General features: G+C 39.5%; 5 non-coding genes across 5 annotated transcripts; 1 reads left to right on the forward strand and 4 right to left on the reverse strand.

Moving 5' to 3' along the window:
- Nucleotides 1-28,892: 28,892 nt before the first annotated feature.
- trnat-cgu (transfer RNA threonine (anticodon CGU)) lies at nucleotides 28,893-28,964 on the reverse strand. The gene has a single exon. It is a non-coding gene; the product is annotated as a tRNA-Thr (tRNA).
- Nucleotides 28,965-31,636: 2,672 nt separating this feature from the next.
- On the reverse strand, nucleotides 31,637-31,709 carry trnak-uuu (transfer RNA lysine (anticodon UUU)). The gene has a single exon. It is a non-coding gene; the product is annotated as a tRNA-Lys (tRNA).
- Nucleotides 31,710-33,027: 1,318 nt separating this feature from the next.
- Nucleotides 33,028-33,099, reverse strand: trnaa-cgc (transfer RNA alanine (anticodon CGC)). Its single transcript has one exon. It is a non-coding gene; the product is annotated as a tRNA-Ala (tRNA).
- A 5,793-nt stretch (nucleotides 33,100-38,892) lies between these two features.
- trnai-uau (transfer RNA isoleucine (anticodon UAU)) lies at nucleotides 38,893-38,986 on the forward strand. Its single transcript has 2 exons — nucleotides 38,893-38,930; nucleotides 38,951-38,986. It is a non-coding gene; the product is annotated as a tRNA-Ile (tRNA).
- Nucleotides 38,987-57,200: 18,214 nt separating this feature from the next.
- On the reverse strand, nucleotides 57,201-57,273 carry trnar-ucg (transfer RNA arginine (anticodon UCG)). Its single transcript has one exon. It is a non-coding gene; the product is annotated as a tRNA-Arg (tRNA).
- Nucleotides 57,274-61,337: the final 4,064 nt, after the last annotated feature.

The following is a 61,337-nucleotide window of genomic DNA, read 5'->3' on the forward strand; positions in this document are numbered from 1 at the left end:
ATAGAGAAACATGATCAGATTTTCCCTGGTTCAGAAAAAAGATCTAAAGTGCTACACATAACTTTCTTAATTCGATGTATTTAAAGCAGTGAACTACTGTAGGTGTCACATAACATTCAGAAATACAATCACGTATTTGACAAATAAAAACGATTATAATCTAATCCTTCCACGTTTGATCCCAAAATCCCAAGAAATATAAATCTTGACGGGTAGAAAGCTATGCTGAAAGTTTATTAAGATGCTTAGAAGACAAAGATACTGTATCAATTTATGTTGCATTAGCCTGATTATGATTAAAAAACACATATAATTAAACACGCGTTTGCGATTTAAATCAGAACACGATTTAAATCAATATCGATTCCATATTATATTAGCAGAAAAGCTTAAAACTACCACTTTTTCACACGCTATTTCACATGCTAGTTAAATACTTCGATGCTTAAAATCGTTAGGGAGAAATGGAATACCGGTGTGTATTTTTCCTTTAAAGTGCCGAATCCTGGAATCTGACTGGCTGACACCCCTCTGAAGTGGTTCCATAAAATCTGGTATACGGAAAAGAAAGCGTTGATAAATACAAGTGTCTTTTAATACACTCTTTGCTGTGCTCTTGAGGCATGACTTTTTGCATGACTCCAAGGCATGACTTTTTTATGTATAAACATCAGTATTTACTGCTATTAATTACTGTACGATTTATAGTTGAAATCTGAGCCTAGATATAAAGTTAGATATAAAGTTAAAATCTTGACAAAGCAATGTAGGAAATACAGAGAAAATAAATTCTTTCTGACATCTAAAATCAGTTTCGATCAAGGTCTCTAAAACGAACAAGAAAAAGAAGATTTTCGGAGGGCAATTACGCTGTGTTTATATAGAATAAGTGATTTATGAGCAATCTAATTTCTTGTTCGTTTAAAACAGTGAAATGTCAGCTGTAAAAGATCGCACCAGAAACAGCACTCACTCTGCCTGTCATAGACGTTCAGGAAAGGCTGAATGAAGTCATGTCAAGTACAATAATTCGGAGAACAATAATACCAGTTGTAGGACAGTATATAAGGAGGATAAGGATTTTGAAGTTGACTCGAAATCTGATAGGTAACCAGTGCAAGGACTTGAAAACAGGTGTAATGCATCCCTGATAGGATTCTTGCTGTCATATTCTGAACATATTGAAGATTGCTCAGTGTGGATTTAATTTCCCCAGTGAACAGGATGTGCATTTATTAATTCTAGAAAAAAAGCCTTTCTTGATTTCTCTAGTTCTTAGTTTCTCTAGTTCCCTTTAAAATAAACTATTATTCCACAATGCAGAGTATTACATGGCCAGTATTTACACATGATATTTGTGATTTAAAGAAATTAACACAAGCAGCTTTTGGAGATTTAAGTGTTGGCTGAGTTATTGCAGGATAAAAGACTAGAGATGTTGGCAAGAAGAAGATAGTTTGGGGAAAGCTGAGGAATACACTTATAACAAGAACACTTCCTAATGGGGTTAGGCATACTTTTGATGAAGATGATGAAGTTAACAGACTATATGTTTACATAGATACTGAAATAAGGATTGTATTTTAGATTATGTGTAGTTGCTGGCATTGAACTGTGTGTTGGATGCACATGAATTGAAGGAATGGGCAAACATAGCTGATGCGGATCCACAGAGCCAGCATATTAAGATGTTTATAATTAGAGGCAATTTGTTTAAATAACTAGGTATGGATACTGATGTGCAAGAGAGGTGGAAAGGCTGTTTCCTTAAGCCAGCAGTAAAAAATATTTTATTCTCAGTGAGATGCTGCCATTTCATAGTGGGTTTCTAACACTGTGTATAGTTCCATCCACACAGTGCCTTTACTTCCATTTCTAATCTCTTTATCCAGTACAGAGGATTTGGAGCCTATCCCAGTAAGCAACGGACACAAGGCAGAATACACCCTGGACATAGCGCCAGTCCATCACAGGACAGACAGACACAAACACACACAGACCAGGGCCAGGTTTCCCATAAACTAATTAACTTACCAGTATGTTTTGGAGTGCGAGAGGGAGTCATATCACACATATGGAGAAAAACCATGTAACCCAGAGAGAACATGTAAACCCCACACACACAGGATGGCAGGAATTGAACCTAGGACCCCAGTGCTGCAAGATAGCAATGCTAACCACTTTGCCACCATTATAAATGGATGGATATCTTAGTTATCTTTCTAGTCCACAGGTTTGCATGCATAATTTAATTTTGAAAGCCACTGAGACATCAGGTACTACTGTTGTATTTATGAAAAAGAAACAAAACAAAAAACATACTAACAACTGTGCCATCCTACGCCTTAGCTAATACATTTTATTATTCATAAACAGTTAACATTGTTAGCAAAATATTTTGAATTATATTTAACCCTATTTTTTCTTTAGTTTTGTATTTAACTTATTATATGATAGTCAGACTTAATGTATATTTGAACAATGAAAATATATTTTTACAAGATTTTACATTAAGCACTTAAAATTAATATGGTTAATAATAGTAAACTGTAACATGCTGTAACAAGATCGGTTAAACAGCGAAGAAAATGCTTTCAGAGAAAATGTTTCAGGTGTGAAGAACATAGATCTCCAATGCAATTTCAACCAAACCTGTTCCCACACACCCCGCCCCCACTACCATTAGAATATACACAAAGCACTCAAATCTTTCGAGCTAATGATCAGGTGACCCGAGAGAGAGCGAGAGAAACACCAAGGGGTATCACCAAGGGTATTAATAATACGATCTATAGTTGAAATCTGAGCCTAAATAAAAAGAAAAAGCAAGTGATTAGGTTTATGAGCAATCTAATTACTTATTCGTTTAAAACGCTATATAAAATAAAGTTTATTATTAATTTGCTGCACAGAGCGGTGAATATTGTTATGCATAAGACAAAGATAACGATCCTGATCAGTTTAGAAATCTGTGTACGCTGTAAGGTTTTTACTTCTTAAACTTTTAAAGTACACGTTTTGAATAGAAAGAAATCCTCTTCCTGTTACAGTATGTATAGCAAACTAGCACGTCTTTTTTCTCCAATCAGAGGGGTGTCAGATGGTGTCAGCCAATCACCATTCTGCGTTGGGTAGCAACGGGTGACTGTTCTCAGGCGGAAGATGTAAACAGCTTAATGTTCGTGTTAAATAATTTTTTAAAATTCAATTAAACGGGCACAATTAAGACATTAAATATACATATACATACTGTATACAGTACAGTTTGCATACGGTAATATGTTACGCGATTAAAAAATAAATAAATAAAACTGGAAGGTTCAGCACCAGCTGGATTCGAGCACACACCCTGCCCGTTGGCAGGCACGCACCTAGACCAGTCGGCTACAGTCAGCTCGCATGAGCAGGCAGGCGAAACAGCCCTACACAGCCCTGCCGCAGTACATGGATATAATCATACCGTTATTAAATTCTTGAGATACGCGATTCCATATTATATTCCCTTTTAATCAAATTCTAAAAGTATGCTTGTTGACTCCGGTATCACGTTAGTTAAAGACTTCGAAGCTTACAATGTTTAGGGAGAAATGGAATACCGGTGTGTATTTTTCCTTGTGATATTTTAAGCTCTAGTTGAATGATAGGTGTCGCATTTTAAATCATTTTCGTAGTTAGAAATTATGAAACGCCCTGTTAAAAGCAAGGAAGTTTTTATGCCCGTTGAAGTAAAACAAAATGCCTGACAAAGTATGGCTTGGACAGATTCCAAGTGCTTGTACAAATGTGCTAAAGAAATTATACTTTGAGTATACAGCTTGTCCAAAGTCATCCATTATTAATACTATTAGTAATATCTCCGGTAAAGGCTTTGATGCATAAATATTTCTGATAAAGGTAGGTTGTGTACTTTTGTCCAACTGAGCAATCTTGCTTTCATAAAATATACCAACATTTTAATGACTGAAGATTAACATGCTGTAATACACTGTTCAAAATTAAAGGCTCAAATGCTGTACATGAGAGGTTAAGCTCCCCCTGGCGGTTTTACAAGGTGACGCCGGATAGTTTCCGGCAGAGCGTCAAATGACGCGCGATTAACACGTCACACTGCGTGACACTGCGAGATGCCGCGCCACGCCCACCGGGGTATGCCGCAAAATAACGCACGCATTTTGAATGGCTGCATCTGTATACAGTCCGGTAGTCCCCAGGTGCTGTTCTCAGCCCGCCCTGCGTGGCGCTACATTGTAATACATGTTACATGTTTCACGTTCTTTATGGAATTTAAATACAATTTAAACCCCACCCCAAAAGTACTAAAAGAGGGAGTATTATTAAAACATTTGATTTATGAATATGAAATTTACCCAAGATGACTAATAAATTCATAACTGTATAAATAAATGTTCTTTTTTCGAATTTCCTCTTACATAGTACAACAAAATATCAAAATCCTTAATATAAAATCTTAGTATTCTATATTTCCAGAGAATTCCCATGATGTGAATTGAATGTGCTCTGTCTGGCGATCTCTGTCGCTAAGGTTGGCGCAAGAGGTAGCCAGTTTAAGAAGCACTTAGTGATTAACGAGTGGGTCGGGGAGCACGTAGATTACGAAGGATTATAACGTTCTACTTTAGTTACGATAGGTTTTAGGAAACACTCGTAAATCAACGATCGATCTTAAGAGCGAGTTTACGATGTTCTTAGCGCTACGATGCTTTCGGGAAACTCACCCCCTGGTCTCTGAATAGAAGCGTGGGTTCAAATCTCACTCTTGACAGCCGCTCCCTTTTCCCTCTCTTGCATTTGTCCCGTCTTCTTGTGCTCGCTAACAACGACAGGAAGAGGAAAACGGAGAAACCGATTTGTGGGCACCCGATGTGCAGGGAAATGCTTCGTGAACACTTACACGTTATTAGCAGAAAATCAAATGGGGTTCGATTTCTGCCTTAAAAACTGTTTGGGGTGCCTGTAATCGAGTAAAGATTTACGGCAAGGTATGCATTTAAAGGAGAAAGACCGAAATATAAATCCAGAAGAAGATTTCTTAAAACATATTGCTGTCCGTGCGGTTTCTCCTGTATTTAATTAATTGTGGCATTGTGAAATCAACCTGTAGCCCTACGGAATGCAGAGTGACAACGACAGGAGCAGAGAGGATTATATCAGAGCTCGAACAGAGAGTTCGAAAATATAGGCAGATCGAGTTATAGAACATTTGATTTAAACTTTCCTATCTGCTCGGCCTTACTGAAGTATTTGTAGCTGTATTTCATCTTCTGTCTATTTCTATACTTTACAGTAGATAGTGTTTAGCCAGAGAAGAGAGATACAAGCGCTATACCCCCACAGCAGCCGCCGATTCCGATAACCTTAACTAAAGCAGGAAGATCAGTTTCTGCTCGAGACAGTCGTTTTCTGAACTGTAAATCTCCAACACGGGCTGGAAACGCTGTGTGTCCGGACTCAGTGGTTATATAAGAAAAGACTCAGCGAGCTGCAGGCGCGGCTCATTGCTCTGCGCTCCCCGTGCTGAATGCGCGTGTCCTCCCTCATTCATTACCTTCATACACTCCTCTCAAACCACAGCAAACTCCCGGAATATTTCGGTGAACACATACTTTATTTCCGAGATCACAGGCAGAAACAATAAACACGATGAAAACAGGAAGGTATTATGATCGTAGGGGGAAATGCACACAAATAAATTTCCTAATATCCAATAAAATCTAGTCACGTTCTGATGCTATTCTGATTTATCTGAATAGTTTTGGCAGAGTTGTTACAGCAAAGAGACACATAAACTTTTTTTTATTTCATTCGAGCTGTAGTTTTGATTCAATTTGGAAAAACTGCACTCACCAGAAGCTGAAATGGGTCGTGTTTACATAATGCATAATGTAATAGCAACGTTTGGAGTTTAATCTTGCTACGAGTCCTTTCCTGTTATAGGAGGCGTTTTAGGACTTTTTTAGCTCAGATAAAGCTATCAATTCATCTTACATTTCTACTACATCAGTATTAGCAACGTTATCTTTACCTAGCACTAAATGTAGCTTTAAATAAGAGTACATTTTAAAACATATGTAAAAATAAATGCTATTCCATATATTGTAACTTTGTGGTATTTAGAATGTTTATCTGAGGATGCAAGGGAAAGTATTATACCTTGCGAAACATCCAAGACAAAGGTAAAAGAGGCTCATATTTTAATAAAATTTTCGATCAAAAGAAAACCACAATCTGTATTATATCATCGTCAATATCCCAAGACGTTCAGTTGAAAGATTTGAAGAAACTCTCCAAGAAGCAACTGCAGTAGCAGAGTTTTGTTTTGAACCGATGTTTGCAGCTCAAAAGTCCTCGTAAGAAGCAAAGACAGGGATGTTTTGAGTGTCACCATGATCCTCTTCTCAATCCAAAAGAAAGGTTTTATATGGTACTGATCCCACTAGAAAAAGAGTCAATTTCCACCTGCACTGATGTCCCTCCAAACGTTTTGTAAGACCTCTGGAAGATTATACAGTAGAATCCTGGTCCATTTCTTCTACTAAACGAGACTGTTAGTGAGTATTTTGATGTCGAACTGCGATTTATATAAACAGGAACTCTACACTACATTGGGCTACGCGTATGACAAAACGTGTGCGGTTGGAGTCGACCTTTCGATAGCTCAGTTGCTAGAGCGTAAAACTGTTTAAAAAAGCAGCGGACGATTGTTATGTAGCTGTTTTGAATCCGGCTCGAAGGATGGTGTTTTCTTGTTCCTTAATTAAAAAGTGAAAATAGCAAATTTGTCTTTCACTTTGACGTTCACCGAAAGCTCAGTAAACAGAGAAGCAGAATTCTCTTCACATCTAATTGTCTTGCTTTGGCCTTTAAAATGCGCTCTGTTGACTGTTCACATTTCCTAACACAATTAACCTGCGGAAAAAGTTCACTATCAGGAGTTTAGTTCAGTGGTAGTGCGCTCGTACTATATGAAGCTTCGTTTTCATTCGCCGGCGTCTCCACTCTGGATTCTCTTTAAACGCGATATCTTTCCTTCCTCGTGTGACTTCCTTCGTGTGTGAATTTCAGGGAGACACATAAACCCTTTGTCTGTTTTCAAGAGACATTTTTATAAAACCAGACAAAATGAAAGACGTAGTAATTAGACACACGTAAAAAACACGTGAATCTAATTGAGAAAATGCGGATCTGGACAATGTATTACTAGTAGCGGCTCTGAGCTCACTGTAGTGCAGTTGAGTAAGATGATAGTGGCGCAATGGATAACGCGTCTGACTTCGGATCAGAAGATTGCAGGTTCGATTCCTGTCTGGCTCGTGAAGGTTTTACACCCGCTACTCAACACTCTTCCTAGTGTGTGCGGTCCTACACAACCTTACTATAGACTGGGTGAGTCTCCTGTTCCATCTCCAGTTCTTTCCGCACATAACGTCTGTTTCATCACCGTTATTGTAGGACCACAGCCACAGATATGAGAAGACATACTGTTCCGAACAACTGTCTTAAATAATCACGTTGAAAAAGTTGAAAATAAGTTTTTTTTTTCTTAAACATAACCTTACATTTGCCTGTAAAGTTCAAACTATTTTCTGTAGCCACAAATCCCCAATATTTCTGCCGTCTCCTGAGAAACACAAGTATAGAGTTAAAACACAATAAATAATGCCACAAATCTATTCAGTTAACACCCAGATGTGACAGAGGTGACTTGCACCCCCTTTAAATATGTATTTCCTAAATTTCAGTTCTCTTCCCTCCCCAAGATACCTGCAAATTCACTATCGCATATTAAAGGCTGTACATGCATTACCTGTAATACAGCTACTAATAAAAATATACATTAAAGTTAATTATTAATAAATAATACTATTATTCATAAAGACGTATTCATAAGATTCATCGTGAATAGTTGCGGTGTCTGGAAAGCAACTGTAGTTAAATATAGAAAAAAGAGTTGTAGTTATTGAGGCAATTTCAGGTAGAATGTAAGAACTAAAGTTAACTAGTCCCACAGTAATGCGGGGGGTCCTATCAATAGAAAAAAAAAATTGTAACACGAAAACACAACAACCACAAAACGAGAAGTCTTCAGGGAACCTAGGTAAATCCCTGTAGAGGACTAACAACTATAAAAACAAACAAACAAATGAAACAACTTCAAAAAATAAAGAAAAAGAACATTAAAAACATATCTGGGAAACAACAAAAACACAGAATCTAACTGCGAGAGCTTTTTCAAGTTTTCGGTACTCCATCGTGCTCCTCTCATCTAAGTAGATATCACTCAGGTCAGTTGGAGGTCCACAGCTGATGGTAACTTAAGTAAGTAGCTGTGTCAGCATGCATGGGCTGCAAAGGAATGAGGAAAGGTTTATTCCATGCTGAAATGAGAAGAAAACATAATGTTTTGGCTGTGGAGCCTTCTTTGGAATAAACCTTTACTTGTTTATTTAGACCAAATCTCCAGCAAATACCTAAAAGCACCTAAGCTCGTCAGTTGCTTTCGGTAGCTTAAGACACAGGCTACACTGCTTCAGGTGAGGTTCGAACTCAAACCCTCGGCATGACTCTGCTGTAGAAGTACCGCACGCTGACCGATTGCACAACTGGAGCTGTGTAACTCCTTCTCCTCATACAGACTTGAGCTGCAGAAACACAGGGCGAAAACTGGGTTTCGGTTGCAGATCCATCTCCACTTGGGGGAAAGGGACAGTAAAATAGCAAGGAAAATACAAGAGAAGAAACTGAAAGAATTGTGCTCACTGCAAACTAGGAAGGAAAGAGGTGGCTGGATACATAAAACAGCTCGGCGGATAATTTGTAACAACATTCTTTGGTGAATGGATTTCTCTTCAAGTTCCGCCGTGCAGTTTGAACGTTTGTTCTCCCAGATCAGTTGGTTATATGAGATCAGCTGATATAAATTAGGACTAATCAGAATCAATACAATTGATGTCTGGCAAAGGCAAATAACCTTTGTACATGATCTGGAATGTGACTGGTTAAATTTCAGCATAGTTACAACTTCCTTTATAAAGGGTGTGCACACTTATACAACCAAGGCATGGAAAGATTTTTTTTTAATTATTGTTCAAAGAAATGTTCCATTTTTTTTTCTTAAATGTTGTTGTTTAAAAGATCTTATTAAATGTGAAAAAATCGGACTGTGAAAAGGTCAAAATGTTAGTGAAAAAATCAGTCATGTGAGGAAAGATGGATTGTGGGAGACCCTTGACTCTCCATGTCATGCTGTATTTCTCTCTCATTCTACTGGGAATGATGGTGCTGTCGCTTCTGGATAAAGTCTGTCAGTGGTCATTCCAGATGGGTCAGGTATGACTGCGCTTTGGCACAAGAAGAGACATGTGACTTGCGAGGACCCTGAGAGTGTCTTTTTTTCTAGAGCTTGGATAGCTCAGTTGGTAGAGCATCAGACTTTTAATCTGAGGGTCCAGGATTCAAGTCGTGCTTTTCTTAAATCTATTGTGAATGTCATTATAAATCGTCTTTTATCTTTCACTTTTCTAGCTGTACTGTGGTTATTTTAAATGTTCATCACTTGTATTTTCTCTAGTGTTTCCTTTCACAAACCGAAATTGTTCAAGGTGATCTTGTCACTCTACTCCACGTAGATAATCTAAATGAAATCACAGTAGAGTACAGGACACGCAGTGAGGAGGTCACGCAGTGAGTACTCTTGAATGCAACAAGAGGAAAGGCACACTGCACATCTGCGGAGCATCACGTCCGAGTTTACAGTGACATCAGAGATTGGAAACGATGTAGCTTTTTTATTAAAGGTTCAAGGAAACCTGAATATGTTTGCTAAGGTATTTCAGAATCACAGTCAAATCGAGTAAGATTGCTGCACAGTTCTGCAGTCTGCAATTAGAATACTATTTGTGCGTTGTATAAAATACGCCGTTGTAGAATACTATTCGTGCGTTGTATAAAAAACTTTTTTAAAACAGGAGAGATACATTTCGGAATGCGTCTTCCTGTAAAAATAAAATCACTTCAAGGGCACTATAAGCACCGTCTGAAGCCTGCTTCACAAAGGAACTATTTTCAAAGGACCAAAGAAGAAAATAGTTCACCAAGTAAGAGGAAGCATCTCAGAAAAAGGAGGTGGGGTTGCTTCTACATACTGTAACACCGTAAGGTCAGACTACAAATGCCACTGTACAGAGTAACTTGCCAAGTGGTCTAAGGAGCTGGATTAAAGCTCCAGCCCCTTCGAGCGCATGAGTTGGAATCCCACTGCTGCCAAATATCTCCTTGTTAAGAATCACAGTTTTGTTGTTGTTGCCCCCATGTAATTGAATCAGTTTCAATAGAATTAATTTGAAAAGTAATAATCATATTTGTTCTGTTCCTCTTCTCATTGCAATTTGTACCGAAATATTTATTTCATTTTATTTTAAAAACGTGTTAGCCTTGATTGGAAGGAGGTGGCATTGCAGGCAAGGTAGCCAAATGTTAAGGCTTTTGTCTTGTAAACAGAAAGTCGGAGTTTCAAACCCTGTCCGTGCTTGTTTCACTTATCATGACGTTCCTTTATCTAAGTCTTTAAATGTCTTGCACTGTACGAATCTCTATAATAATAAGAAAATAACTTCATAATCCTTCTGTTGTCCTACCATAATCTGCACTGCTTTTGAATCGACAATGTTTGTCTCTCTTCACACCCAATTTATAAATGATCGTCTCAGTGTAAAAAGGAAAGTGTGTTTGGTACAGCCCCCACTCCATGGTGTGATCACAAACAGATCAGGTGAGCTGTTAGTATAGGTTAGAAGTATCATTCGATGCCCTGAAAAACTGACTTAGGGACGCACAGACTGTGTTTTTTGAACAAGTACACAATAAAATATTTATTGGAACAAATCATTGCCTGCCTTCAAGACTGTCATGCTATGGCAGTTGTCCTAAAGCTTCAGAAAGTTGGACACAATGGGTGCATTCAGCACAGTGCTTTCTAGTACTCATCAGGATGGCTGAGTCTTGTCTTTCCATGTTGCTTATGTGCCCTGGTCTCTAAGTGGAGGTGGGGGTTCAAATATCACTCCCAATAGCTAGGGTTTTTTTCCCTGTCTTGCACTGTTCCAGTCTACTTGTACTCACTGACAATCACAATAGGAGGAAAATGTAGAAACTGCTTAGCAAGAACATAAAGGACAGGAAAATGCTTCCCAAACACATAAATGTCTTTAGCAGAAAGGAAAATTAGATAGGCTTCGATTTCTGCATTTATATAATCCAATATATAAGCAAACAGCACAAGGGGACTCTTCAGTCTACTCCTGTCCTACAGTAACACAGATTGAAACCAAGGTTGTTGCAGCTTCAAAGCAAAGCTCTTACCATTCTTACCAGCAAGATTTGTTTTTTCAAGGAAGGAAACACTAATGTAAAATATACTGTAAATAGACAGGAAGTATTATTAAGTTAAAATTATAATAATAATTGTTAAAATAATCAGTTTGTTCTCTCTTGCAGTAACTGATTATAATATTTGTTTGTGGTTTGGTGATTATTGAAAGCAGAACAATTGTCAGTAACGTTTGAAACATACAGGCATGTGTCTCCTGCAGTTACTGAAGATTTTTCAATGTATTTCTCTGTGTCCGCGTGCCTGGTGCATCTTTATTGGACAAAGTCTTTCTCCACTAAAAGAAGGAAAGAAAAATTTGATTATTGTTAGTTCATCAGTTGTTTTGATCAAATTATTATAATGCAGTGCCAGGTACAATTAAGGTATATTATGTACATGAACATCATGTCTGAGACAGTGATGCCAGCTGACTATCGCTGGAGGACAGTTCATCATGAGTGTGTAAGTAAGCATAATGAAGGAGAAGAGATCGGCCTCTGTGATGGAGTGTCCAGTGACACTAACTATCTGTCCTACTGTTCTCTCCTAATGTAGTGGGTGAATGTAAGGTTTCTTTCTTGTAAAATATAATCGAGTGCATTTTTGCTGCTGAAAATGAATCTTGTGCATTTCAATTCTGTGTTCATCTTCCGATATTGTCACCTAATTCTGTATGTCATTTCATCAGACTGCTACATTTGTAGGAGCTCAATTGCATTAGATTGCATAGTGATAGTATTTCTTGCTTTTTAAATACTTCAGTCAAAAATGTTGAGAAAGTGCTCCTGTTTTCACCATTCTAAGAACTGTGATGCAACAGAAATATTTACTCTCATAAAAGAAGTTGAGTTCTGTTACAGTCTTGAGTGACACAAACCTTCTCTTTTACTGCACTACACTTCTCCAGAGGCCAGTTCAGCACACAAGGATCCTCAGGCAAACAAATGCTATGATCGCTTGATAAAAGCCATTTCTCATCCTTTCTTTTAGTGTCAGTGCTACTATTGTATGCAAAGGAGGCAACTTGAAACTGAAAGATGTAATCGCCTTACAGAGAGTCTTCATGAAGTCGTGCGTCGGGTAGCGTTCCACTGTCAATTGACTGGGCTTGTGAAGAAACCAATCTCATTCAACGACCATACAAATTGCACACCTTAAGACACATGAAGATAAATGTGTGTGCTGATTGACACAAAAAATGTCACTTCACATTATCCGCAAAGCTGTTTTACTTGTCCAACCTCCTCTTCCTACTTTGCAGTAAGCACAATTCTTTCAGTTTCTTCTCTTGTATTTTCCTTGCTATTTTACTGTCCCTTTCCCCCATGTGGAGATGGATTCACATCCGAAACCTAGTTTCACTCTGCGTTTGTGCCACTTTTACAATCTGTGTAGGAGCTTTTCTAGGGAAGTCCAGTGGTGCAATCAGTCAGTGTGTGGTACTTGCACAGCTGTGCACAGTGGAGTCATGGTGAGGTGGTGAGTTCAAGCCTTCTCTGGAGCCATTAAACCTTTTGAATGTTTTCCATCCATAAAAAGTTCATTTGCCCTAGCAGTTTCACTGTGACTTTGCAGGTAAAATATTAATAAGGAGAATAATGTTTCGTATGTGATAAAAATAACCACACCAGAAAATATTGAAGAGAAATTGCTTGTTGCACTATTCGCAGCAGGCACTCAGACACAAAAACTTTCCTGTCACTAAAGTAAATTCATGAAGAAGAGGAGTGACATCATTGCAAAGGCGATATTTTCTGATGGCTGTTTCGGTTAACAATTATTCGTGTTAGAATTACTACTGTCATTACTACTAATAGTGATAAAAACAGAGGACTCACAGCTCTCTGGGTGTTGGTCTGGACTCTAGAAAGTGTTTCTATTTGTAAGTGGCTCTGGACCTCAACACCTGTTGATGGGCCACTTTTGTCAGACACACCAGTGGAGCCCAAGCCCACCTACACACACATTCACACACACTGACAGATATACACCCACACACTCACACACATGTATTCTCACAGACACTACACACATTCACAGACACAACACAAATTTATACATTCAATCAGACACTCACGCACTCACAGATATACACTCACACACATTCACAGACACACACATAGACACCGTATACATACATAGACACGGCATACACTCTTAGGTACAGATACACTATAACTAACACTAGTGCAGATACTGCTAATATTGCAACAGTAACACTATCACCAAAACATACACTATTCTATCATTGTTACTAACACTGACACAAACTACTTATAATAACACTAATGCTATCATTAAAACTAACACTACTACTACTATAACACTATAATTATAATTAATATTAACATGAATATGAACACTAAAACTAAAACTATCGGTAGCGCTATCATCATTAATACTCACATGAACACTAGCATTAAAACTAACAGTTGTACTCTCATTAATATTAACATGAATACACTAGTATTAGTATTAGTTGCTACCCATGACGTCACATCGCTCTTTGTGACGAAGGCGAGACACCTAGACGCGCACAGTGACGTGACGCCTGTCGCCGTGTTTACCATACTTATGATTTATAAACACTGGAAAAAATGCATTTAAACTGTTACTTACATACATGTGTCAACTTGGAATATAATTTTCTAGCTCTAGGATAGAGTTACCTAAATAATAATATGAATAATCATTGTTTAATTTTGGATTGAACATTATTAACACTAAACGCAGTATGGTAATTGATCGATACAGTCTTTATTGACTGTTTACTAGATATTTAAAACAGGGTCAAGAATGGGAAATGAATCAGTACTCACCAATCGGTGAAGTTAATCGTTTATCCTACGGTTCTTCAGAGATCAATAACTCTCCTCCGTGCACTCAGCGCGCCTCCCGCGGTCTCCCTCTCTGATCCCGGCGCTTTTGCTGGTGTCTGTGACATCACAGCGCTCTTTCTAACAGAGCAGAGCGCGTCTCCGCGGGAGGAGACTCCTGTCCGGAGCCCGGGGGGCTTTTCTTCCAGATAAAACATCTCCCAAAAAAAAATACATACTGGGCTGTGAAGAGAAGCGAATCATAACAGTTGGAGAAGGAGAGCGGCAAACCAAGAAATGCAATTAATTAAACAGGGAAAAAAAATTTGTTTACTTCGCAGATTAATGTGTTACAAAGCGTACCCGTGTGGAGCAGTAGAGAACGAGCACGAGTCCCTGAAATAAGAGCTTTTAACAGTTTTACACGAATCTTCAGAGTATAGAAGCCAGGAGGATCAGACTCCTGATCCTAGAGGATAAAATGTGTATCCTGGTTTTATTTCCACCCAGTTCTCAGTTCCATAGGTAGTCTGATGATTTAAATGAACTGTATAACTGTTACAAGACTTCATCTAATTGTAAATTCATAAGACTGTCTGTGAGACACTTGTGAGAGCAGCTGAATCCCAGGGCTGGTGTGGATCACACACAGACAGGTCTTCTGTGTGATCTGAGTCCCACTGCTCAGAGCTACAGACTGGTCAACTGGTCACTATAGTAGTCACAACCATCGGACCATCAGCTACTAATAATCAATATGATGATCAGAGTGTCAATACTGGTGTTTATAAAATAAATACTAAAATCATTCCACACTCACTTGCATTATAAAACACTTAGAAACATGTTTGGGGGCTGACATACAGTAAAGAAAGTAATACAGAAGGGCTGGAGGTCCTGGAAAGGGTTAATAGAAGCTTCTTGCTTCTGACCTGGAACAGAGCCAACAGCTGCCAGATCAGTGACCCCTGAGCCCAGTTCAAAGAGTGGAGAATTGGGAGCTCTTCTGTGTTTCTGAGAGGCTGGGAGGAAGGAGAAAAGGGGGAGATGTGACCTGAGTTCAGGCTGTTCTGTCTGATATTATTCATGTAGCAGCACTGATTGTCTGAATGTCTTCTGGATCTGGACTGTCAGGACAAAGAACAGTATGGAGTTGAGCTTAGATAGATAGATAATACTTTATTAAACCCCGTAGGGAAATTGATGTGTTACAGCAGTCCAGCCCAAGACAAGCAAAACAGACATCAGAATAGTTATAAAACAAAAGACAACAAAATAAATAAAAATAAATAAATAAGTACATACAGTAGGTGTGTGCAAAATGTGCTGATCATAGTCACTGTAAAAACAATAAAATATGTGCAAAATGTGCATAGGTTTATACAGACTGATTGTCCAAAAAGTACAATGGAGTAAACATGCTGTCCATAGAGGAGCAAATGAAGGGCTAACAGTCCTAGCCTAGGGCAGCGTTATACACCCTGACCGCCGCCGGGAGGAAAGACCTGCGGAAACGTTCCCTTGAACACCGTAGCTGGAGCAGCCTGTTGCTAAAAGTGCTCCACTGCCCAGTAACAGTCCCATGAAGCGGATGAGAGGTGTTGTTCATGATGGCTGTGAGCTTGGTCAGCATTCTCCTCTCAGCCACCACCTCCAGGGGGTCAAGGCTCATTCCCAACACAGTGCCAGCCTTCTTTATAAGTTTATTGAGCCTATTTGCATCTTTTGTCATGATGCTGCTGCCCCAGCACACAACAGCGTAGAAGATGGCCGCCGCCACCACTGATTCATAAAAAATGTGTAGCAGTGTTCCACACACACCAAAGGACCTGAGTCTCCTAAGAAAATAGAGTTGGCTCTGACCTTTCTTGTACAGGGCGTCAGTGTTACCAGACCACTCCAGCTTATCATCCAGGTGTACCCCTAAGTACTTGTAGGAATGTACGCCCTCTATGTCCTCACCTTGGATGGAAACAGGGTTCAGCGGAGACTTATTCCTTTGAAAGTTGAAGATCATTTCTTTGGTCTTGCTGGTGTTAAGCTGGAGATGGTTAAGATGACACCACTCCAGAAAATTGGTAATCAAATTTTGCTTCTGTCTGAGTGTGAGTCTGAGCTGTGAATCTGACTGAGAAGAGAATAATGATTTGTTATTCTGCCTCTGAGGATTTTTCTTCTTTGCCAAGTGGTGTTACATCCCCTTCAGATACTCTGCACAGACTGCCAGAGAGAGATGGACAGATACGAGCACACGCAGCGAGAGAGATATACTTCTTCATTAACTTTGAAGCAAGTGTTCATTTCTTTTCTGGAACAAGTTGTTTCTGAATTTCAAGAACGTCATACAACTTCTGAAAGATAAAATACAAATCTTGCTTATCCGGACAGAAGAAATATTGCAAAAAAAAAACAACAAATGCCAGTGATTTTTTCTCCTTTTAAAGAAAAGTGGAGAAAAACAACAGCAGTTCATCTCCGTCGGCTTGATTTAGCTTAATACAAGTATTCACTTCTTTTTTTCTGAAAATTACAGCCTGCGAAAGATTAAATACAGTTCTTGGTTATTCTTCGTCAGTGCAGAAGAAATACTGCGGGCTGGCAGGAAAATGCCAGTATTTTATTTCCTTTAACTACAAACGTGAATGGTGAAAAGCAACGGGGGTGTCTCTCTGTGCAGCTGTTAAACAAAGAGCTGGCGATTCAAGCCCACTCAGGGATGCGCTTCAGATTGTTCTGATGTAAACATAATCTCCGTTAACAATTAATGGGATTTCTTCGCAACACGTTAACCCTCTTGAACTTTGCAGGAAATATGTGTGTTTTACTCGTGTGGAACTACAAGTAAAAAATTAAGTACCTAAGTCAATGTCCAAGAAAACCATTTTCACGTGAGGAATTGTAGCTTTAACTGGCTGTCGGGAGAATTCATTTATACTACGCAAAAATATTTTAAAACTAGATCACAGATTTGTTGGAGAATTTGACAATCCTTGACAATCTGGGTTATGTACTCAGTATGCTTCCGCTGCGCCACTCTGCTGATTCAACACGACTGCTCTATCTTTGCTTTCTAAAAGTGCGCCCGAGATGAAATGTCTCAACGGTAAACGCGGACGTCACTTTGAGCACTTGGTCTTTTGTAGTACAAATCATCACACGCTGCTCTACATGGGCGTGTCTTCAAGATCGTTGTGAACCAAAGCTTCCGCTTTCCGAGGCTACTGATTCTTTCGTCGTTAATTCCCAAATCTTCAATGAGAATCAGTGAAACGAAAACCAAACACATGCACACACTCGCGTCCTAGCGTGAAAGAAAAATGATGGAAGCATTTGAGAAATAGCAAGTGATTGCTACCTCCACACAGTTTATAAGGCTGAAAATGATGCAGGAAGGACAGCAAAGTTCTAAAAGCATCGGTTGAAAAGCATCTACATAAGATGACAATTTCTCATAAGTAAAATCTTCAGCTTTAAAAGATTGTCATCCATATTTTTTTGTTTTACTCTTTTTCACATAAAACGCTTTCGATAAATAAACTGTTTTGTAATGAAGGCTGCATTAGAATATGCGTATCTAGCTTTGTTCAATTAAATCGGGACATGTGCCAGTCTCAAATTGATCACTCTTTGCAGGAACACTACGGAAACCTGCAGATGTTCGTTGGGAGAAGTGACTCCTGCAAAAAGTGTAAATCGTTGAGAAAAGGACTCCTCTCGCGAATATATTTCCAATTTCTAAAGAGCCGATTTTCTCGATTTTCGCCATTTTTTATTTTTTTCCGGTTCAGATATTGATCACGTTCGAAAGATGATTTTCAAAATGGACGTGTTACCTGCAAAGTCACCGTGAAACTGTTAATGGCGAAAAGATTCATAGTATTTATTTTCTTAGAATACCAATGTAATTTTTTAGCATTCTTTCAAACAATTTCTTTATAGCTAAAATAACAAATTCATTCCATTCCATCTTATATGTGTTTAATATAGTCTAAAATATTTTCATTTGTGTGAAATCAAACTGAAACGTTGCCACTCTGTGGTCAACATAAGATACATATTTCCCCAGATTCTCCTCATTTGTATCTTCCTAGACACAATTCCCCAGACACACACAATTATACAGCCACACATACAATTGATGACGACTTGCCTTCATATGTGTCAAGACTGTACTAAATGTGTTACACTTTTTTGCATATAAGTAATGATATTAAAATATTTTTAGTCTGAATAATGGACAGTTTATTTACAAACCTTTTTTTCTTGGTTTCCTACAACCTATTGAGATATAGTGTGAGACAGATAGCTGTATCTACGGAAGAGTAAGCTTTTCATTTTAGAGGATGAAATAGTTTGACGTAGTTAGGAGTAATTAAAGGAATTAAAATATAGAATCTAACCACATTCACAAGAAGTAAGAAGTAGAAGAAGAAAATGGCAGTTTGTTGAAATTAATTTACTAGGTGAAACACATACTGTAAGTAATTACTAAAATACTGTTTTCTTGTTCCCAGGAAAACTCCTCTGTGATGAGCTGCAGTCTGAATATGATGATGTGGAGAACAATGAGAATGATCCCATCTCAGGTGAGGGCTGTGGAAGCCAGGGGAGCTCACAGTGGGCGTGGGAGGTTCAGCAGGTCTTCAGATAGTTCACAGGGAACCATTCCAAAGTCAACTAGACCCAGGACCAGACCTTAACTGTGGTTCAGCTGCAGGGGGTCTTCAGGGTTTAATCCCAGCACATTGAGAAAGAGGGTTTCTTACAGTGGGTCTGACTCAGTCTCTGGAGTCCCATCTGGAATCCCTGCTGAGAAACAATACATTTCTGAATAAACATCTATTATTCTATTAGTGTTTCCTATTCATATATTCTGTTTTCTATAGAGTTTATAACAGAAGTTTGGAAGAAAGATTTTATCCTAATCTCACTTGCTGTTCTTCTAAATTTAAATGTACCTATTGGGATGTTTTCACAATTAAACAATTACACAAATACAGCAGGGAATACCTGAGCATTTGAAAACCCTGGTAGGCATGTGTAACAGTACTTATACTCATCCGAAATAGGGGATTAAACACAACAAATGTGTCATCATGGATAAAGTCAGAGAGCTCTCTGAAGAGTGCATATGAGGTTATTCACCAATCTCCCCTCAGAAGTGCCAGATGCTAACAGTCTATTATAGGAGGTGTTCCGTAAGTGTAATCCCTGACAAGGGAGGATTTACAAAATATTACATGGATGTAAATAAATATGATTTCTACTGGACTTTATGTACAGTACTATAGAAATTACATTATAACATTTTTAGATGTTTTTAAGCGAGACACATGATCTAAGACATACATCTGTTTTTGATGATTCTGTTTCTGTTTCATGGGGGATATGAAAAAATCTGGAGGGCACATATTCTGTATTTTTTAATTTTCTATTCTTGCCATGACATACTTCTGGGACTTTTTACATTAAGGGCTACTAGGTCTGAAGCAATGTACCCAGATATCAGAAGCTAGTTACTAGTGATTTTTTGGAATAAACTTTTGTATTCCAAAATGTGTACACTCTAAACAAAAGGCGAACATAGCTATAATTTCCTATATATCCTTTCAGTAAATAATTAATAATTATTAAATTCTAGTATTGACTTCTTTCACTAACATTTTCACATAATGGCAAGAATGCCCATTGCAAGTTTCTCAGTGTTGATTGTGCCACATGTATTTTGTCTCTTGACAGATGCTTCACACAATTTATATCTTTTCCACAACCTTGTTTCTTTGAGTAATGAGATCTTGAGGGTCTGTTTCTGTATGAAATACTCTGTTTTCTGTACCCTGTTCACCTCTTCTGCTGACTGTGTGTCTCTGGCAGGTGTCTCTGCCATTTCTCCTGAAGTGCAGAGTCTCCTGGCCACACAGTCCATTGAAGATGGATGTGACTATGATGATGTCGGAGTCTCCTGACCACACTACCCTCTGAAAAAGGATCTTAGTATGATTATGTCAGAGCACTGTGCAGCTTTGTAGAGGATTCGTCCTGAAGTCAGATTAGAGTTTTTAACTGAGCAATACCATTATGATATGCCTTGTGTTTCTGAGTCATCCCTGTTAAAATACTGTTATATTTCCCTTAATGTATGTAGTTCTGTAGGTTATGAGGTGTTTGATTTCAGATTATCCAGTAACTGTACAGCTGAAAACCTGTACAGTACCCACACAGTCACTGTCCTAGTGAGACCTTGTTACTGTGTCTCCTGCTGTGTCTCTCAGGCTGTAAGACTGACCTGCACTTTTATACCTTTACATTGAGAGACACTGCACTACAACAGAAGGTCTATATGTCCTGCAATTCTGAGATAAGAACTGAATTGTGATTGTTGTTTCCCTTTGTCTACTGATTACAGATGTGTGTCATTATCAGAACAAGTAGATACAACATTAATTAATGATCAGTTAATCTGGCCTGATTTCATGTCACTGCCACTTACAGAGTGCTACATATGGAAAATAATCTGCATACATTATAATTGCATCTGTATATTTAGATGCATAAAAGCATCTCACACACAGAAAAATGAAGAAAATAACTCTTACCACCATTCAACCCAGGACACAGCAGCGAGGCTCAAATTTTAGACTTTTCAATCTGAACTGATGACCCTTCCTTTCTAATGAGCTTTTCAAAGACTGAATGTAACCTACTGTATATGTTGTTGTTTTTTGTGCTGAATGATTTTTTTTTTAAATCTTAATTACTCGGATAAGACAATAAGACTAGTGTTGATAAGATGATTGTTGAGCAGGCATCTGAACACACAGAATGAAAGTCTCATTCCTGCTCAGTGGCTTTTCTGGTTCTCCTTTTAGTTTAATTTAACTTTTTATATTTGCAGAGGAAATGTTTAATATGTTGTTAATCTGATTTATTTACTACACATTGAATGTACTGTATCACTTTGAATTAACCTTTTAAATAAAGCTTTACTTTTCATTGATCTGGTAAAAGTCATTTTCCTGGTCAGTAATAAAATAGTGAAAATGACAGTAGAATCTTGCACAACAATGTATCAAGCTAAGATTGTTTTCCTCTCTAGCAATTTAGAATTATGTTTTAGAGTAGTACAGCTGTGAGCTTTTGAAAGGACGTACATTGTGTTTCCACATCATACTTCCTGATACAAATAATGTTTCCATGATGATAGAACTTCACAGATCCAGCAGCTTGGTAAAGAAGTATATTAATACTGTAGCCAGATGATGAATATCAAGGTATTGAGTGCTCAGTGTGTAACGAACAGTTCTTTCCGGACCCTATGCGGACGACACAATCTGAAGAAGTGGGGGAACACTAGGGAAACGTCATGCAGGAATACGGGGCTGAAGACAGGGGGGCGTGTCCAAGGTGCGCTGGTGCACGGGGGAGGTGTGGCCGAGGCGAACAATCCAAAAGAGTAGTCCTTAGGGAATATCCAAAACACAAGGGTAAGTCCAAAACCAGGAGATCCATCAGAACAAAGAATTAAAAACCACGAAGGCCGGGTCGGAACTGGCGGACGGGGAACAGGAACGGGAACAGAGGTTAAAACCTTAATGGGACCAGGCGCTTCCAGGTCCCGGACTCGCACGATATGGAAATCAGATGCAGAGCCCGGATGAGCGTCAGCGCCTGGCTTTTAAGGTGGGCTGGGAATGGGAAACAGGTGCAGAGAATAAAGTCTTGAGTGAAAGGGCTGGAGCACCCTTAAGGAGGGGGGACTATAATCGTGACACAGTGCTTCGGGTTTAACTTCCCTGGCTGAGGAAAGCATAGTGCTGGTAAGAGATCAGTGTCTTCACATCCCCTCCCCAGGGAGAAAATCCTGCAGCAGTGGTGTTGCAGTGGAGGGAGGGGATAGAAAAGAGGTGCCCAGCACCCTCTGTAGCCAGAGAGCTGTTATTAGCAGGGAAGCAGAAGTACGAGGTTAGAATTTGACCTCCACCTAAACTTATCTGAATAACATTATATACAGATGCAGCCACTCAGAACACACAGTATTTCTTCCAGTAAAAGTTGTGCGGTGCCTTATGCAATTCACTGGCCAAAGACGATCAATAGGTTGCACTTAAATGTTAGTGAAACATTTACTTCATTTTTTCTGTTTCTCTACTGTGCATGTTTGAATCTACTTAATATTGAATATTAATATGGAATTTTACAACTAAGGCTAAATTTTGGTAGCTGAAAATAAAAACAGAAGTACTATTTAGCACAATTTTGTTTTGATTTGAACCAATGTTTGCATCTCAATAATCCATTCATCCTTGAAAGAAGCAAAGACAGATGTGTTTTGAATCTCACAATGATCCTGTTCTCCATCCAAAAGAAAGGTTTAATGTGATCCCACTAGAAAAAAAGTCAATTTCCATCTGAAATGATGTCCCTTCAAACAATTTGTAATATCTCTAGAAGTTTATACAGTAGAAGCCTGGTTAATTGCTTAAATTTAAACTAATCAGGACTATGGGAATGAGATTTGATTTTGAACTGGGATTTAAATAAATAGGAACACTGCACTCCATTGTGCTTTTTGTATGACAAAAGGTGGGATTCCTGTGTTTTTGATAACTCAGTTGTTAGAGCGGAGGAATATAGTGGGAACAGTGAGGAATCCTTCGGTCTCTGGTTTGAATCTGGCTGGAAGAAAGGTGTTTTTTATTTTCTTTAATCAAAAAGTGAAAATTAGTCATTCACTTAGACGTCCAACGAAAGCTGAGTGAAAGGTGAAGAGCCTCCTGTTCTGAATTCTCCTCACGTTTTCTGGGCTTGTAGACTCCTCACTCTTCCTAAAAGTGCTGCAGATAAAGGTAGTTGTCGGGAGTTCAGTTCAGTGGTAGAGCACATGCCACTCATGTATGAGGCTGTTTCCATTCAGCGGGGTCATCATCCTAGATTTCTTCCTAAACGCGATATCTTTCCTTACTCGTGTGGCTTCCCTCGTGTGTGAATTTCAGCGCGACACATACACATTTATCTGTTTTATAGAGATTCTATTTTAAATCAGTTAAAACGAAAGAAGCACTAATTAAATACATGTAGAAAACACATCTATCTAATTGACAAAAAGGGGCGATGTATTAGTAGTAGTGGAGCTGAGCTCTCAGTAGTGCAGTTGATGTTGTTAAATCACTTATTATGTTTTTAAACCACTATACTAAGCACTGGCATGGTGGTGTGTGCAATCCTACCCAACCTTTCTATCGACTGTATGAGTCTCCTGTTCCATCTCCAAATCTTTCCACACATTTTGCCTGTTTCACCACCGTTATCATTAGACTATAGCCACTAATACGAGAATACTGTTCTGAAAGACTGTCTTAAATAATAATGTTGAAAAGGGTAATGATAACAGTTTCTTCATTAAGGTAACCATACATTTGCCTGTATAGTACAACTTATTATCTGTATCTGCAAATCCCCAATATTATCTCATGAGAAACAGAAGTATAGAGTCAAATCAAATTACATAATACAACAAATCTATTCAATTAACACCCAGATGTAACAGAACTAATTTAAGACTTACACCCCTTTAAATATGTATTTCCTTAATTTCAGTTCTCTCCACCGGGATACCTGGAAATTCACAAAAGCATAATACAGCTACTAAAGTACTAATGTTAAAGATAACATTAAACTTTATTATTTAGATATCACACTTTTATTAATAAAATATGTATTGATAAAATTCCTTGTGAATAATTGTAGTGTCTGGAAAGCAATTTTAGTTAAATATAAAAATAATTTTCAAACAAGTGGTGCATCAGTTCATTACTTAATGACGATATTATTTCCACTACATTCAGGACAGTTCTAATGTAATCTATTGTTCCGCTTAGTCTGCTACTTCAGTAACATCTAATGGGCAGCTGCTGTTATTTTAGGTTTGTTGCAATTGAGAACAGGTTCAGTACAGAGCTGCTGACAAATTTCAGAGGCCAAGTTTGTTGCAACTGACCCGTTGTAGCTACCAATCAGCAACAAGGAGAAACAAACATCAGTTTTGCCTTTTTTTTAAAAAAAAGGGAAACAGAGTAGTAGTTATTGAGGTCATTTCAGGTACAATGTAAGAACTAAAGTTAACTAGTCCCAGAGTAATGCGTGGGGTCCTATTAACAGAAAAAAAATAGTTGTAACCCAAAAACACAACAAACACAAAATGAGAAGTCTTCCGGGAACCTAGGTAAATCCCTGTAGTTGTCTAACAACTATAAAAAAACAACCAAACGCAACAACTTCAAAAGAAAAAGAACATTTAAAAACAAATCTGGGGAACAACAAAAACAGAATCTAATGCAAGAGCTTTATTAAGTCTTCAGTGCTCCACTCACCTCAGTAGACCTCTCTCATATATTTGTGTGCAGGTCAACTGGAGGTACACATTCCATGCTGAAAAGAGAAGGAAACACAATGTTTCAGCTGTGGAGCCTTCTTTGATTGTGACTCGAAATAAACCTTTACCTTTACTTGTTCGTTTGATGTTAATTTATCTCCATCAAATACCTAAGAGTATCTAAACTCGACAGTTGCTTTCAGTAGCTGAAGATACTGCGCCAGGTGAGGCTTGAACTCACAACCTCAACATGACTCCGCTGTGCACTGCTGTATAAGTACCACGCGCTGACCGATTGCGCCACTGGAGCTGTGCAAGTTGTGCTCCTCATACAGACTGACGCTGCAGAAACAAAGGGTGAAAACGGTTTCGGTTGTGGATCCATCTCCTCATGGGGAAAAGCAACAGTAAAATAGCAAGGAAAATACAAGAAAAGAAACTGAAAGAATTGTGCTAACAGCAAAGAGGGACGGAGGGAGGTGGTCGGACAAGTAAATCAACCCGGCGGATTATTTGTAGGGACATTTTTGAGTCAATCAGCACACGGATCTCTTCATGTGCCTTAAGCTGTGCAGTTTGTATTTTCGATGTCGATCGGTTTCTTCAGAAGTCCAGTAAATTGACAATAATGGAGAACTAGCTGTTGCACCCCGTCGTGAAGACCCTCTATAAGGTGATTGCATGTTTCATTTTCAAGTCGCCTCCTTTACACGCAATTGCAGCCCCGAAACTGAGAGAAAGCATGAGAAATGGCTTCAATTTCAATGTGAATCGCAGTACAGGCTCGATGGCTTCACATCTTCCATCGATCACATAAAATTGCAGTAAAGCGCTCTAAATACGACTCTAAAGTACTGGGAAAGATGATTATTTTGAGCGTGCCTCCCAGGGTCTGCTACGAGGCTGAAGTTGGCTTCTTATTCGCCAGCTTCTTCTTCGCGTTTTTCGTTCCACCTTAAATGCTGCTGCTGTGATGTTATGTCGCCTTTCGCCTGTAGATGGATCTCTTCGATCAGTACTAATCCGGCTGGAATACTGTAGACATCCTCAGTGAAAGGGAATATCCAAATAAATAGCGACTGTCCAAATTATATTTTTGTATGGAATATATTTCAGAAAATCGCAAACCAATTTTGAAAACTCACCATAACACGGACTTACACTGGGAAAAGGTGATTGCACTTTCTGCTTATTGCTACGGCCTTCCCCCCCAATTATGAAAATGTCTCACAGTTCTGACACCGACGTGTGAAAGACAATGTAACAGACTATCAAAATCCTGAAGTACAAAAAATTTTAATGCACCAGTTTTTTAAATATGACCCTCTGATCTTGGCATGTCAGAATACATTGGGAAAAAGTATGGCACGAATTGCACGAATTGCAATAGCACACATTGTTGAGAATATCACTGACCTTGCCGATATTTGCAGGGGTTACGAATATTTTGTACATGTTGAACTACAACACGTAAAATTTGAGCTCCTTAGTCAATATCACCGGGAATGTCCAATAATGACGAACATCAGTAGCTCCAAGGAAACTTAGACTCGCACATGGAGTTTTATCTTTGAATGGAGGGTGGGAGAATTCATTTATACTCTCGTTGCTCATTAGCTAAATTATTTTAAAAATATGACACAGATTTGTTCAAGAAACTTGTAATCGCCTTAAAGAGAGTCTTCTTGAAGATGTGCACCAGCTAGCTCTCCACTGTCAATTGACAGGACTTTAGAAGAAACTGTTCTCATACAACCAACATACAAATTACACATCTTAAGTCACATGAAGAGAAATCCTTGTACTAAATAACATAAAACTGTTGCTGCAAATTATCACCAAGCTGTTTTATGTGTCTGACCACCTCTCTCCTACTTTGCAGAGAGCACAATTCTTTCTGTTTCTTCATCGCTATTTTACTGTCTCTTTCCCCCACGTGGAGATGGATCCACAGCAGAAACTTTTGGTCCGTTCCTGTTACTCTGTCCGATTGAAAGAGCTGTATTAAAGGCACTCCCATCTCTGCAGGAAAGTTATTGCTGCTCTCAACACAATATACTGCAGCCAAATGTGATAGCGATACTGTCACTGCCTGTGGGCCACGTATTCCTGCTGTCAGCCTATTATGTCATGTCCATCCACACCCAGAAACATTACTGCTGTAGCACAAGAGTTATACAGGCGCAGTCAATAGAGCATGAATCTCTTAATCTCAGAACTGTGGGTTCAGCCCCCACATTGGGTCCCTCTGTGTCAATTTGATCCCCCCAATCCTCCTAGCAGGACCTGATGGCGTAACAGTGATACCCAGTGCCTTATATGACCTTTGCGTAATTCAGCTTTCTTTCCACTTGATTCAGATTTTGATCTGAAATCATCGGCCAAACAAGAGTTTGTCTAAACAGAGGGAGATCTGCTCACAAGCAAGTATTAAACACTTCAGCATTTACTGTTCGAATACCACACTTTGTCAAAACACTGCCGCTTCTTAAGCTAATAAGTAATGGTTTTTGAGCACGCATTGTATTGTTAATGCTTATATTAAAAAAGCATACATTCACATAATGGAATTTGGACTGAACAAAGTAGTCCAGCCCCTTTACAACATTACATACCCACTGATTAAAGCTTAAAACTACAGCAGCAGGAGTAACAATAATGGCAACAACATGTTTGGAGTTCGGCATTTCATTTATTCTTCGGATATATCGTATCGGAATGAACTGCCCGAGATAAAAGAGCAATTGCGGCTTCAGATCGTTTTTACAGAGCATTACGTTGTTCTGTTCATACTGACTATACGCTTTAAATTTGTCATTTACTGCAAGCGTTGCTTTTCCAGGCTTTTCGGAAATTCCTCGCATTTGAGCCAGCACTAAAATATTTCATTCCCGTCGCTGAATACATCGTGGAAACGGTATTTGCAACGGAATGCTGTCACACATGAAACCTTTTTGTTATTCGGTTCTGAAGTTTGAAAATGAAAATAAAACGGGGGTCACTTCATAGGCTTGAAAGAAGTCCAAGCAGCATAAAAACCCGCGAATTCTCACAAAGGCTGCACCTTTCTTCTGCTGCTTTTATAAATCAGCCTTTAACATTTGAATGCATACCTTACTGCTGCTAATCACATTCACGTGTTTACGAAGCTTTTTTCTGTCAGTTATGTTTTTGCTAAGTAGTTTCTCCGTTTTCCTCGTACTGTGATTGTCAGCGAGCACAACAAGACTGAAACAGTGTAAAGGCAGGTAAAAAAGACAGGGTAAAACGCCTGACTGTCGGGAGTGGGATTTGAACCCGTGCCTCTATTTGGAGAGCGAAACACAAAGCTTAAAAGACACGAATCTGTGAATTTGCTGTTTTAAAACGCTCGACTATCCTGAAGAAATGGGTGCTGATTGCACCAGTTGCATCCGATTTTCCGTAACTTTAGGACGATTGATACGACTGGACGAACAAAATTTGTGGCGTTTAGCATGACATGGAAAACGGTACCGGAGCATTCGGGTCCGGACTACCAGACTCAGAAACAGTTTTTACCCCCGCACTATCAAACTATTAAACTCCCAGCCTCTCTCACTCTCACCTATGATCTGAACCTCACAGTGCCTTCTTTCTTACCAAAAACCCAAACACACATTGAAAATCTACCTCTACCATACATGTCAAAAGCTCACTCCCCATAATTTCTATCCCTTTATTTCATTCTTTTGATGCATGTTTTTGCACATAACCTGTTACCTTTTTGTTGTTTTGCACACTGCCTGTTGTTGTTTTTTGCACATCGGCTGTTGTCTCTGTCTTTCTTTTGTAATACAATTGTATTGTTGTTGTGTTGTTGTGTTTTTTTCTTTGTACTACTTATGTCCGAGAGCTAGCTAAATAGCATTTCGTTATACCATATACCTGTGTATAAGTATAATGACAATAAACTTGAACTTGAACTTGACATAGTCTTGCAGGCAGTATATTATTTTATCGTTTACTCGTTTAAAAAAACACGGTCTTCTCGTTCCTAAGTCAGATTTTTAGTGCTTTCGAACGTTACTTCCAACCTGGACTGACAGCTCACCCGATCTGTTTGTGATCAGACCATGGAGTGGGGGGCTGTACCAAGCGCACGTTCCTTCCCAATGCTGAGGTGATCATTCGGAAGATGGGTGTGAAGAGAAACAAGCTTTGTCGACTAAAAAACAAGGCAGGATATGCAAGAATACTAATCACTGGCGACAGTTATGCTCTCTTACTATTGAGACTCCTACATTGCGAGTTTTTGAAGACTTTGAAACTAAAGGAAAGCAGTGACAAGTGTAACAGGCACAGGTGGGGTTTGAGCCCACGATCTTCGGTTTACGAGACCGACGCCTTACCACTTGGCCACCGCGCCTTCAAACAAACAGGGGAATAATGTTGTTCAAATTATTTTTTTTCTGAATCTGGTTTACATCGCCTGGAGGCAGCAACAACAATAAAAGGGATACTTAACAAGGAGATACGCAGTAGCAGTGCGACTCCAACAGATGCTCCTGAAGAGACTGGAGGTTTAAGCCAGCTCCTTAGAGCGCTCGGCCGCGTTACTCTCAACAGCGGCTCTTCAGCTCTTGTTGTTTGACCTAGTGGTTTTATAACGCGTGGAAACGACCGCAACTTCGTTTTCTGAGATGCTTTCTCTCACGTGGTGAAATCTCGACCTCTTTGGCATCTCTGGCTATAGTTCTTCAGTAGAGCAGGCTTTCACACCTCTGCTTATAGTGCCCTTGAAGTCATTTTATTTTTACAGGAAGACGCATTCCCTAACGATCTCTCCTGTTTTAGAAATGCTTCATAAGTCGTGTTTGATTCAACGGACAAACAGTATACTAATTGTACAATGCAGATCTATGCGGCATTCGTACTGGATTTGACTGGGATTCTGAAATACTTCTTGCAAAGGTATTCAGACTTTCTAGAACCTATATTACAACCACAGACCTGAAACTCCCTAGCTTCCAATCTCTGATGTTGCTGTCCTTAAACTCGGACGTGATGTTCTGCAGACGTGTGCATAATGTCCTGTTTTCTTACAGTGTAGACATTTTGCTGTTCACGCTCCGCATTCATCTGCTTTGTGCGTTGTTAGTCCGCACCTGTAACATGTAATGTCAGCCGTCCCCTGTTCTTCTATATCTCTAGCATGACTGCGTCCTGCTGCTCGGCTTTTGTTTGTAAAGTTTGAGCGAGCGCCCCGTTCAGTGTCACTTTGTCACTGTGGTCAGAAAGCATTCTTGATTCTGCTTGAGCTGCTTCATGAATTCTAGCGACTTTAAGAGCTCTTTCTAAAGTCAGCCCTTCCTCCTGCAGCTCCGAGGTTCAGTAGAAGCGGTGGAAAAAGCTGGGCATAAGCAAAGCTTCTCGGCGCGGTTGCCATATCTTCCATGGCGCAAGCTAAACGAAAAGTCCGAAAATTCAGAAGCTCGTTTCTACCAGCAAGAGAACTAAAATCTGCAGTGTTCTGCTCGCTTTGAGTCCGTCAAGCACTCATCTCTCGTCGCCATAAATGTTGTGTATCTTAATAAAGAGACGTTTTTATATTATTTTAACTATTTTATTAACTACACAGATCACGCCCTTACACCTTATATTCCCGCCTTCTACTCTCTCGTTCTGTTGTCTCACGATGTCTACTCACAATACTACATTTAGCATGACTTCTTGTTGCAGTTGAGCTCAAAGCTGGAGATGATCTCCATATTCTACCGCAGTAACTAGTCCGAAACGTAGTATACAGTACACACTTTTTAAGTAAAGTCAGGTTGTTAAAAAAATAAACCAGCGCCCTGTCACAGAAACGTACCCCAGTCTCCCGCACAACAAGCGGGGGTACTCAGCACTATACTAACGAGGAGCGCTTGTCTGCAGCTGAGCGTCAGCTCTGTTTACTGTCAGCAGTCATTTCCTCATTTCCAAAGACTTTTTCACCTGCTCTCAGCTTTTAAAGACGATCATAAACGCTCAAGAAGTAATTCATGTCAGTTTGAAGTCTGTTTCTGTTGTCTCAGCTCTTGATAAAGAAAAGCCGTGCGTGGGAGACTCCCTCTCTGAAGAAGTTTGCCGTCACCCTGCGAGGGAGAAGAGCCATCAATCACCGAGGCAACCACTGAGACAGTTAACATTGAACACGTGAAATGCGAGATGTTGTGATTTTTTTCCCGCTTAAGGCTTCTATCGTTTCTACTCTAACGAGAAAGACCTCTTTATTAGAAGTGAGATTTTAACAAACGTCTCCAGGGGTAACTGCGATCTGAACGCAATGCCTTAGACCACCAGCCATCTTGCCTGTGGTACTTATAATGAAGTATATATTTTATTTCTACTCGTTGATAAGAAAAGTGAAATCATGTAATTAGGGATATGTCCTTTTTTCATGGGGAAAACTAGCCCGAGCAAATGTAAAGTTTAGAGCAGCGCTTAATAAAAATGATCAGAACCCGAAAGCCTTCTTATGCGGATCAGTATATTCCGATACCACTGGTTCTGCAGAAGAAATAAGAAAAGCCGAACTCAAAGCAGAAATGTGTTGCCATTACGGGTACTCTGTCTGCAGCTGCTTTAATATCTACTCACACCGTGTTGCCATTAAGGCTACCTAGTTAAAAACAAAACTTATCGTCACCTTTTTGAACGTGATTATTAGACACCCGTTAAATCTCAACCGAGGTTTCTTGAGAGATCGTTCAGCGAGCGAGTAATAAAAAACTACTTCGCTTCCAACCTCTGCTGTCGCTGTGAACTCGGACGTGATGTTCTGCAGATGTGCAGTGTGCCTTTCCTCTTGTCGTATTCAAGAGTACTCACTGTGTGAGCTCCTCACTGCGTGTCCTGTACTCTACTGTGATTTCAATTAGATTATCTATGTGGAGTGTAGTAACATGATCTACTTGAACATTTTCGGTTTGTGAAATGAAACACTAAAGAAAATACAAGCAATGGACATTTAAAATAACCACAGTAAAGCTAGAAGAGTGAAAGATAAAAGACTATTTAGAATGACATTCACAATAGACTTAAGAACAGTACAACCGCCCGAACAGGGAGTTGAACCCTGGGCCCTCAGATTAAAAGTCTGATGCTCTACCGACTGAGCTATACGGGCTCTGAAAGAAAGTCGACACTGTCGGGATCCTCGCAAGTTACGTGTCTCTTGTGCCGAAGAGCAGTCATACCTGACCCGTCTGGAATGACCACTGACAGACTTTATCCAGAAGCGACGGCACCACTCCCAGTAGAATGAGTGAGAAATACAGCATGACATGGGGAGGTAAGGGGCTCCCGCAATTAATCTTTCCTCACATTACTGATTTTTTCAATAGCATTTTGACCTTTTTTCACATTCAGATTTTTTTTCACATTTAATACAATCTTTTAATCAACAACATTAAAAAGAAAACAAATGGAACATTTTTTGGAACAATAATTAAAAAAAAACTTTCAATGCCTTGGTTGTATATGTGTGCACACCCTTTATAAAGGGAGTTGCAACAGTGCTGAAATTTAAAGAGCATTTCTGTAGAGAAAACAGCATTTTTTCTGCCTTGATGTTAAGCTTAGGGAGCCTGTCTTTTAGAAATTCTATTTCTTAACACCTTGCACAGCCTCCTGACAGACTAACAAATATTTTTTGGAGAAATTGGCTCACACACCGGAAGACACTAACGTTTATTTACGTTAGAGTATGTGAATAACAGTTTAACCGAAAAAGTTTGTAATTGTGATTTTGTTAAAATTCAATAAATCGTCTATCAACAGTAAGAAATTATTAAGAAATTGTTTTATTTCATAAACTATAAGACAATTAAGAGAGTTTATAGGTCATATCCGTCGCTTATGTTCTTTTAACTCTAGCGTTCAGGATCCAAACCCAGGTGCGGACGGTTGTGTTTCTTGAATCTCTTGTAATCATCAAAAGTCGATGTGTAGTCCTTCAGTACTTTCTCGAGTTGTGCCATGGATATTTTATTCGATCAATACTTGTCATGCTCTTTTGCATTTACCTAAGCAAACGGAAAAAGTTCAAAGTGTGTTTATGGCTGTGCTTCACATCTAGACGAGAGCATTTGTAACAGTACAGGACACGCAGTGAGGAGTTCGTGAAGCTTTCAGTTTAGTGCGGAGTTCAGAAGGAGGATTCGCTCGCTGAATGATCTCTCAAGAAATCCCGGGTGAGATTCAACAGGTGTTTTCTGCAACAGTCACGACAAGTGTGAAGCAATCTCTGGACTTCCTGAATTTGAACTAAATTACTAGTTCAAATAATTTAGGATTTAACAGAACTAAATGAGGTACATTTAAAACAGCAGCGCAACTCTGCGGCACGTCGAGTTTAATTGTGTAAACCTGGCTCTCTCTGAACACGAGCAAAGAGTTCTCACTCAACAGAAGATTGCAATGTGAGTACTGTAATATAAAGCACCTGGAGATGCCAGGGATTGAACCCGGGACCTCATACATGCGAAGCATGCGCTCTACCACTGAGCTACATCCCCGATGGAAAAGGTAGTGGAACAGACTTAGAGATGTGCAGATGCTCACTGATCACAATCCACCATTCATGAAGAATGCCTGCAGTTTCCTACTTTCGCGTTTCCTCTACTACAGAGTAAATTAATGGGAATGAAGAAATAAGGAAGGAAAAATAATCGCATTGAAGCTTCAAGAGACTGGGAAAAAATTAATATATTATTTTTGTATCCAGTCACACGTGCGACGGTGGTTAATTCCCAGACGGGGGAGTGCTTTTTTTCTACCTCCTTACTCGACTGTCTTTCAATTCTGTTTTATTTGAAAGCTTTTTACATCTTTTATGTGCTCTTGATTAAACTATGCATAGAAAAACAGCACTACTGATGATTTTCATGGACCGATGCACACTTGTTCTGTACAACTCGAGTGATAAAGCCCTGTCTGCAAATGTTGTAACGCCCCAACCACAGGAATGGTAACAGGAAGGATCGTGTTCTTATTTGATAAGTCCTTTTGAGATGTCTTGTCAATGCACACAGGCGTTAGAGCTGAATAATTTACTTTTAGTGGTGTTTTTAAACAAAGATGGAACATGTTATTTCTATACCAGGAAGAAAGGAGCAGACTTTTACTTTAAGAGGCAAAAACGACACCTTATCAAAGCTAATATTAATTAAAATGACATCACAACAAAAGAGTGGAGCCTTGAGTGAATTAAAATTAGTTTTCATTGGACGTCTGTGTCTCCTTAACTTTGTAGGTGAGAGAGAGGATTGTGATTATTTGCAGGTGCTTCTCGGAAGTGCGTTGGTGCTACAGGTGCCTTCCAAATAATTAAATCGGGTTTGAATCCCAGCCAGTACAAACCCAAATCTTTTCAAGATAATCTGTGGTCCGTTAACACATCTTTTGAAACACTACAACAGGTAACACCCCGTGTGAAACATCATGAGCATCTGTTAAACCTCTCTACCTGCCCGTTCCTCAAAGAGACATGACGAGGGTCTGAAGGGACATTTTGAGCCGTAGAAACATTTTATCATTCCGTACTTTCCTGTGCAGTCAGGTCAGTTCCACTTCAACTGCGCCCGACAATGGAGGTCGTTTTGAAAACAACGAGAGTAAAGAGACACCGCACGTCTGCAGAACATCACGTCCGAGTTTAAGGACAGCAACATCAGAGATTGGAAGCTAGGGAGTTTCAGGTCTGTGGTTGTATTATAGGTTCTAGAAAGTCTGAATACCTTTGCAAGAAGTATTTCAGAATCCCAGTCAAATCCAGTACGAATGCCGCATAGATCTGCATTGTACAATTAGTATACTGTTTGTCCGTTGAATCAAACACGCCTTATAAAGCATTTCTAAAACAGGAGAGGTCGTTAGGGAATGCGTCTTCCTGTAAAAATAAAATGACTTCAAGGGCACTATAAGCAGAGGTGTGAAAGCCTGCTCTACAGAAGAACTAAAGCCAGAGATGCCAAAGAGGTCGAGATTTCACCACGTGAGAGAAAGCATCTCAGAAAACGAAGTTGCGGTCGTTTCCACGCGTTATAAAACCACTAGGTCAAACAACAAGAGCTAAAGAGCCGCTGTTGAGAGTAACGCGGCCGAGCGTTCTAAGGAGCTGACTTAAACCTCCAGTCTCTTCAGGAGCATCTGTTGGAGTCGCACTGCTACAGCGTATCTCCTTGTTAAGTATCCCTTTTATTGTTGTTGCTGCCTCCAGGCGATGTAAACCACATTCAGAAAAAAATAATTTGAACAACATTATTCCCCCCTTTACTCAAAGGGACGGTGGCCAAGTGGTAACGCGTCTGTCTCGTAAACCGGAGATCGTGGGTTCAAACCCCGCCTGTGCCTGTTTCTTTTGTCACTGCTTTCCTTTAGTTTCAAAGTCTTCAAAAAAATCGCAATGTAGGAGTCTCAATAGTAAGAGAGCATAACTGTCGCCAGTGATTAGTATTCTTGCATATCCTGCCTTGTTTTTTAGTCGACAAAGCTTGTCTCTCTTCACACCCATCTTCCGAATGATCGCCTCAGCATTGGGAAGGAACGTGCGCTTGGTACAGCCCCCCACTCCATGGTCTGATCACAAACAGATCGGGTGAGCTGTCAGTCCAGGTTGGAAGTAACGTTCGAAAGCACTAAAAATCTGAGTTAGGAACGAGAAGACCGTGTTTTTTTAAACGAGTAAACGATAAAATAATATACTGCCTGCAAGACTATGTCAAGTTCAAGTTCAAGTTTATTGTCATTATACTCATACGCAGGTATATGGTATAACGAAATGCTATTTAGCTAGCTCTCGGACATAAGTAGTACAAAGAAAAAAACACAACAACAATACAATTGTATAACAAAAGAAAGACAGAGACAACAGCCGATGTGCAAAAAACAACAACAGGCAGTGTGCAAAACAACAAAAAGATAACAGGTTATGTGCAAAAACATGCATCAAAAGAATGAAATAAAGGGATAGAAATTATGGGGAGTGAACTTTTGACATGTATGGTAGAGGTAGATTTTCAATGTGTGTTTGGGTTTTTGGTAAGAAAAAAGGCACTGTGAGATTCAGATCATAGGTGAGAGGTGAGGTCACAGTGAGAGAGGCTGGGAGTTTAATAGTTTGATAGTGCGGGGGTAAAAACTGTTTCTGAGTCTGGTAGTCCGGACCCGAATGCTACGGTACCGTTTTCCATGTCATGCTAAACGCCACAAATTGTGTTCAACCAGTCGTATCAATCGTCCTAAAGTTACGGAAAATCGGATGCAACTACTGCAATCAGCACACATTTCTTCAGGATAATCGAGCGGTTTAAAACAGCAAATTCACATATTCGTGTCTTTTAAGCTTTGTGTTTCGCTCTCCAAATAGAGGCACGGGTTCAAATCGCACTCCCGACAGTCAGGCGTTTTACCCTGTCTTTTTTACCTGCCTTTACACTGTTTCAGTCTTGTTGTGCTCGCTGACAATCACAGTACGAGGAAAACGGAGAAACTAGCAAAAACATAACGGACAGAAAAAAGCTTCGTAAACACGTGAATGTGATTAGCAGCAGTAAGGTATGCATTCAAATGTTTAAGGCTGATTTATAAAAGCAGCAGAAGAAAGGTGCAGCCTTTGTGAGAATTCGCGGGTTTTTATGCTGCTTGGACTTCTTTCAAGCCTATGAAGTGACCCCCGTTTTATTTTCATTTTCAAACTTCAGAACCGAATAACAAAAAGGTTTCATGTGTGACAGCATTCCGTTGCAAATACCGTTTCCACGATGTATTCAGCGACGGGAATGAAATATTTTAGTGCTGGCTCAAATGCGAGGAATTTCCGAAAAGCCTGGAAAAGCAACGCTTGCAGTAAATGACAAATTTAAAGCGTATAGTCAGTATGAACAGAACAACGTAATGCTCTGTAAAAACGATCTGAAGCCGCAATTACTCTTTTATCTCGGGCAGTTCATTCCGATACGATGTTTCCGCAGAATAAATGAAATGCCGAACTCCAAACATGTTGTTGCCATTATTGTTACTCCTGCTGCTGTAGTTTTAAGCTTTAATCAGTGGGTATGTAATGTTGTAAAGGGGCTGGACTACTTTGTTCAGTCCAAATTCCATTATGTGAATTTATGCTTTTTTAATATAAGCATTAACAATACAATGCGTGCTCAAAAACCATTACTTATTAGCTTAAGAAGCGGCAGTGTTTTGACAAAGTGTGGTATTCGAACAGTAAATGCTGAAGTGTTTAATACTTGCTTGTGAGCAGATCTCCCTCTGTTTAGACAAACTCTTGTTTGGCCGATGATTTCAGATCAAAATCTGAATCAAGTGGAAAGAAAGTTGAATTACGCAAAGGTCATATAAGGCACTGGGTATCACTGTTACGCCATCAGGTCCTGCTAGGAGGATTGGGGGGATCAAATTGACACAGAGGGACCCAATGTGGGGGCTGAACCCACAGTTCTGAGATTAAGAGATTCATGCTGTATTGACTACACCTATATAACTCTTGTGCTACAGCAGTAATGTTTCTGGGTGTGGATGGACATGACATAATAGGCTGACAGCAGGAACACGTGGCCCACAGGCAGTGACAGTATCGCTATCACATTTGGCTGTAGTATATTGTGTTGAGAGCAGCAATAACTTTCCTGCAGAGATGGGAGTGCCTTTAATACAGCTCTTTCAATCGGACAGAGTAACAGGAACCGACCTAAAGTTTCTGCTGTGGATCCATCTCCACGTGGGGGAAAGAGACAGTAAAATAGCGATGAAGAAACAGAAAGAATTGTGCTCTTTGCAAAGTAGGAAAGAGGTGGTCAGACACATAAAACAGCTTGGTGATAATTTGCAGCAACAGTTTTAGGTTATTTAGTACAAGGATTTCTCTTCATGTTCCTTAAGATGTGTAATTTGTATGTTGGTTGTATGAGAACAGTTTCAAGAAGACTCTCTTTAAGGCGATTACAAGTTTCTCGAACAAATCTGTGTCATATTTTTAAAATAATTTAGCTAATGAGCAACGAGAGTATAAATGAATTCTCCCACCCTCCATTCAAAGATAAAACTCCATGTGCGAGTCTAAGTTTCCTTGGAGCTAATGATGTTCGTCATTATTGGACATTCCCAGTGATATTGACTAAGGAGCTCAATTTTTACATGTTGTAGTTCAACATGTACAAAATATTCGTATCCCCTGCAAATATCGGCAAGGTCAGTGATATTCTCAACAATGTGTGTCATTGCAATTCATGCAATTCGCGCCATACTTTTTCCCAATGTATTCTGACATGCCAAGATCAGAGGGTCATATTTAAAAAACTGGTGCATTAAAATTTTTTGTACTTCAGGATTTTGATAGTCTGTTACATTGTCTTTCACACGTCGGTGTCAGAACTGTGAGACATTTTCATAATTGGGGGGGAAGGCCGTAGCAATAAGCAGAAAGTGCAATCACCTTTTCCCAGTGTAAGTCCGTGTTATGGTGAGTTTTCAAAATTGGTTTGCGATTTTCTGAAATATATTCCATACAAAAATATAATTTGGACAGTCGCTATTTATTTGGATATCCCCTTTCACTGAGGATGTCTACAGTATTCCAGCCGGATTAGTACTGATCGAAGAGAGCCATCTACAGGCGAAAGGCGACATAACATCACAGCAGCAGCATTTAAGGTGGAACGAAAAACGCGAAGAAGAAGCTGGCGAATAAGAAGCCAACTTCAGCCTCGTAGCAGACCCTGGGAGGCACGCTCAAAATAATCATCTTTCCCAGTACTTCAGAGTCATATTTAGAGCGCTTTACTGCAATTTTATGTGATCGATGGAAGATGTGAAGCCATCGAGCCTGTACTGCGATTCACATTGAAATTGAAGCCATTTCTCATGCTTTCTCTCATTGTCGGGGCTGCAATTGCGTGTAAAGGAGGCGAGTTGAAAATGAAACGTGCAATCACCTTACAGAGGGTCTTCACGACGGGGTGCGTCAGCTAGTTCTCCATTATTGTCAATTTACTGGACTTCTGAAGAAACCTATCGACATCGAAAATACAAACTGCACAGCTTAAGGCACATGAAGAGATCCGTGTGCTGATTGACTCAAAAATGTCCCTACAAATAATCCGCCGGGTTGATTTACTTGTCCGACCACCTCCCTCCGTCCCTCTTTGCTGTTAGCACAATTCTTTCAGTTTCTTTTCTTGTATTTTCCTTGCTATTTTACTGTTGCTTTTCCCCATGAGGAGATGGATCCACAACCGAAACCGTTTTCACCCTTTGTTTCTGCAGCGTCAGTCTGTATGAGGCGCACAACTCGCACAGCTCCAGTGGCGCAATCGGTCAGCGCGCGGTACTTATACAGCAGTGCACAGCGGAGTCATGTCGAGGTTGTGAGTTCAAGCCTCACCTGGCGCAGTGTCTTTAGCTACTGAAAGCAACTGTCGAGTTTAGATACTCTTAGGTATTTGATGGAGATAAATTAACATCAAACGAACAAGTAAAGGTAAAGGTTTATTTCGAGTCACAATCAAAGAAGGCTCCACAGCTGAAACATTGTGTTTCCTTCTCTTTTCAGCATGGAATGTGTACCTCCAGTTGACCTGCACACAAATATATGAGAGAGGTCTACTGAGGTGAGTGGAGCACTGAAGACTTAATAAAGCTCTTGCATTAGATTCTGTTTTTGTTGTTCCCCAGATTTGTTTTTAAATGTTCTTTTTCTTTTGAAGTTGTTGCGTTTGGTTGTTTTTTTATAGTTGTTAGACAACTACAGGGATTTACCTAGGTTCCCGGAAGACTTCTCATTTTGTGTTTGTTGTGTTTTTGGGTTACAACTATTTTTTTTCTGTTAATAGGACCCCACGCATTACTGTGGGACTAGTTAACTTTAGTTCTTACATTGTACCTGAAATGACCTCAATAACTACTAGTCTGTTTCCCTTTTTTTTAAAAAAAAGGCAAAACTGATGTTTGTTTCTCCTTGTTGCTGATTGGTAGCTACAACGGGTCAGTTGCAACAAACTTGGCCTCTGAAATTTGTCAGCAGCTCTGTACTGAACCTGTTCTCAATTGCAACAAACCTAAAATAACAGCAGCTGCCCATTAGATGTTACTGAAGTAGCAGACTAAGCGGAACAATAGATTACATTGGAACTGTCCTGAATGTAGTGGAAATAATATCGTCATTAAGTAATGAACTGATGCACCACTTGTTTGAAAATTATTTTTATATTTAACTAAAATTGCTTTCCAGACACTACAATTATTCACAAGGAATTTTATCAATACATATTTTATTAATAAAAGCGTGATATCTAAATAATAAAGTTTAATGTTATCTTTAACATTAGTACTTTAGTAGCTGTATTATGCTTTTGTGAATTTCCAGGTATCCCGGTGGAGAGAACTGAAATTAAGGAAATACATATTTAAAGGGGTGTAAGTCTTAAATGAGTTCTGTTACATCTGGGTGTTAATTGAATAGATTTGTTGTATTATTTAATTTGATTTGACTCTACACTTCTGTTTCTCATGAGATAATATTGGGGATTTGCAGATACAGATAATAAGTTGTACTATACAGGCAAATGTATGGTTACCTTAATGAAGAAACTGTTATCATTACCCTTTTCAACATTATTATTTAAGACAGTCTTTCAGAACAGTATTCTCGTATTAGTGGCTATAGTCTAATGATAACGGTGGTGAAACAGGCAAAATGTGTGGAAAGATTTGGAGATGGAACAGGAGACTCATACAGTCGATAGAAAGGTTGGGTAGGATTGCACACACCACCATGCCAGTGCTTAGTATAGTGGTTTAAAAACATAATAAGTGATTTAACAACATCAACTGCACTACTGAGAGCTCAGCTCCACTACTACTAATACATCGCCCCTTTTTGTCAATTAGATAGATGTGTTTTCTACATGTATTTAATTAGTGCTTCTTTCGTTTTAACTGATTTAAAATAGAATCTCTATAAAACAGATAAATGCGTATGTGTCGCGCTGAAATTCACACACGAGTAAGGAAAGATATCGCGTTTAGGAAGAAATCCAGGGTGATGACCCCGCTGAATGGAAACAGCCTCATACATGAGTGGCATGTGCTCTACCACTGAACTGAACTCCCGACAACTACCTTTATCTGCAGCACTTTTAGGAAGAGTGAGGAGTCTACAAGCCCAGAAAACGTGAGGAGAATTCAGAACAGGAGGCTCTTCACCTTTCACTCAGCTTTCGTTGGACGTCTAAGTGAATGACAAATTTTCACTTTTTGATTAAAGAAAATAAAAAACACCTTTCTTCCAGCCAGATTCAAACCAGAGACCGAAGGATTCCTCACTGTTCCCACTATATTCCTCCGCTCTAACAACTGAGTTATCAAAAACACAGGAATCCCACCTTTTGTCATACAAAAAGCACAATGGAGTGCAGTGTTCCTATTTATTTAAATCCCAGTTCAAAATCAAATCTCATTCCCATAGTCCTGATTAGTTTAAATTTAAGCAATTAACCAGGCTTCTACTGTATAAACTTCTAGAGATATTACAAATTGTTTGAAGGGACATCATTTCAGATGGAAATTGACTATTTTTCTAGTGGGATCACATTAAACCTTTCTTTTGGATTGAGAACAGGATCATTGTGAGATTCAAAACACATCTGCCTTTGCTTCTTTCAAGGATGAATGGATTATTGAGATGCAAACATTGGTTCAAATCAAAACAAAATTGTGCTATATAGTACTTCTGTTTTTATTTTCAGCTACCAAAATTTAGCCTTAGTTGTAAAATTCCATATTAATATTCAATATTAAGTAGATTCAAACATGCACAGTAGAGAAACAGAATTAATTAATTAAATGTTTCACTAACATTTAAGTGCAACCTATTGATCGTCTTTGGCCAGTGAATTGCATAAGGCACCACACAACTTTTACTGGAAGAAAAACTGTGTGTTCTGAGTGGCTGCATCTGTATATAATGTTATTCAGATAAGTTTAGGTGGAGGTCAAATTCTAACCTCATACTTCTGCTTCCCTGCTAATAACAGCTCTCTGGCTACAGAGGGTGCTGCGCACCTCTTTTCTATCCCCTCCCTCCACCGCAACACCACTGCTGCAGGATTTTCTCCCTGGAGAGGGGATGTGAAGACACTGATCTCTTACCAGCACTATGCTTTCTTCAGCCAGGGAAGTTAAACCCAAAGCACTGAGCACTCAATACCTTGATATTCATCATCTGGCTACAGTATTAATATACTTCTTTACCAAGCTGCTGGATCTGTGAAGTTCTATCATCATGGAAACATTATTTGTATCAGGAAGTATGATGTGGAAACACAATGTACGTCCTTTCAAAAGCTCACAGCTGTACTACTCTAAAACATCATTCTAAATTGCTAGAGAGGAAAACAATCTTAGATTGATACATTGTTGTGCAAGATTCTACTGTCATTTTCACTATTTTATTACTGAACAGGAAAATGACTTTTACCAGATCAATGAAAAGTAAAGCTTTATTTAAAAGGTTAATTCAAAGTGATACAGTACATTCAATGGGTAGTAAATAAATCAGATTAACAACATATTAAACATTTCCTCTGCAAATATAAAAAGCTAAATTAAACTAAAAGGAGAACCAGAAAAGCCACTGAGGAGGAATGAAACTTTCATTCTGTGTATTCAGATGCCTGCTCAACAATCATCTTATCAACACTAGTCTTATTGTCTTATCCGAGTAATTAAGATTTAAAAAAAAAATCATTCAGCACAAAAAACAACAACATATACAGTAGTAGTTCAGGTGGGTAGCTGCGTCAGCATGCGTAGGCTGCAAAGGAACAAGTAATAGGTTTATTCCATGCTGAAAAAAAGAAGAAAGAGAACACAACGTTTCGGCCGTGGAGCCTTCTTCAGGTGTGAGAGAGACAGGGCAGTAGGCAAAGGTAAAGTAGCGGGAGAACAAAGGTTGGGAGGGAGGAGGAGTGAGAGGCGGGAGCAGGGGACAGAAAGAGAGGCCAATCAAGAGGTGTGAAGTCAGAATGGGTGCAGAGAGGTGTGAAATGAAACTTCCAATGAATGGAGAAAATTTAAAAGAACAGTAGTCTGTCGTTAAGGGAAGGGAGAAGGTGTGATCCTAGCTGCAGAATAATTTTAGTTTCGGTGGTCTTTCTGATGTATGAGTTCGGAAAACCGTCTTTGAGAACACAGACGGAGAGATTAGAGTGGTCGTGGCCGTCAGAGGTGAAATGAGAAACAATGGGCTTGGAGAGATCTTTAATCTTTACAGCCCTGACGTGTTCTCTGAAACGGTCTCCGAGTCTCCTTCCTGTTTCTCCAATGTAGATGGCTGGGCATTTACTGCAAGAGATACAGTAAATAAGGTTGCTGGAGGTACAAGATGCTGTCTGGGTGATCCGGAATTGTCCTGAGGGGCCTTGAATGAGTGTGGTGGTGGCTGTGTATTTGCAGGTGATACAGCGAGCTCTGTTGCAAGGGAAAGTGCCTGGTGTGGATGGTTGTTGAGGGCGGTCAAGGGAGCTGTGAACAAGGAGGTTACGCAGATTAGGTGGTCGGCGATATGAGATGATAGGGCGATCAGAAAAGAGGGCCCCAATGGAGGGATCATCCTGTAGGATGGAAAAGTTGTGGTTAATGGTCCTGGGGATAGGAAGTGTGTTAGGGTGGTAAGGAAGCACCAAAGGAATGCGATTGTTACGGCGGGAGCTCCTGATCGGGTTGATGGTCCGGGGGGTGTTTTTGGCTCGGGCAAGGGCCCTGTCAATCACACTGCTGGGGTATCCTCTGTTGATGAAAAATGAGTACATTTTGAGGGCTTGGTTCTCGAAGTCGATGTCGTCGCTGCATAATCGACGACGACGATTCACAGTTTCACAGTTCCTTCGGCTACAACAAATATGCAGCGACGACATCGACTTCGAGAACCAAGCCCTCGAAATGTACTCATTTTTCATCAACAGAGGATACCCCAGCAGTGTGATTGACAGGGTCCTTGCCCAAGCCAAAAACACCCCCCGGACCATCAACCCGATCAGGAGCTCCCGCCGTAACAATCACATTCCTTTGGTGCTTCCTTACCACCCTAACACACTTCCTATCCCCAGGACCATTAACCACAACTTTTCCATCCTACAGGATGATCCCTCCATTGGGGCCCTCTTTTCTGATCGCCCTATCATCTCATATCGCCGACCACCTAATCTGCGTAACCTCCTTGTTCACAGCTCCCTTGACCGCCCTCAACAACCATCCACACCAGGCACTTTCCCTTGCAACAGAGCTCGCTGTATCACCTGCAAATACACAGCCACCACCACACTCATTCAAGGCCCCTCAGGACAATTCCGGATCACCCAGACAGCATCTTGTACCTCCAGCAACCTTATTTACTGTATCTCTTGCAGTAAATGCCCAGCCATCTACATTGGAGAAACAGGAAGGAGACTCGGAGACCGTTTCAGAGAACACGTCAGGGCTGTAAAGATTAAAGATCTCTCCAAGCCCATTGTTTCTCATTTCACCTCTGATGGCCACGACCACTCTAATCTCTCCGTCTGTGTTCTCAAAGACGGTTTTCCGAACTCATACATCAGAAAGACCACCGAAACTAAAATTATTCTGCAGCTAGGATCACACCTTCTCCCTTCCCTTAACGACAGACTACTGTTCTTTTAAATTTTCTCCATTCATTGGAAGTTTCATTTCACACCTCTCTGCACCCATTCTGACTTCACACCTCTTGATTGGCCTCTCTTTCTGTCCCCTGCTCCCGCCTCTCACTCCTCCTCCCTCCCAACCTTTGTTCTCCCGCTACTTTACCTTTGCCTACTGCCCTGTCTCTCTCACACCTGAAGAAGGCTCCACGGCCGAAACGTTGTGTTCTCTTTCTTCTTTTTTTCAGCATGGAATAAACCTATTACTTGTTCCTTTGCAACATATACAGTAGGTTACATTCAGTCTTTGAAAAGCTCATTAGAAAAGAAGGGTCATCAGTTCAGATTAAAAAGTCTAGAATTTGAGCCTCGCTGCTGTGTCCTGGGTTGAATGGTGGTAAGAGTTATTTTCTTCATTTTTCTGTGTGTGAGATGCTTTTATGCATCTAAATATACAGATGCAATTATATTGTATGCAGATTATTTTCCATATGTAGCACGCTGTAAGTGGCAGTGACATGAAATCAGGCCAGATTAACTGATCATTAATTAATGTTGTATCTACTTGTTCTGATAATGACACACATCTGTAATCAGTAGACAATGGGAAACAACAATCACAATTCAGTTCTTATCTCAGAATTGCAGGACATATAGACCTTCTGTTGTAGTGCAGTGTCTCTCAATGTAAAGGTATAAAAGTGCAGGTCAGTCTTACAGCCTGAGAGACACAGCAGGAGACACAGTAACAAGGTCTCACTAGGACAGTGACTGTGTGGGTACTGTACAGGTTTTCAGCTGTACAGTTACTGGATAATCTGAAATCAAACGCCTCATAACCTACAGAACTACATACATTAAGGGAAATATAACAGTATTTTAACAGGGATGACTCAGAAACACAAGGCATATCATAATGGTATTACTCAGTTAAAAACTCTAATCTGACTTCAGGATGAATCCTCTACAAAGCTGCACAGTGCTCTGACATAATCATACTAAGATCCTTTTTCAGAGGGTAGTGTGGTCAGGAGACTCCGACATCATCATAGTCACATCCATCTTCAATGGGCTGTGTGGCCAGGAGACTCTGCACTTCAGGAGAAATGGCAGAGACACCTGCCAGAGACACACAGTCAGCAGAAGAGGTGAACAGGGTACAGAAAACAGAGTATTTCATACAGAAACAGACCCTCAAGATCTCATTACTCAAAGAAACAAGGTTGTGGAAAAGATATAAATTGTGTGAAGCATCTGTCAAGAGACAAAATACATGTGGCACAATCAACACTGAGAAACTTGCAATGGGCATTCTTGCCATTATGTGAAAATGTTAGTGAAAGAAGTCAATACTAGAATTTAATAATTATTAATTATTTACTGAAAGGATATATAGGAAATTATAGCTATGTTCGCCTTTTGTTTAGAGTGTACACATTTTGGAATACAAAAGTTTATTCCAAAAAATCACTAGTAACTAGCTTCTGATATCTGGGTACATTGCTTCAGACCTAGTAGCCCTTAATGTAAAAAGTCCCAGAAGTATGTCATGGCAAGAATAGAAAATTAAAAAATACAGAATATGTGCCCTCCAGATTTTTTCATATCCCCCATGAAACAGAAACAGAATCATCAAAAACAGATGTATGTCTTAGATCATGTGTCTCGCTTAAAAACATCTAAAAATGTTATAATGTAATTTCTATAGTACTGTACATAAAGTCCAGTAGAAATCATATTTATTTACATCCATGTAATATTTTGTAAATCCTCCCTTGTCAGGGATTACACTTACGGAACACCTCCTATAATAGACTGTTAGCATCTGGCACTTCTGAGGGGAGATTGGTGAATAACCTCATATGCACTCTTCAGAGAGCTCTCTGACTTTATCCATGATGACACATTTGTTGTGTTTAATCCCCTATTTCGGATGAGTATAAGTATTGTTACACATGCCTACCAGGGTTTTCAAATGCTCAGGTAATCCCTGCTGTATTTGTGTAATTGTTTAATTGTGAAAACATCCCAATAGGTACATTTAAATTTAGAAGAACAGCAAGTGAGATTAGGATAAAATCTTTCTTCCAAACTTCTGTTATAAACTCTATAGAAAACAGAATATATGAATAGGAAACACTAATAGAATAATAGATGTTTATTCAGAAATGTATTGTTTCTTAGCAGGGATTCCAGATGGGACTCCAGAGACTGAGTCAGACCCACTGTAAGAAACCCTCTTTCTCAATGTGCTGGGATTAAACCCTGAAGACCCCCTGGCAGCTGAACCACAGTTAAGGTCTGGTCCTGGGTCTAGTTGACTTTGGAATGGTTCCCTGTGAACTATCTGAAGACCTGCTGAACCTCCCACGCCCACTGTGAGCTCCCCATGGCTTCCACAGCCCTCACCTGAGATGGGATCATTCTCATTGTTCTCCACATCATCATATTCAGACTGCAGCTCATCACAGAGGAGTTTTCCTGGGAACAAGAAAACAGTATTTTAGTAATTACTTACAGTATGTGTTTCACCTAGTAAATTAATTTCAATAAACTGCCATTTTCTTCTTCTACTTCTTACTTCTTGTGAATGTGGTTAGATTCTATATTTTAATTCCTTTAATTACTCCTAACTACGTCAAACTATTTCATCCTCTAAAATGAAAAGTTTACTCTTCCGTAGATACAGCTATCTGTCTCACACTATATCTCAATAGGTTGTAGGAAACCAAGAAAAAAAGGTTTGTAAATAAACTGTCCATTATTCAGACTAAAAATATTTTAATATCATTACTTATATGCAAAAAAGTGTAACACATTTACTACAGTCTTGACACATATGAAGGCAAGTCGTCATCAATTGTATGTGTGGCTGTATAATTGTGTGTGTCTGTGGAATTGTGTCTAGGAAGATACAAATGAGGAGGATCTGGGGAAATATGTATCTTATGTTGACCACAGAGTGGCAACGTTTCAGTTTGATTTCATACAAATGAAAATATTTTAGATTATATTAAACACATATAAGATGGAATGGAATGAATTTGTTATTTTAGCTATAAAGAAATTGTTTGAAAGAATGCAAAAAAATTACATTGGTATTCTAAGAAAATAAATATTATGAATCTTTTTGCCATTAACAGTTTCACGGTGACTTTGCAGGTAACACGTCCATTTTGAAAATCATCTTTCGAACGTGATCAATATCTGAACCGGAAAAAAATAATAAAAAATGGCGAAAATCGAGAAAATCGGCTCTTTAGAAATTGGAAATATATTCGCGAGAGGAGTCCTTTTCTCAACGATTTACACTTTTTGCAGGAGTCACTTCTCCCAACGAACATCTGCAGGTTTCCGTAGTGTTCCTGCAAAGAGTGATCAATTTGAGACTGGCAAATGTCCCGATTTAATTGAACAAAGCTAGATACGCATTTTCTAATGCAGCCTTCATTACAAGACAGTTTATTTATCGAAAACGTGTTATGTGAAAAAGAGTAAAACAAAAAAATATGGATGACAATCTTTTAAAGCTGAAGATTTTACTTATGAGAAATTGTCATCTTATGTAGATGCTTTTCAACCGATGCTTTTAGAACTTTGCTGTCCTTCCTGCATCATTTTCAGTCTTATAAACTGTGTGGGGGTAGCAATCACTTGCTATTTCTCAAATGCTTCCATCATTTTTCTTTCACGCTAGGACGCGAGTGTGTGCATGTGTTTGGTTTTCATTTCACTGATTCTCATTGAAGATTTGGGAATTAACGACGAAAGAATCAGTAGCCTCGGAAAGCGGAAGCTTTGGTTCTCAACGATCCTGAAGACACGCCCATGTAGAGCAGCGTGTGATGATTTGTACTACAAAAGACCAAGTGCTCAAAGTGACGTCCGCGTTTACCGTTGAGACATTTCATCTCGGGCGCACTTTTAGAAAGCAAAGAAAGAGCAGTCGCGTTGAATCAGCAGAGTGGCGCAGCGGAAGCATACTGGGTACATAACCCAGATTGTCAAGGATTGTCAAATTCTCCAACAAATCTGTGATCTAGTTTTAAAATATTTTTGCGTAGTATAAATGAATTCTCCCGACAGCCAGTTAAAGCTACAATTCCTCACGTGAAAATGGTTTTCTTGGACATTGACTTAGGTACTTAATTTTTTACTTGTAGTTCCACACGAGTAAAACACACACATTTCCTGCAAAGTTCAAGAGGGTTAACGTGTTGCGAAGAAATCCCATTAATTGTTAACGGAGATTATGTTTACATCAGAACAATCTGAAGCGCATCCCTGAGTGGGCTTGAATCGCCAGCTCTTTGTTTAACAGCTGCACAGAGAGACACCCCCGTTGCTTTTCACCATTCACGTTTGTAGTTAAAGGAAATAAAATACTGGCATTTTCCTGCCAGCCCGCAGTATTTCTTCTGCACTGACGAAGAATAACCAAGAACTGTATTTAATCTTTCGCAGGCTGTAATTTTCAGAAAAAAAGAAGTGAATACTTGTATTAAGCTAAATCAAGCCGACGGAGATGAACTGCTGTTGTTTTTCTCCACTTTTCTTTAAAAGGAGAAAAAATCACTGGCATTTGTTGTTTTTTTTTTGCAATATTTCTTCTGTCCGGATAAGCAAGATTTGTATTTTATCTTTCAGAAGTTGTATGACTTTCTTGAAATTCAGAAACAACTTGTTCCAGAAAAGAAATGAACACTTGCTTCAAAGTTAATGAAGAAGTATATCTCTCTCGCTGCGTGTGCTCGTATCTGTCCATCTCTCTCTGGCAGTCTGTGCAGAGTATCTGAAGGGGATGTAACACCACTTGGCAAAGAAGAAAAATCCTCAGAGGCAGAATAACAAATCATTATTCTCTTCTCAGTCAGATTCACAGCTCAGACTCACACTCAGACAGAAGCAAAATTTGATTACCAATTTTCTGGAGTGGTGTCATCTTAACCATCTCCAGCTTAACACCAGCAAGACCAAAGAAATGATCTTCAACTTTCAAAGGAATAAGTCTCCGCTGAACCCTGTTTCCATCCAAGGTGAGGACATAGAGGGCGTACATTCCTACAAGTACTTAGGGGTACACCTGGATGATAAGCTGGAGTGGTCTGGTAACACTGACGCCCTGTACAAGAAAGGTCAGAGCCAACTCTCTTTTCTTAGGAGACTCAGGTCCTTTGGTGTGTGTGGAACACTGCTACACATTTTTTATGAATCAGTGGTGGCGGCAGCCATCTTCTACGCTGTTGTGTGCTGGGGCAGCAGCATCATGACAAAAGATGCAAATAGGCTCAATAAACTTATAAAGAAGGCTGGCACTGTGTTGGGAATGAGCCTTGACCCCCTGGAGGTGGTGGCTGAGAGGAGAATGCTGACCAAGCTCACAGCCATCATGAACAACACCTCTCATCCGCTTCATGGGACTGTTACTGGGCAGTGGAGCACTTTTAGCAACAGGCTGCTCCAGCTACGGTGTTCAAGGGAACGTTTCCGCAGGTCTTTCCTCCCGGCGGCGGTCAGGGTGTATAACGCTGCCCTAGGCTAGGACTGTTAGCCCTTCATTTGCTCCTCTATGGACAGCATGTTTACTCCATTGTACTTTTTGGACAATCAGTCTGTATAAACCTATGCACATTTTGCACATATTTTATTGTTTTTACAGTGACTATGATCAGCACATTTTGCACACACCTACTGTATGTACTTATTTATTTATTTTTATTTATTTTGTTGTCTTTTGTTTTATAACTATTCTGATGTCTGTTTTGCTTGTCTTGGGCTGGACTGCTGTAACACATCAATTTCCCTACGGGGTTTAATAAAGTATTGTCTATCTATCTAAGCTCAACTCCATACTGTTCTTTGTCCTGACAGTCCAGATCCAGAGGACATTCAGACAATCAGTGCTGCTACATGAATAATATCAGACAGAACAGCCTGAACTCAGGTCACATCTCCCCCTTTTCTCCTTCCTCCCAGCCTCTTAGAAACACAGTAGAGCTCCCAATTCTCCATTCTGTGAACTGGGCTCAGGGGTCACTGATCTGGCAGCTGTTGGCTCTGTTCCAGGTCAGAAGCAAGAAGCTTCTATTAACCCTTTCCAGGACCTCCAGCCCTTCTGTATTACTTTCTTTACTGTATGTCAGCCTCCAAACATGTTTCTAAGTGTTTTATAATGCAAGTGAGTGTGGAATGATCTTAGTATTTATTTTATAAACACCAGTATTGACACTCTGATCATCATATTGATTATTAGTAGCTGATGGTCCAATGGTTGTGACTACTATAGTGACCAGTTGACCAGTCTGTAGCTCTGAGCAGTGGGACTCAGATCACACAGAAGACCTGTCTGTGTGTGATCCACACCAGCCCTGGGATTCAGCTGCTCTCACAAGTGTCTCACAGACAGTCTTATGAATTTACAATTAGATGAAGTCTTGTAACAGTTATACAGTTAATTTAAATAATCAGACTACCTATGGAACTGAGAACTGGGTGGAAATAAAACCAGGATACACATTTTAACCTCTTGGATCAGGAATCTGATCCTCCTGGCTTCAATACTCTGAAGATTCGTGTAAAACCGTTAAAAGTGCTTATTTCAGGGACTCGTGCTCGTTCTCTACTCCTCCACACAGAACTCCACACTGAAGTATTTAAAAAGCAAGAAATACTATCACTATGCAATCTAATGCAATTGAGCTCCTACAAATGTAGCAGTCTGATGAAATGATATACAGAATTAGGTGACAATATCGGAAGATGAACACAAAATTGAAATGCACAAGATTCATTTTCAGCAGCAAAAATGCACTCGATTATATTTTACAAGAAAGAAACCTTACATTCACCCACTACATTAGCAGAGAACAGTAGGACAGATAGTAAGTGTCACTGGACACTGCATCACAGAGGCCGATCTCTTCTCCTTCATTATGCTTACTTACACACTCATGATGAACTGTCCTCCAGCGATAGTCAGCTGGCATCACTGTCTCAGACATGACGTTCATGTACATAATATACCTTAATTGTACCTGGCACTGCATTATAATAATTTGATCAAAACAACTGATGAACTAATAATAATCAAATTTTTCTTTCCTTCTTTTAGTGGAAAAAGACTTTGTCCAATAAAGATGCACCAGGCACGCGGACACAGAGAAATACATTGAAAATTCTTCAGTAACTGCAGGAGACACGTGCCTGTATGTTTCAAACGTTACTGACAATTGTTCTGCTTTCAATAATCACCAAACCACAAACAAATATTATAATCAGTTACTGCAAGAGAGAACAAAATGATTATTTTAACAATTATTATTATAATTTTAACTTAAGAATACTTCCTGTCTATTTACAGTATATTTTACATTAGTGTTTCCTTCCTTGAAAAAACAAATCTTGCTGGTAAGAATGGTAAGAGCTTTGCTTTGAAGCTGCAACAACCTTGGTTTGAATCAGTGTTACTGTAGGACAGGAGTAGACTGAAGAGTCCCCTTGTGCTGTTTGCTTATATATTGGATTATATAAATGCAGAAATCGAAGCCTATCTAATTTTCCTTTCTGCTAAAGACATTTATGTGTTTGGGAAGCATTTTCCTGTCCTTTATGTTCTTGCTAAGCAGTTTCTACATTTTCCTCCTATTGTGATTGTCAGTGAGTACAAGTAGACTGGAACAGTGCAAGACAGGGAAAAAAACCCTAGCTATTGGGAGTGATATTTGAACCCCCACCTCCACTTAGAGACCAGGGCACATAAGCAACATGGAAAGACAAGACTCAGCCATCCTGACGAGTACTAGAAAGCACTGTGCTGAATGCACCCATTGTGTCCAATTTTCTGAAGCTTTAGGACAACTGACACCCGGATGAACACGTGGCGTTTAGCATGACAGTCTTGAAGGCAGGCAATGATTTGTTCCAATAAATATTTTATTGTGTACTTGTTCAAAAAACACAGTCTGTGCGTCCCTAAGTCAGTTTTTCAGGGCATCGAATGATACTTCTAACCTATACTAACAGCTCACCTGATCTGTTTGTGATCACACCATGGAGTGGGGGCTGTACCAAACACACGTTCCTTTTTACACTGAGACGATCATTTATAAATTGGGTGTGAAGAGAGACAAACATTGTCAATTCAAAAGCAGTGCAGATTATGGTAGGACAACAGAAGGATTATGAAGTTATTTTCTTCTTATTATAGAGATTCGTACAGTGCAAGACATTTAAAGACTTAGATAAAGGAACGTCATGATAAGTGAAACGAGCACGGACAGGGTTTGAAACTCCGACTTTCTGTTTACGAGACAAAAGCCTTAACATTTGGCTACCTTGCCTGCAATGCCACCTCCTTCCAATCAAGGCTAACACGTTTTTAAAATAAAATGAAATAAATATTTCGGTACAAATTGCAATGAGAAGAGGAACAGAACAAATATGATTATTACTTTTCAAATTAATTCTATTGAAACTGATTCAATTACATGGGGGCAACAACAACAAAACTGTGATTCTTAACAAGGAGATATTTGGCAGCAGTGGGATTCCAACTCATGCCCTCAAAGGGGCTGGAGCTTTCATCCAGCTCCTTAGACCACTTGGCAAATTACTCTGTACAGTGGCATTTGTAGTCTGACCTTATGGTGTTACAGTATGTAGAAGCAACCCCACCTCCTTTTTCTGAGATGCTTCCTCTTACTTGGTGAAATATTTTCTTCTTTGGTCCTTTGAAAATAGTTCCTTTGTGAAGCAGGCTTCAGACGGTGCTTATAGTGCCCTTGAAGTGATTTTATTTTTACAGGAAGACGCATTCCTAAATGTATCTCTCCTGTTTTTAAAAAGTTTTTTATACAACGCATGAATAGTATTCTACAACGGCGTATTTTATACAACGCACAAATAGTATTCTAATTGCAGACTGCAGATCTGTGCAGCAATCTTACTCGATTTGACTGTAATTCTGAAATACCTTAGCAAACATATTCAGGTTTCCTTGAACCTTTAATAAAAAAGCTACATCGTTTCCAATCTCTGATGTCACTGTAAACTCGGACGTGATACTCCGCAGATGTGCAGTGTGCCTTTCCTCTTGTTGCATTCAAGAGTACTCACTGCATGACCTCCTCACTGCGTGCCCTGTACTCTACAGTGATTTCATTTAGATCAGTGGTTCTCAAACTTTTTGGACCAAATACCACCCCTAATCCAACCAAAGCATCCAAGTACCACCTACAAGTCATCATCTCATAGGAACCCCAGAAATTCTCAATGACCAACATGAGCGTGTGTGTGCGCACACAATCACACACACACACATATAATAAATATTATAATAATAAACTTTATTTGATATAGCGCCTTTAAAGGTGGCTTCTCAAAGTGTTTTACAGGAAAAAAAAACATTAACAACAACTAATAAAAAAGCACCATTTCAGTGAGAGGGGTGAGCCTGTTTAGTTGAGCAAAGCAGAGGTGAATTAATTTTTCGAGCCTTGATACAATTTTTCGAGTCTAACAGATATTAAATCGTCAGGCATTTTCTTGACGGCAAAGGTCTCGCGGTGGATGTTGTAATGCGTACATTATTTTCTGGAGCAACCTCTCTAATTCGTGCAACTACACCGTTATGTCGGCTTGTCATTGCTCTAGCACCGTCTGTACAAACTCAGACGCATTTTATCCAGTCGAGGCCATTCTGTTCGATAAATTTATTCAGAAGCTGAAATATGTGCTCTCCTGTAGTTCCTGTTGGTAGCGGTTTACAGAACAGAAAGTCTTCATGGGACGTACCCTCAAACTCGTATCTAACGTAAACGAGCAAATTGACCAAATCGACTACAGACTCATCTAATTGCAGTGAAAAAAATCTGCTCATCTTAACGCGCTCTATCAGTGTACGTTTGATATAATCCTTCATTTCAATAATTCTATGAATGACTGTGTCTTTCACGGGGAGGGGGGCAGCAGGTCGAGCTGTTTAGCAGCTTTTTCTCCACACTTAATATGTGTCAGCTCTTTTGCCAACGGTAAATAAGGTTCTTCAAAATAGTGTAGCTTACCTGCTTTAGCAATCTGCAAGCTTGCATTTTTCCGCGTTTCCGTTTTTATTTCCGTATTTATTTAAAGTTTTTATTTCATGCGCATGGGAGCAAAACACAGAGACGCTCGGTGTATTTTTCTCAAATTAGAACAGTTATTAAATATTTTTCTGGTATCACGCTTTCGTGTGCTCACAAGATTACCTGCGTTCGTAGCACGTATTTCTATGCATTCCTGTGTTTACAACGTTGGCATTGTTCCAAAATCACACACATTCTCCTTTCTCCCTATTTGCTGGAGATACAGTAGCTTTTTTTAAATACAATTGGTCACTTGCATCCGTAGCACGCATTCCTATAGAGTGGTATAGAATTACAGAGTATCTCTTGTGTCCACTGAAGTATTAGCACGCAATGTATCGTAGTACATAGGCTGCGTATTCGACACGTATTAAAATACAAAATATGAAAACCCGTCCCGATTTTTCAGCGCACACAACACAGTTCCAGGGTCATTTGGCGTACCACCAGGCGGCACGCCACGTACCACTGCCGGTACGCGTACCACAGTTTGAGAACCACTGATTTAGATTATCTACTTGGAGTAGAGTGACAAGATCACCTTGAACAATTTCGGTTTGTGAAAGGAAACACTAGAGAAAATACAAGTGATGAACATTTAAAATAACCACAGTACAGCTAGAAAAGTGAAAGATAAAAGACGATTTATAATGACATTCACAATAGATTTAAGAAAAGCACGACTTGAATCCTGGACCCTCAGATTAAAAGTCTGATGCTCTACCGACTGAGCTATCCGAGCTCTAGAAGAAAAGACACTCTCAGGGTCCTCACAAGTCACATGTCTCTTCTTGTGCCAAAGCGCAGTCATACCTGACCCATCTGGAATGACCACTGACAGACTTTATCCAGAAGCGACAGCACCATCATTCCCAGTAGAATGAGAGAGAAATACAGCATGACATGGAGAGTCAAGGGTCTCCCACAATCCATCTTTCCTCACATGACTGATTTTTTCACTAACATTTTGACCTTTTCACAGTCCGATTTTTTCACATTTAATAAGATCTTTTAAACAACAACATTTAAGAAAAAAAAATGGAACATTTCTTTGAACAATAATTAAAAAAAAATCTTTCCATGCCTTGGTTGTATAAGTGTGCACACCCTTTATAAAGGAAGTTGTAACTATGCTGAAATTTAACCAGTCACATTCCAGATCATGTACAAAGGTTATTTGCCTTTGCCAGACATCAATTGTATTGATTCTGATTAGTCCTAATTTATATCAGCTGATCTCATATAACCAACTGATCTGGGAGAACAAACGTTCAAACTGCACGGCGGAACTTGAAGAGAAATCCATTCACCAAAGAATGTTGTTACAAATTATCCGCCGAGCTGTTTTATGTATCCAGCCACCTCTTTCCTTCCTAGTTTGCAGTGAGCACAATTCTTTCAGTTTCTTCTCTTGTATTTTCCTTGCTATTTTACTGTCCCTTTCCCCCAAGTGGAGATGGATCTGCAACCGAAACCCAGTTTTCGCCCTGTGTTGCTGCAGCTCAAGTCTGTATGAGGAGAAGGAGTTACACAGCTCCAGTTGTGCAATCGGTCAGCGTGCGGTACTTCTACAGCAGAGTCATGCCGAGGGTTTGAGTTCGAACCTCACCTGAAGCAGTGTAGCCTGTGTCTTAAGCTACCGAAAGCAACTGACGAGCTTAGGTGCTTTTAGGTATTTGCTGGAGATTTGGTCTAAATAAACAAGTAAAGGTTTATTCCAAAGAAGGCTCCACAGCCAAAACATTATGTTTTCTTCTCATTTCAGCATGGAATAAACCTTTCCTCATTCCTTTGCAGCCCATGCATGCTGACACAGCTACTTACTTAAGTTACCATCAGCTGTGGACCTCCAACTGACCTGAGTGATATCTACTTAGATGAGAGGAGCACGATGGAGTACCGAAAACTTGAAAAAGCTCTCGCAGTTAGATTCTGTGTTTTTGTTGTTTCCCAGATATGTTTTTAATGTTCTTTTTCTTTATTTTTTGAAGTTGTTTCATTTGTTTGTTTGTTTTTATAGTTGTTAGTCCTCTACAGGGATTTACCTAGGTTCCCTGAAGACTTCTCGTTTTGTGGTTGTTGTGTTTTCGTGTTACAATTTTTTTTTTCTATTGATAGGACCCCCCGCATTACTGTGGGACTAGTTAACTTTAGTTCTTACATTCTACCTGAAATTGCCTCAATAACTACAACTCTTTTTTCTATATTTAACTACAGTTGCTTTCCAGACACCGCAACTATTCACGATGAATCTTATGAATACGTCTTTATGAATAATAGTATTATTTATTAATAATTAACTTTAATGTATATTTTTATTAGTAGCTGTATTACAGGTAATGCATGTACAGCCTTTAATATGCGATAGTGAATTTGCAGGTATCTTGGGGAGGGAAGAGAACTGAAATTTAGGAAATACATATTTAAAGGGGGTGCAAGTCACCTCTGTCACATCTGGGTGTTAACTGAATAGATTTGTGGCATTATTTATTGTGTTTTAACTCTATACTTGTGTTTCTCAGGAGACGGCAGAAATATTGGGGATTTGTGGCTACAGAAAATAGTTTGAACTTTACAGGCAAATGTAAGGTTATGTTTAAGAAAAAAAAAACTTATTTTCAACTTTTTCAACGTGATTATTTAAGACAGTTGTTCGGAACAGTATGTCTTCTCATATCTGTGGCTGTGGTCCTACAATAACGGTGATGAAACAGACGTTATGTGCGGAAAGAACTGGAGATGGAACAGGAGACTCACCCAGTCTATAGTAAGGTTGTGTAGGACCGCACACACTAGGAAGAGTGTTGAGTAGCGGGTGTAAAACCTTCACGAGCCAGACAGGAATCGAACCTGCAATCTTCTGATCCGAAGTCAGACGCGTTATCCATTGCGCCACTGGCCCCACTATCATCTTACTCAACTGCACTACAGTGAGCTCAGAGCCGCTACTAGTAATACATTGTCCAGATCCGCATTTTCTCAATTAGATTCACGTGTTTTTTACGTGTGTCTAATTACTACGTCTTTCATTTTGTCTGGTTTTATAAAAATGTCTCTTGAAAACAGACAAAGGGTTTATGTGTCTCCCTGAAATTCACACACGAAGGAAGTCACACGAGGAAGGAAAGATATCGCGTTTAAAGAGAATCCAGAGTGGAGACGCCGGCGAATGAAAACGAAGCTTCATATAGTACGAGCGCACTACCACTGAACTAAACTCCTGATAGTGAACTTTTTCCGCAGGTTAATTGTGTTAGGAAATGTGAACAGTCAACAGAGCGCATTTTAAAGGCCAAAGCAAGACAATTAGATGTGAAGAGAATTCTGCTTCTCTGTTTACTGAGCTTTCGGTGAACGTCAAAGTGAAAGACAAATTCGCTATTTTCACTTTTTAATTAAGGAACAAGAAAACACCATCCTTCGAGCCGGATTCAAAACAGCTACATAACAATCGTCCGCTGCTTTTTTAAACAGTTTTACGCTCTAGCAACTGAGCTATCGAAAGGTCGACTCCAACCGCACACGTTTTGTCATACGCGTAGCCCAATGTAGTGTAGAGTTCCTGTTTATATAAATCGCAGTTCGACATCAAAATACTCACTAACAGTCTCGTTTAGTAGAAGAAATGGACCAGGATTCTACTGTATAATCTTCCAGAGGTCTTACAAAACGTTTGGAGGGACATCAGTGCAGGTGGAAATTGACTCTTTTTCTAGTGGGATCAGTACCATATAAAACCTTTCTTTTGGATTGAGAAGAGGATCATGGTGACACTCAAAACATCCCTGTCTTTGCTTCTTACGAGGACTTTTGAGCTGCAAACATCGGTTCAAAACAAAACTCTGCTACTGCAGTTGCTTCTTGGAGAGTTTCTTCAAATCTTTCAACTGAACGTCTTGGGATATTGACGATGATATAATACAGATTGTGGTTTTCTTTTGATCGAAAATTTTATTAAAATATGAGCCTCTTTTACCTTTGTCTTGGATGTTTCGCAAGGTATAATACTTTCCCTTGCATCCTCAGATAAACATTCTAAATACCACAAAGTTACAATATATGGAATAGCATTTATTTTTACATATGTTTTAAAATGTACTCTTATTTAAAGCTACATTTAGTGCTAGGTAAAGATAACGTTGCTAATACTGATGTAGTAGAAATGTAAGATGAATTGATAGCTTTATCTGAGCTAAAAAAGTCCTAAAACGCCTCCTATAACAGGAAAGGACTCGTAGCAAGATTAAACTCCAAACGTTGCTATTACATTATGCATTATGTAAACACGACCCATTTCAGCTTCTGGTGAGTGCAGTTTTTCCAAATTGAATCAAAACTACAGCTCGAATGAAATAAAAAAAAGTTTATGTGTCTCTTTGCTGTAACAACTCTGCCAAAACTATTCAGATAAATCAGAATAGCATCAGAACGTGACTAGATTTTATTGGATATTAGGAAATTTATTTGTGTGCATTTCCCCCTACGATCATAATACCTTCCTGTTTTCATCGTGTTTATTGTTTCTGCCTGTGATCTCGGAAATAAAGTATGTGTTCACCGAAATATTCCGGGAGTTTGCTGTGGTTTGAGAGGAGTGTATGAAGGTAATGAATGAGGGAGGACACGCGCATTCAGCACGGGGAGCGCAGAGCAATGAGCCGCGCCTGCAGCTCGCTGAGTCTTTTCTTATATAACCACTGAGTCCGGACACACAGCGTTTCCAGCCCGTGTTGGAGATTTACAGTTCAGAAAACGACTGTCTCGAGCAGAAACTGATCTTCCTGCTTTAGTTAAGGTTATCAGAATCGGCGGCTGCTGTGGGGGTATAGCGCTTGTATCTCTCTTCTCTGGCTAAACACTATCTACTGTAAAGTATAGAAATAGACAGAAGATGAAATACAGCTACAAATACTTCAGTAAGGCCGAGCAGATAGGAAAGTTTAAATCAAATGTTCTATAACTCGATCTGCCTATATTTTCGAACTCTCTGTTCGAGCTCTGATATAATCCTCTCTGCTCCTGTCGTTGTCACTCTGCATTCCGTAGGGCTACAGGTTGATTTCACAATGCCACAATTAATTAAATACAGGAGAAACCGCACGGACAGCAATATGTTTTAAGAAATCTTCTTCTGGATTTATATTTCGGTCTTTCTCCTTTAAATGCATACCTTGCCGTAAATCTTTACTCGATTACAGGCACCCCAAACAGTTTTTAAGGCAGAAATCGAACCCCATTTGATTTTCTGCTAATAACGTGTAAGTGTTCACGAAGCATTTCCCTGCACATCGGGTGCCCACAAATCGGTTTCTCCGTTTTCCTCTTCCTGTCGTTGTTAGCGAGCACAAGAAGACGGGACAAATGCAAGAGAGGGAAAAGGGAGCGGCTGTCAAGAGTGAGATTTGAACCCACGCTTCTATTCAGAGACCAGGGGGTGAGTTTCCCGAAAGCATCGTAGCGCTAAGAACATCGTAAACTCGCTCTTAAGATCGATCGTTGATTTACGAGTGTTTCCTAAAACCTATCGTAACTAAAGTAGAACGTTATAATCCTTCGTAATCTACGTGCTCCCCGACCCACTCGTTAATCACTAAGTGCTTCTTAAACTGGCTACCTCTTGCGCCAACCTTAGCGACAGAGATCGCCAGACAGAGCACATTCAATTCACATCATGGGAATTCTCTGGAAATATAGAATACTAAGATTTTATATTAAGGATTTTGATATTTTGTTGTACTATGTAAGAGGAAATTCGAAAAAAGAACATTTATTTATACAGTTATGAATTTATTAGTCATCTTGGGTAAATTTCATATTCATAAATCAAATGTTTTAATAATACTCCCTCTTTTAGTACTTTTGGGGTGGGGTTTAAATTGTATTTAAATTCCATAAAGAACGTGAAACATGTAACATGTATTACAATGTAGCGCCACGCAGGGCGGGCTGAGAACAGCACCTGGGGACTACCGGACTGTATATAGTGGGACGGAGGCTGAGATACAGTCTCTTCCCTTCGTGTGTGTGTATGTTAGTGTAGGTGCAGCGCTGTAACCCCTGTCCCTGTGTGTGTACCTTTCCCGATTCGAGTTATTAAATGTGTTGTTCAACCCCATTCCCTGAGTCCTACGCCTGTTCCATTCCGTACCGAAACCCGCGGTCCATACAATATTTTAAGTTCGAATGCCGTTTTATGTTCTGTCTTGATTGTTGACGGTAAAGCTTAGACCTACTTGTTTTTAAATTTGATTATAGGTCCTGTATTTGTTGAGTGACACGTGCCAAGCTTAGTAGTTAATTTTTCCAGATGTCATGTTAATAAGACCAATTAAAAAGGAGTTCCAACACACCCAACAACTTTAAATAACAACAGTATTTTCTCTTGAAACACTGTGATTCCTAACGATGGCAGCGTGACAAAAAATATTGCTTTAAATCAAAGACGTCGTGCAGGACGCATACACTGTTCACACAGTTAAACTTGGTTTTCTTTTACAGCATGTCAGTCATTTATTTTATTACACCATATAATGAAAGTATTGTCAATCAATTGTTTGTCAATCGACTTGTGATGCTTTTTGCTAAGCGACTTCAGGGGCGGGGTTAACAAAGAAGTACTTTATACTCGCTCGTTAAATGATCGATTAAGAGGGGTTTTGGGAAACCCACGAAAAAGTAGCTTGTATGTTACCTACGTACATCGTAAAGTTGCTCGTTCGTCTCTAAGATTCATCGTTTTCGGGAAACTCACCCCAGAACACCCAAGCGATGAAAAGACAGGAGTCCTTGAGTCTGGCGCCTTAGACCACTCGGCCATCCTGATAAGGTACTGTAGGTTTATTCCATGCTGAAAAGAGAAGGAAACACAATGTTTCAGCTGTGGAGCCTTCTTTGATTGTGACTCGAAGTAAACCTTTACCTTTCCTTGTTCGTTTGATGTTAATTTATCTCCGTCAAATACCTAAG

The sequence above is a fragment of the Atractosteus spatula genome, unplaced genomic scaffold, assembly GCF_055471065.1.
Source record: "Atractosteus spatula isolate fAtrSpa1 unplaced genomic scaffold, fAtrSpa1.hap1 Scaffold_54, whole genome shotgun sequence".
Taxonomy (NCBI): Eukaryota; Metazoa; Chordata; class Actinopteri; order Semionotiformes; family Lepisosteidae; genus Atractosteus; species Atractosteus spatula.